Genomic DNA, 72,089 nt, shown 5'->3' on the forward strand with positions numbered 1-72,089 from the left:
CTCCGATGAAGACCAAAAATAGCACGCGCAGCAGAGTTTTAGACACTTTGCAGGCGTGATAAAAGATATTCCGGGAGGCCGAGATAAAGCACATTGGCGTAATCCAGGCGAGAACCTATCAGCAAAAACGACAATTATGTCTAGGGGTCAAGAAAACAACAAACTAAGCTCACTGTAACCACAAGACTCCTACATGGAAAGACACCAAGTGTGTAAATGTGTAAATTAGAGGTGAAGATCCAAGTCAGCTCCCAAGTGTGACACCAATAAGTGAGCTAAAGCTCGAGGGCATGGGTGCTTTTCCCATCAGTAGCCGCTCTGTACCGCCCTTTTTGACATCATTTGGGTTCTCCTTGCCCAGGAGGAAAGGGAAAAAGGAAAACAAGCCATGATGTTATTTTAGGCTGTTCCAAAAACCTTTTGATGTGATATGACGTCAATACTGAATATGTTTACTCCTCTATACCTGAGCTGTAGCCAGGTGGGGTGAGGTGCCTTCACCAGTGAATGGTCTGTGGTGGATTTATTCTGACCTGGATCTTGCAGGTGACATTTTAATTTCACTTTAAACAAGCAGTAGTAAACATCGGGTCCTGAAGAAAGCATTGGTACTATACCATTATAATGCTGAAACATGTCGACCATCATTGCTCACAGATATTTTGTTAAATCTGTTTTTGCACTTTGTCTTTTAGATTTGGAAAACTGAGAAGTAAAATAAAGCACCACACTTACTCAGTCATATCCAATTTTAATTATTTTTCACTTGTTTGTTTTCACACTGCTTTTCATAGTCGCCACTCATATTTTAAAAGACAATATTCAGTATTGACGTCATATCACATCAAAAGGTTTTTGGAACAGCCTAAAATAACATCATGGCTTGTTTTCCTTTTTCCCTTTCCTCCTGGGCAAGGAGAACCCAAATGATGTCAAAAAGGGCAGTACAGAGCGGCTACTGATGGGAAAAAGTACCCATGCCCTCGAGCTTTAGCTCACTTATTGGTGTCACACTTGGGAGCTGACTTGGGTCTTCACCTCTAATTTACACATTTACACACTTGTTGTCTTTCCATGTAGGAGTCTTGTGGTTACAGTGAGCTTAGTTTGTTGTTTTCTTGACCCCTAGACATAATTGTCGTTTTTGCTGTTAGAGTTGGGGCACATGTCTAGCTTGGGTCGTTAAATTTGCCCTCGGACCCTCTTTTCTAAGGAGTTTGTGACGCGAACCTATCAGCGCTTGCACAGAGATTCCTCTATGGGCCTGAGATAATAAAGGAAGAAATTTCCTGAGCATTTTTAGGAGACCAAAACATTTGCCCATTAGGCCGAGGATCTGTGGTTTCAAGGAAAGACCGTTGTCTACCTTCACCCCGAGATTCTTGGCTGCCGACGAGGCGGCAGAGGGTGGAAACATGGACGCTGGCCACTAAGACTTCCATCTCGGATCAGAGGGGCACCCAAATAAAAGCACCTTGGATTTATCAGAATTGCACTTGAGGCAGTTGAGCTAAAACCAGTCAAAAACTACCCCGAGACAGTTTCTGATGCTCTCTCAATTGAAGTCTGAGTTCTTATCACAGGTGAAGAGGAGCTGGGTGTCGTCCGCATACGAAACGATCTGGGCACCATGGAACTCCGACAGTGCCGCCAAAGGGGCCAGGTAGATGTTAAAAAGAGTAGGACTCAAAATTGAGCCCTGGGGAACTCCAACCTCCATTGACGGCACTATGGCAGAGAAAGGGGGGGCCCAGACCGTTTGTCGGCAGTCAGCAAGAAAGGACTCAAACCAGCTGTACACCGTCCCCCGCAGACCAATCTCTCGAAGTCTCAACAAGAGACGGCTGTGGGGGACGGTGTCAAAAGCCGCCGAGAGATCAAGCATCACCAGCATCACCTTTCCCCTAGAGTCCAAGACCTCCTTAATTGCCTCCGTTACTTCCAACAGTGCGGTTTCCGTGCTCATATTAGCGTGGAAACCCGACTGGGTGTGGTGCAAGATGTTGTTTGTCTCCAGAAAATGAGCAAGGGACAAATGGGCGTGCTTCTCCGCAACCTTAGCAAAAGCTGGGAGAAGGGAGATGGGTCTATTGTTGGCGTGGGCCAAAGGGTCGAGATTTGGCTTTTTCAGAAGTGGAAGAATAAAGGCCTGTTTCCAGGCCTGAGGAACCACTCCAGTGCTAAGAGATAAATTGAGCATAGGATTAATTAGAGGGTTGATCACTTGCGCGGTTTTTGCAAAAAATTTGGCCGGACAGCGATCCAACGGGGAACCAGACTTTAGTGTAATGAGGAGGTCCAAGGACGCCGGCAAAGAAAGGGAAGGGAAATTCGAGAGAGTGGGGCCCTCGGCTGCCGGGGGTAATGAGAGGAGAGTAGTACAAGGAGCTACGGCAGTTCCAGAGGGCAGAAAGGAGGACTGGATATTTTTAATTTTGCTGGTGAAGAAATCAGCTAATTGAGTGACCCAAAGTTCAGAATGCGAGCATTTGGGTATACTCGAAGAGGGATATGTAAATTCCTTCACTATAGAGAATATTTCTTTGCTGGTGTTAGAGGCAGCCTCAATTCTTCTTGCAAAGTAGGATTTTTTTTCCAAGGTGATGTCTCTGTGATACATCTTGATGGATTCCCTGTAAGCCTCCTTGGATATTAAATCATAGTGACGGTGCCAAACTCTTTCAGCTTTCTTGCTCTGCCGCCGCTTCTCCGACAAAGCAGATGTGAACCAGAAAGCTGAGGCCCGAAAGGAATTTTTACGGACGGTCAGGGAGGGCGCTAGTTCATCCAAACGCTTAGCAAACCAAGTTTGCAAGCGGTCAAGATCGGCCTCTAGGCAACCCGACAGCTGGCAAGGATAGGATAATAAGGCCTGCGCCAGCATATCCGGAGAGACGCGGTGGAGGGCTCGTGAAGTCAGAGATTTGCGGACATGTCCATTTGAAGAAGACTTATCAAAGTGAATGATCTGGAAATTCACTAAAAAGTGGCCCGACCACAGGACTGGGACTGGAGTAGATATGTCTATTGGGACAGTGGAGAAAACTTGATCAAGTGTATGGCCTTTATTGTGCGTGGGAGCAGAGAGATAAGGAATTAGTCCCAAAGGAGTGGTAGTATCCATAATCTTGATAGTATCTACCTCAATCTCCATATCCATGTGGAAATTAAAATCACCCAAGAGCAAACAGTGCTGTGATTTCAAGCATAGTGATGAAACAACGGAGTGGAGATCCTCATGGAAAGAACCAATGGGGCCAGGAGGCCTACAGATTAGTAGCCCAGAGCATGATTGATACGGTGATAGGGACAAAGAGAATCCCAGGGCCTCGCTCCCCTGAATGTCGTCTGTAGGGATAATGGAGCAGGCAAAACACTTGTCCACCACCAACGCGACACCACCACCCCTGCCATTAACTCTGTCTCTCCTAAAAATCACGTAGTTGGGAGGAAGCGCGGTGGCTGTATCTGGGCCCGAGCAGTCGCCCAACCACGTCTCTGTCAAGAAGAGACAGATGGGTTTGGTCTCAGAAAGTAAGTTATAAAGATCCAGTGCCTGCTTGCTCATGGACCTAGTATTAAGCAGTAAACAAGTGCTCTTGTTAGGCGCGTGCTTAGGAATGGAAATAGAGCCATTACCTGGTAGCTAGCCACAGCAGGGGCAGCGCCTATTGCCTTTGGGCCGATTGGGGAATACGATACGACGGTTATTGACCTTACCCCTTAGAGAAATGAGCTCATCCATTTTAGCATCTTGCACCCCAAATTATCACCGAATCCCAGGTCCGCCCGCACCCGTCCGCCTCCGGGACGCTGACGGGCGCAGACGGGCTTTCCTTAGGCGCTCCTTTGGCGAGTGGGAGGCGCGTCTGCTGCGCGGAGTCAAGGGCAACTAGATTTAAGGTGTTGCCGGCGAGAGGCAGCAACACTAGTCAGCCAACCAGCGAGCCAGCCTCCCCCCCAAGATGGCCACTAAAATGTGCAAGGCCTACAGGACCCAGAGTACCCTTCAGCTCCAAATCGGCTGAATGGGTAGAGAACGCTGAGAACAGTGCAGCGCGGTAGACAGAAGGCAAAGGGGTGAGTAAAGAATTACTAATAGTAGAGGCGGATAGAAGGCCTAGATGTCACCCGGCTTTCCGCCTCAGGCGACTAGATAGAGCGAGTAGGGCACAGCATAAAAGTGAAACAAGAACAAGTTAAAAACATGCTTGTAATCAGCAGATGTTATACACAAGTAAAATCAGCTAGTAGTCAGCAAAATACACCCGCTCGCCCGCACCCGGCTTCCGCCTCAGGTTCAGTGGGAGGGATGAAGGTCTATGAAGATAGACATATTTTACTGCCATCAAACTCTTTCATGACAGAAACAATACATGGTTGTGATACATTGACGATACAGGTGACACAGAAAGTCAAGGAACGATTCTAGCAACATTGGAGCCGAATCAGGTGTGCCTTACAGGAGATCCATTTGTCGACCACTACTAGCAGCAAAAGCATTTGAAGATGACATCAGATGAGCCTGTTACTCCCAGCCAAAGAGGCAGCAATCCTGCTGATTTGCTTACCAGATAGGAGTTGAAGTGGATAGACTGTGTTTGCAATTTATCAGGACTCAATTCAATTGATGGCCGGTGACAGGCTGCTTTATTTTAGCTGTGCGATTACAGCCTAATCTAGTTGAACAAGTGCCCACAGGTGATGCTATAATGATTAGTGTGTTTAGGACTGTAGTGTACCCTGGGTGGAGAACATGCAACATGTGCATGACTGTTTGGTCGGTATGAGATGGCTGGATAAACATTCATGCGCATTAACAGAGTGCACACCACACCTCTCCCTGTTCCTCTGTCAGCAGAGCAGCCATACCCCACCCACAAAACTGCAGCAGAAGGAATAAATAAAATGATAATAACAGTGAGTTATTATCATTTATTTTATTTTTCCTTTAGTTACACTGCTGAAAAGCAGTGCGGCGACGCACCTCCGCCTTAGCGGAGGAGCCGCCACTGGTTTCCTCCCTCATTTTTCCATGACAGTTTTACTAGTTCACTAACTGTAAAATGTTCAATATATTTGACATTTGAGCACAAGGGTGCCTCACAAAGGACACACCCTTCAGCTAGTTATATAGTCCCCTTTGTTCAGACACACCATTACTCCTGACATTCCATCGAATTCATTTCTTAGGTTCTCTTGACGAATAACACAGCTCGTGAGTCTTTCCACGAGCTCATTTGTAGCCCGTCGTTATATTCTGATTATAATTATTTGGTTGAGTGTTTTTTAATTTCACCATGTACATTTTCACATTATATTGATTTAATTTGGGCAATCGCTAGCGTTTTATAGCGATCCTTTCTTTTTAATGCTCTATTTGTGCAGGTGTGCACGCAGCGCATCATGCCAGTTAAATGGAGGCTTTGACGTTGGCGCGCGCTGGCGCCTGTCAATACATGACGTCTTGAGGAACGTTAACAGTGCGGGTGAGTTCCTTCCTGCTTCTACTTAATGGCACCTATTGCAGATAATGCCCCGGTTACTTACCGGTAATCTTCATTACTCCGAGTCCATGTCTTCCTCGCCACAGTAATATACATATGAGCCTCCGGCTCCACACAGAACTCCAAGTAAATTAAAAGAGCAGCGCTCTAGTCTCCCCTCCCTCCTCCAATATGGCCCCAGAGGCTTCCTCCAATCACATAAAAGGACACATAACAAGCAGCCCAGCCTGAAAAAACCAAGCCGCAGACATGAAGCCACCACCAGGGCCGGGAGGGAAGGGAAACTATACTGTGGCGAGGAAGACATGGACTCGGAGTAATGAAGATTACCGGTAAGTAACCGGGGCATTACCTCCTCGTCCTGTCTTCCTCGCCACAGTAATATACATATGAGCCGATACCAAAGCAATCAGCTTCATGTAAGGAAAACAGACCACACCATCAGTGCAGCGAAACATATTTTTAATATACAGAGGCACAACAACCCAAAAAATGGACAACCTCTTAAGGCACCCCAGCAGTCAAAACAGAAGAGGCAAACAAAACAGAACCCCCACCCCCAATCTGGAGGCGGTAATGGTTCATGAAAGTATGTGGAGAAGACCACGTAGCAGCCCTGCAAACATCCTCCATAGACACCCCTTTGAAAGAAGCCCAGGATACAGCCACCGACCTGGTGGAACGACCCTGAACCGGAAGAGAAGGAACCACAGAGAACGAAGCATAAGCCAAAAGAATGGCCTCCTTAATCCACCGACTTATCGTAGACAGGGAGGGCTTCAGACCCTGACGTGACAAACCATAATTCACAAACAAGCAGTCAACCTTACAAAAGGTAGAAGTGCGAGATATGTAAATCATCAAGGCACGCCGAACATCTAAGAGGTGCAAAAGGGACTCTTCAGCCGAGGAGGGATCAGGACACAGAACCGGAAGAACCACCTCGGCAGACCGGTGAAAAAAAGAATTCACTATAGGAACAAAAGTGGGATGAGGGCGCAAGACCACACGGTCCGCCAAAACCAACAAAAACGGTGCAGAACGGAGGAAAGCCCCCAACTCCCCCACACGCCTGGCAGAGGCAATCGCCACCAGAAACACCACCTTGAGAGTCAAAAACTTCAGGTCCACAGACTCCAAAGGCTCGAAAGGAGCCAATTGCAAGGAACGCAAAACCAAAGGAAGGTCCCAAGGAGGAGGACACAAGATAGGACGCGGGCGCCGGAAAGAAAGAGACTTAAAAAGTCGAGCAACCAACGGATAAATGGCAACCAAAGGCAGGACATGAAAAGCCCGAATGGCGGCCCACTGAGCCCGAAGGGTCGAAATGGCCAATCCCAACACAAACCCATCGTTCAGAAAGTCCAGAATGCGAGCCGGATCCAAAGAATCCAACGTCAGCCCATGAACAACACACCAAGAAGCAAAATGATCCCAATGCTTGGCGTAAGACTTAAGCGTAGAAGGCCTCCGGGACTGCTGAATGACATCAGCCACAGCCACCGAACAACCCTCACGCATCAGAGACTCCCTCTCAAGAGCCAGGCCCGCAGACCCAGGGAACGGAACACAGGCAGAGGAAGAAGAGGACCCATCAGAGGGTACGGCACGAACGGCAAGGGCCACCCCGGAGACACAGCCAATTCCCTCAGAAGGGGAAACCAAGGGCGACGCCGCCAACAAGGAGCAATCAGAAGCACCAACGACCCCTCCCTCTTGATCCTCCGTAACACAGCAGGAAGCAGGGGAACAGGGGGAAATGCATACAGCAGACCCTCCGGCCAAGGGAACGAAAGGGCGTCCACCCTCCAGGCATCCTGGCAAGGCATAATCGTGCAAAAACAACGGGTCTGGGCATTGTCCCGGGAGGCAAACAGGTCCACAATCGGACAACCAAACATCCCCCGCAACCTCCTGAACATCCACCTCGTGAGAGACAAGGACCCCATGGAAGGAAAACACCCGGCTCAGACAATCCGCCACAGTGTTCTCCGTACCAGGCAGGTAGATGGCAGACAGGGACCCCAGAAGCACCTCCGCCCAAGAACCAATCCGAAGGGCCAGGCAACTGAGGGAGCGAACCCAGCACCCCCCTAGATGGTACACATAAGACCACACAACCAGATGGTCCGTCCGGATCTGCACGTGGAGACCCAGAACAAGATCCGAGAAGTCCAACAGACCCAGAAGGACGGCTTCAGTACCTTGTAGTCGGAGGAACACGACAAGACAGACTGAGGCCAAATCCCCTGAGTCCTCCGACAAAGGAACCAAAATACCCATATCGAGGGAACAGGGGACCCAATGCGACAAAAACGCGGGACCCCACCGGGTACATGTGGAGGCGAGCCCATGGCACCGTCAAAAACGACGCCGACAGCAGACCCCGAACCTTCAAACAGAGGCTCACAGGACGAGAACGCCCCAACAACAGGACACGAACTGCAGACATCAGGGACAGAATCCGTGGAGGGGGCAGGAACACCATCCCCAACAGAGTCCCAAACAGAGCCCCAATGAAAATCAAATCCTGTGCAGGAACCAGGCAGGACAATGGCACAAGCACGAGGAACCCATGATGCTCCAGGACAATGCACACCCACTGGACATGCAACTCCGCCTCAGGAAGAGAAGAAGCAGAAATCAAATGTCGTCCAGAGAAGGAAAAACACAGACGCCCTCCCCATGCAAATGTCCAATAAGAGGAGCCAGAACCTCAGTAAAGATCCCAGGAGCAGAGCAGAGCCCAAGGGGCAGTACCTGGAAATGGAAATGACGACCCAGCACGCAAAACAGGAGAAATCTCTGAGAGGCTGGAGGAACAGGGATATGCAGAGAAGCATCTCACAAGGCCAATGAAGCAAGGAAGACGTCCTGAGACATCAGAGGAAGGAGCAACCGAAGCGAAACCAGATAGAACTGCATGTGAGGGATGTAAGCATACAACCACTGCAGGTCCAACACAGGCCGAAGAACCCCAGGGCGCTTGGACATCAGGAACAGGATGGAATACACACCCAACCCCAATCGGTCGCGGGGAACAGGAATCACCGCCCTAACGACCACCAGGGAATCGATGCCGTCCCAACAGCGCCAAACACCATACAGGGTCTCTGGGACAAGGCGTGGCCCTGAAACAGTCAGGGGGAGTCAGGGAAAACCCAAGACGAACACCCTCCGAAACCACTCGAAGAACCCGCATGTCCGACACAGTCTCGCGTCAATATTCCATGAATCAAGGTAGACGACCCCCAACCGGGCCGACACCAGGAGCGAGCCCCACATGATGAGGAAGTGGGAGTGGACGAGGTAGAAGCACCAGAGAACCGGGACTAGTCAAAGGAAGGAGTACCCCGGCCATCCAAGAATGACCAAAAGCACTCAGGGAACCAAAGGCATGGAAGCGATCAGGACGCCCAGGAGCAAGGAACATACGGTCCTCCGCAGTCAACTCCACCATGACATCCAAAGGAGGATCAAACAACCAAACACCCGAAAAAGGGATCATCCGGAGAACATACAGCGCAGCACCAACTATCCAGGAGCGAAGAACCAATGAAAAACATCAGAAAGCAGGCGCACCCGCTGCTCCAATATCGCCAGAGTAGAAGAATAACTACCCTTTGAACCAACAAGCAGGCACCGACCAAAAATACTGAAAGCAAAGACCGGATCGTGTAAGACGAATAGGCACTGATAGAAAAAACAATGCAGCTGCAAAAAGTGCGCTTCACCGCACCAACCATTACTCACAGCAAAAAACCCGCAGCGGGTATCGAGTACACAAAACGTGAAAACGAACCCCTGACCACATACTACCCTACATGTATCCATATTAAAACAGAAGAAGGTATAGGCAAAGCAACAGTCTCAGGGCGCTGATACCGCGAAAAACAGGATCGCCCACCAGATCCACCAAAATTGCAGGAAACACCAAGTCTACACGAATGTAACCCAGCACCACCATGAGGCAGCACCCAGCACAAAGCGACCTTGGACATCAACGTCCACAACATCGACAGAATCAGCAGCAGTAGCGTCATCCACCGTCGCCACATCATCAGGAGGAACAGGTACCTGACCCTGCAACGCCGTAGCCATAGCAGAAGTAAACAAAGCAGCAACAATACAAAAGAATGAATTGCCACCACTGACCCAGAAGTCCCATGCAAGGACCCAGGAGCAGGAAAATCTAGAGAACCACGCCCCATCACATCCACACACGAGTGGAGTCAACACAAGCAATGAACAGGACAACATGCCAGGTCGAAAAGGGCCCGAGGTTGCTAGGCAACCACATAAAGCAACGCACGCATGACTCCAACAACCCAAATGCATTGAAGAAGAGCTGCGCGCATGCGCAAAAAAACAGCCATAGACCGCCTTGCGTGGTCGGAGAAAACCGAAAGCTGAACTCAGCCAAAGAATATGCCTAGAACTGCAGCTGGCAAGGAATGAGGCTGGGAGCCTCCGGCCCTCACAACAAGCGCACCCGGCTCCGGCAGCAGGTAGGGAATGTGACCGGGAGCCTCCGGCCCCCACATCAAGTACACCCGGCCTCGGCAGCAGGGAGGGAAATGCGACCGGGAGCCTCCGGCCCCCACAGCAAGCGCACCCGGCCCCGGCAGCAGGTAGGGAATGTGACCGGGAGCCTCCGGCCCCCACATCAAGTACACCCGGCCTCGGCAGCAGGTAGGGAAATGCGACCGGGAGCCACCGGCCCCCAGAGCAAAGACACCCGACCGCGCAACGTCCGCTCAGCAGGACGCGCGGTCGGAAACAAAATAAAAACGGCTTCCAGGAACCCATGCGTCCCGCCTAAAAAGCCGAAAGAACAAGCCCAGAAGTCCGCTAAAGCAGGACGAGAGGCAATAAAAGGCAAAAGAAGGGGGCAAGAAAATAAATTATACAAGACAAATTAAAGAACACCAACCACAAAGTGCATAGAAAAACAACACTAGCACAACACTACTACCCCCAAACTCAATACCAAAAGGGCAGAAGGGGACAGCTCAAGCAGGATCCCAGCCCCACTCACCTGACCAGCAGGGAAAACACAGCACTCGGAGAAGTGCAGAAAAAAAGAACAGGCTGGGCTGCTTGTTATGTGTCCTTTTATGTGATTGGAGGAAGCCTCTGGGGCCATATTGGAGGAGGGAGGGGAGACTAGAGCGCTGCTCTTTTAATTTACTTGGAGTTCTGTGTGGAGCCGGAGGCTCATATGTATATTACTGTGGCGAGGAAGACAGGACGAGGAGGTAATGAGCATTTTGAAATGCATTTCTAATGCTTGCGTTTTTGTACTTTTCTTCGCCAAACCGTGAATAATTATTTCCTGACCCAAAGTACACACAATTTTGGAAGTGTTGTTAACTATTTCCTTCGGGCGTGCTTTACAATATTTTGACCTTATGGTACACTTTTCAAGCGTAAATATAATTATTTTGCCACAATATTCTAGGAAGCTTCACATTTATCTTGAACCGATGTCTTAAATGGTGTTGCTATCACTGAACAGCTATTCAAACATCTTCCTGAGCCATGATTTAACCAGTTGTAATTGTAATTGTAAAGGTTTTTCTATAGCGCATGGCTACTCGGAAGCATCCGAGCGCTTGATATTTAAACAGAAGAGAAAGGGAAAAGGAGCCTGAAGTACAGAGGACCTACTTATCTAAATCTTAGGGAACAGTGCTGTTTTTAACTTTTTGCGAAATGCGAGCAGGTTGGACTCTTGACGGAGTGGTAAGGGAAGAGCATTCCACAACTTAGCCACATTTCGCGAAAAGAGACGGCCCCCTGTTCGGGCCCTGTTGGTCCTGGGGATTATTAGAAGGTTTTGCTGGTTTGAGCGAAGATCCCTAGATGGTTTATATGGTCTGACCATATCATTTAGAATGGGAGGGCCCTTCCCATACAGAGTTTTATGGACCAGACAAAGGGTCTTGAAATGGACCCGTTCCTGTATTGGAAGCCAATGTAGGGTCCTTAACGAAGGTGCCGCTGATGTACGGCGGCTAGTACCAGTAAGTAGCCTTGCTGTGGAGTTCTGGGCAATCTGGAGTTGTCGAGTGACTGAAGTGGGGGCTCCTAGATAAAGCGCATTTCCATAGTCCAGCCTTGATAGAATTAGAGACTTGACTATGTTTTTTTTTGGCGGCTTCGGGTAGCTGGGGAATGATTTTTCGAATTGTCTTCAGTAGGCCAAAACAGGTAGCCACTGTCTTTCTTGCCTGGGTTTTAAAAGACAGTTCCATATCAAGCCAGGAGCCGAGGCTTTTTATCTCGGACTTTGGGGTGGGCCCAAGCCCCATGCAGGGGGGCACAAAGTTGAATTATTAAAAGTGGCTTTTTTCCCTAAGTAACATCAGCTCGGTTTTCCCTCCATTTAATTTCAGGTGGGACGCGTCCATCCACTTCGCAACTGCCTCCAGGCAGCTGCAGAGATTAACCGGAAGGGGTTCCACCTGATTTAGGGAGACCACTAGCTGAGTATCATCAGCATAGCTTACCAACTGGATACCAAAGGGGTCTACTACCTCTGCTAAGGGTGCCATGTACACATTGAACAGTGTGGGGCTAAGGGAAGAACCCTGTGGTACCCCACACTGTAATGGCACTGAGAGAGAGCAGCTGGTTTCTGAGAAAACCTTGAAAGCTCTGTCGCTGAGAAAAGACCCGAGCCACTTAAGGGCCTTGCCCGAGACTCCGATCCTCTCCAGGCGAGCTAGAAGGACACGGTGGTTGACCGTGTCGAAGGCGGCACTGAGGTCCAGGAGGATAATGGCCGCGCTGCCACCTGCGTCCAAAATCCTCCTGGAGACCTCAACCACCCTCAACAGAGCTGTTTCGGTTCCCTGCCCCTTCCGGAATCCTGTTTGAGAAGGGTGCAGCAAGTCATAGGTCTCCAAATAAGATGCTAGTTGTTTATTCACCCATTTTTCGGTAAGCTTACTGATGCCGGGAAGAAGGGAAATGGGGCGATAGTTTAAAAAATCATCAGGATTAAGATTCGGTTTTTTCAACAGGGCTTTTACCATGGCTAACTTCCAGTCTTGTGGTACTATACCAGATTCCAGTGAAGTGTTAACTAGGTTGGTTATGTGCTTACAGACATGGGGTAGAGCCAGTTTCAAAATGGTCATGGGAGCAGGGTCAAGTGGGGAGCCGCTTTTTATAGAATTGAACAGAGGGGGCAAAGATTCGGCACTGAGTGGAGAGAATGATGACAGACAAGGTGAGATGGGATCAATATCACCTATCTGAGAGGGGTTTAGTTCCACCACCGGAAGGGGAGGAAGAGAGAAAATTATATTTTGGATTTTTGTGGCGAAAAAATTTGCTAGTTTATTGTAACGAACATCAGATTCCTCAGGAGATAGTTCAGATGATGGCGGATCTGGGGCTTTTACCAAGGTTTTTACTATCTTGAACATCTCTCTAGGGGCATTAGCAGATTTCTCAATTTTTTCAGCAAAAAAGATAGATTTAGCTATATTGAGGGCGGATTTATATTGCTTTATGGTGGATCTGTATTTATTTTTCTTCTCCTCGTCAAAATGTTTTCGCCACTGCCTTTCCTCCCGTTTGCATTCCTGTTTGAGGGACCTTAGGTCTGAATTGAACCAGGGCTGTTTATTAGTACCTTTTTTATTTGTAATACATTTTTTTGGGAGCACACTATCCAGTGATTGCTCAATCCATTGGTTGAAATCTGTGTTCGCCTTATCGATGTTCTGATTGGCCAGCGGTTCGTTCTGCTTTAATGCTTCTATTCAGTCATTGGACTCTAATTTCGTCCAGCGCCTACCTAAGGCTTTATGGAAGGGTTTAATGGGGCTGGATCTATTTATTTTCCATAAAAAAGGGATTACCATGTGATCTGACCAAGGAATAGGGTATGGTTCAGCTGTGGTTAATTCTGCGACGTTGGAAAATATAGGGTCTAAGAGATTCCCTTTGGAGTGGGTAGGATGCCGGACAATCAAGTGTAGTTCGCAGGCAGCTAAATCTTTCGTTAATTCCATAGCAATGGTATCCAGAGGATTGTTAAAATGGAGATTCAGGTCTCCTAACACTATAAAGTTAGAGACCGTACTGGCTAGCTCCAGAGTGGTTTCAATTAGCCCTTCTACAAATTGACCTATCGGGCCAGGTGGACGGTAAATTAGGAGACCAGAGAGTGACAGTTCTGAAGATAGTGTAATGGAGAATTGTGTATTCTCACAGTCTGGGATGGCACTGTCAATCAGGCGACAGGTTAGGTGTTCCCTATAAAGAATAGCGATCCCTCCGCCCGCCTTCCGTCCTCTGTCCAGATGTTGGATCAGATAACCAGAGGGTAGGGCTCGGACAATATCGGGGCCGGAGGTCGTTCCAAGCCACGTTTCTGTTAGAAAGAGAATGTCCACGTCCAGGTCTTCAATTAGTAAGGAGATTTCAGTGGCATGTTTTGGTAGAGAGCGGCAGTTAACCAATGCCATTTTTAAGATGACCTCAGCTTTACTTTTTCTAGGGCCCTGTGTTGTTTTAATGGTAGCCTCAGTTGCCCTAAAAGAACAGTATTTGCAAGAGAGGCAGCCAAGCGCAAGGTCCACAGAGTGGCTACAGGGAGATGGAAGTGCCCTTTTTAAAGTAAGGAGTGCCAAATGTGAATATGTTAAAGGAAGTGGGGTTGATGTTTCAGGGGTCTGGGGCCGTGGGCCCGCCTGGGCGCGAACGGGCGCAAACGGGCAGGACTCTGGCACGACTCCGGCGCAGGTCTGGCGCGTCCGCAGTACGCGTCCGCTGTGTGACCAGTGTCTTAAGAGTTTCAGCCATCATTGAGCAGTTACTCAAGCATCATATCAAGCAGCATTTTTTAATGTACCTCCATTATTCACTTCGAATTTGAGGGTTGGTAGATGGGCTTTATTTATTCTTCACTCGGTAATCTACTGCGTATCATACCCAGCTCCATTTCTTTGCAATAGGATTTTGCCTGTTTGGTGATGGTAATGCACTACTACGGTGTTTCTTTTGGTGAGTTTTCATATTAGATCCTGCCAAAATGAATCTGTACACACTGCCCTATTTTCAGCTGTAGTATTGGGATACTTTGTTTTCATACATACCACCCTTCCTACTTCATCTTATTGATGGCAGGCATTTGGGTCAAATCTTTGCTGCGCCACCACAATTTTCTGAATCTAGTGAGCTTTTTTAACTCAGGCTCGGTTGTTTTCATTGATATGTTTCAGATATCCATGGTGTTGGGTCATTGGTTGTAACAAGGTAAGAGGTTCACCATAATCCATGCCACTTTGGCCATTGGCAACTATTCAGCAGGATAATTGTGCTATTTTACTTTGTATGGTGCTCTCTTTTTCCATGTCCTGATGAGGATCCGGCCTGAATCATTGTCTTTGAGGTTGAAACATCAACGTTCTTCAGCACTGACTGTCCAAACTAATGTTTCCCATTTGAAACCTCCACTCAAATAAAAGTCTATGCTTCCCTAATGAACTGTACCATAGTCAACCATGCATTTTTGTCTCCGTATTGCACACTCTTTTCACCTATTTCACCAAGCACTCAGCGCTGTACCATGTTTTCGAGCAACGACTTGTTCTCTTAATATCCATTATTGTAGATAGTTGACTTGCAAGAGATAGTAACCAACCTAAAAGCAGACCAGAAATATGTGTATGATTTAGTCATCCAACGGATAGATAATGCAATACTCCATGATGACAAAACATATGTATACAATGTCTATACTCCACTACTTTATAACATTAGTGGATAGAGAGGAACCAGGTAAAACTTTCTCATACAAATGATAATGTGACATGTGCACAGATTCATAGTTGTCCTCTATTGTAAGTCCACCCATTGGTTTAGTTAGGAGGGACACCTGCCTGAGCAACCCACTGATAAACTAGATTTTAACAAACTGAGTCCAGAAACATTATAAGAACTTCAATGAGGACTGTGCAAAATAAAGGTCTTGATAATTGATGAGGAAAGCATGCTATCAAATTTACTACTTCCTTACATACAACTACGAATGCAAGCAATACAAAGTACTGTCATCACGTTTTAATGTTATAAATAATTGATGGATGTTTCCATCAGCAAGACGACTGGCCATCAAACATTTACACAGTTTTACTTTTTTCTCCCATAGCGTGGAAGTATTTTACAGGTTTCACCTGCACAGTGCTTGTGCTGTGCTTGCAAAAGCTCTTTTAATGATAAAAAAATCTTAAAATGAGCTTAGAGCCTGCCCATTACTTACCTTGACTTACTATTGGTTGGCTCCCATGTCGCTCTCGTTTCTTTGCTTCCTATTGCTCAGCATCTCCTCCATTTTTTTTGGTACACATCCTTAGAGAATCTATGCCCTTAGAGAATCTATGCCTCTGCAACCCCTCTCCTTCCCCCCGACACCCCTCCCTCCTCCTGCTTCGTGGTCTTTTTAGAACATCACTCTCCTTCTCACCTCTCTAACCCTCCCCCTCCCGCTACACAGTCTTTGTTTACTGCCTTCCTCGTTCTTATGGTATTTTTCATATTTATAGAGCACAAACCGATCCAGTGGTCCTGGAGTGCTTTACATCAGCTCCGGTTACGTCCCACACATTAGTTTTGTAGGCACGGGGAGGTTCCTTGATTTGCCCAGAATCACAGGATGTTGAACCGATTTCTAGACTCAAACCTGGGTCCCTAGTCAGCAGCTCTGGTTGTTGCGCCACATCCTCTCCCAGTGGAGAGGGTTGCTTGCCACTCCCCAACCCGCCTGCGCCGATTTAAGGCATATTGCACAGTGGCTCGTACTACTGTGCAACATGTCTTAAAGTAAAGAAAAACAAAGTGCTGTGATGCAGTTAATGTTGGCCGTGACAAAGCGCTTTTATTTTCTATACTGCTGATGTGCAATAGGCCCTAAATCAGCAAAGGAGGATTGGGGGTGGCAAGCAACCCTCTTCTCTGAAAAATGGTTGTAGCATTAGGGCCAGATCTGCAAACACACAGCTAATATGCACATTTTCTAATCTAGGGACATCTGGGCAACGGCTGTGGTGTTACGACCAGAGCTGTAGACCCACTGAAGTTACGCTAAGCTTCTGGTCTACTGACATTAATTATTGTAACTGGTAGTTTGACTCTTTAGTTAAAAGGTTTCTTCTATCCAGTTACTCTGTTTCATGGGTATTCACTTCCATGCTGATTTCTTGAGCATTGTAGTGTCCTGCAGGACACAGTCTAGTGTTTTTACCAGCCACTCCTACGATGGCTGGCTTTTACTCCCATCCCATACAAATCCACCACAGGCATTACAAGTGAAGTTGGCCTGTTCCTAAAAGGGCCTGAGCACCCAAGCTTGTGGCAAGTTAAGTAAGCATAATCACTGTTTCTGCGTCAAATATTTCAATAGCATGTGGGGCTAGGGCCCACAACTTTCGAGCATGCTTTCAAGTTTTTAGGTCTCGGCCTGATCCAGCGCATGCGCTAATCTGGCCGAGACATTTAGTAGCTGCTTTGAAAATTACTACTTTCCCGGCGACCAGCTTACTATCACGCGCCCAAGAGCGCACGCGCATCCGTGTAATAGCAAGCTGGTGGTTGGCAAGGTAGCACTTGCGGTGACGCCAGTGCGCACCACTCGCGTCACCACTCGCGTATCTTTTTTTTAATTTCATTTTGCGCCGGGCAGCTTTACTTTTACAGCCGCGCGGCCAATGCTTGTTGTTAAGTGAGTTTTACATGCCTTATGGTCAAACCGGCACAACAGATAACACCAGTTAATAACAGTGTACATGAAAATTTGTTCGATGGGGATCATCCATTGTCTTACCCAGAATTGTAGGGGTAATTATGGCCCATAACATTGAAAATGATCAAACAGTTAATTTAGTTTGGTAAATAAAATAAACCTGTGCACAGACATGCTGCTGGGAAAAGCGCAACATCTATACCCAATACTCCATTGAAAGGGCCTCACCATTATAGTTGTTCTGTTTGCATCACTGATCGATTTAATGCTTGCATGGTCGTGTGAAGGAGGAAGCAGAAAGTAGATTACATGTTACAGCTTGCACCTCCAAGTTGTGTCATCATGTTAGTTAGAGACTCTTGTAATGTGGATTACAAAGTGCCACTGCCGAGATGGGGACTGTTACTGGTTCACCACACGCTCAGATTTTATTAGCACAGGTCTGCCCGTGAAAAGAGCATGTCTGATGACTGGGGAGAGGAAGTTATCCATATTTCCGGGACTAATTCATTTTGGTAACTACTCTTTATGGTCCCGTTTCCGTGGTTGCGTGACTGCAGATAGCCAACATTGATGTAAGAAGCCTCTCCGCAAAAATAGACGCAGTTTCTGTTAGATGACATCATGTAGCAGGCAGTATACCGCATTTTATGGGCAAGTGTGTTGTGTCCTTGAGGACAACTCTTCTTAAATGTAGCTCTACAGATTATTGCTAGGAGTGCACCAGACTCCTCTCTGTGGCTTGCACGATTGTTTTCACAATATGGCACAATAGTAAGCTGTTTATAGACGTGAGCAGCAGCGGGGTAATGCTAATAAAAAATAATGTCTAATCACCATGTACAGTTAAAGCAAGATGCTTTCACAATTTAAGAGCAGAAGAGACTTTAGTATCCCGTGAAATAACCATGCCTTCTCGAGAGCGGAAGTACAAGGAAATGCTGTTTAAGGGGACGGTTGGATAATGGACATGGATCACATAAGACCGGGTGACTGACATTATGATTTTTTCCAGCTGCTGTGTTTTTTTGCACGGTTATAGATTTGCCACATGATACATCATGTGCGGCATAGTCTGCAGATTTTAAGAACAAAATGTGTTTCTTGCTCATAAGGGTCAAAACATAGTTACTTAAAAAAGCTGCAATACATTTTGCAGCACTGACTAGGACTATTTGCAAAAGTAGACTGGTGACCTTTCTGTCGGTCATTGTTGTATTTGGGTGTGAAACGAGTACTGATGAGGTGAAAACTTTGCCCAGACAACGTTAACTTGTGTAAAATTGACAAAATCATACAGTAATACTATCACAAAAAGTGCCGCATTCTGCTGCATATTTGCCTTTTGTTGCTGGGTAATTTAGTCCTCTCTGCTGCATAATTTGATCCTCTCCTGCCACATTATCTCAGTGGCCCTGCATAAAAGTGGTCCTCGTGAGCAAGACTAGTAACGAGGGTGCTTTTTCTTGTTGGTAATTTTAGAGTGGCAGTGTCTTAAACTGGGTCATGGAATGAGCGCCAGGACACAGATTGTGGCATACTGCAAAGACCGGGGAAGCCTGTCCCTTGCAGCAGAAAGCAGCCTGACTGAAGGGCCTTCAGCCTTTCCCATGTGTGAGGTTGATAAGATCGAATGCCAGTTTCAATAGGTAATAATTACTGTACATACATAATGAGGGTGGAGGACTCAGTAACAGGGCCAGGAAAGAATGAATACATTAAAAGCCAATAAACAGGTAGCCCGTAGATGAATGATAGTAATATTTATATAGCACTAGCTTACCCGTCGCGCGTTGCTGTGATCTCCGAAGAAAGGAAATTCAAGGAAACTCGTTATGATAACATTCAATTTACATTGTGTCATTTTTATTGAAATTTATTCATTTTAATATGGAAAACATTTCAAAGTGTTGTTTTAATTCTATTTATTTAATCGAGTGCTTGTGGATACACAATTTTTTGTTTTTCCGCCTGGTGCGTACATCAGTATTCGAAAGATTATGAGGGCCCTGGGGGGCCGATATTTAAAACATTTTTATGCCAGAAACCTTCGCGGGAGTGTACTCAACAACTTCCCAAAGTTTCATGGCGATCGGATGAATGGTGTTTTATTTCTATTTATTTATTCGAGTGCTTGTGGATACATGATTTGTTGTTTTTCTGTCGGGTGCGTACATCAGTATTTGAAAGATTATGAGGGCCCTGGGGGGCCGATATTTAAAACATTTTTATGCCAGAAACCTTCGCGGGAGTGTGCTCAACAACTTCCCAAAATTTCATGCCGATCGGATGAATGGTGTTTTAATTCTATTTATTTATTCGAGTGCTTGTGGATACACAATTTTTTGTTTTTCCATCTTGTGCGTACATCAGTATTCGAAACATTATGAGGGCCCTGAGGGGCCGATATTTAAAAAATGTTTATTCCAGAAACCTTCGCGGAAGTGTACTCAACAACTTCCCAAAGTTTCATGGCGATCGGATGAATGGTGTTTTATTTCTATTGATTTATTCGAGTGCTTGTGGATACACGATTTGTTGTTTTTCTGTCTGGTGCGAACATCAGTACTCGAAAGATTATGAGGGCCCTGTGGGGCCGATATTTAAAAAAAGATTATGGCAGAAACCTTCGCGGGAGTATACTCAACAACTTCCCAAAGTTTTATGGCGATCGGATGAATGGTGTTTTAATTCTATTTATTTATTCGAGTGCTTGTGGATACACGATTTGTTGTTTTTCCGTTTGGAGCGTACATCAGTATTCGAAAGATTATGAGGGCCCTGGGGGGCCGATATTTAAAAAATAAATGTATGCCAGAAACCTTCGCGGGAGTGTACTCAACAACTTCCCACAGTTTCATGACGATCGGATGAATGGTGTAGTAATGCATAAAGGACAAACAGACAGACAGACAGACATACATTCGTTTTTATATATATATATAGATAAGACTGTCATGCAGTTGTTTTTTTCATGCCCATTTCCTTTAAGGAAAAATCTACACTAGTGAGAGCATAAACAGGTTTTTTTTAGCGGGCGTAATAAAAAATGTAAAATGGGAATTATGGTCTAGGTTTGGTGACTAGTGAATGCGTCACATCTCTAGCTTTGCTTAATCCTAAATGAACTATTGACAATGTGTTGGGTGCCCCTTTACAAGGGAGAGTGTAGTAGTACACTGCTGGTTCTCATATAACCTCTACAAGTGTTTACTGCTCAAATGTTTATGGGGTGAAAGAGATGCAGTGCAGTCAATTATAAATTTCAAGCACCCTTACCAGTGTAAGAATGTTTAGGGACAGTCCCTTGGCCACCTATAGCAGCAGGATCGGCTTGAGTAGGCTGGGTAAAGGAGCTATAACCATGTCTGCATACTATACGCACTTAAGGTGATTGTTGTTTGGGACCTTTTTATTGGGCAGATTGTCTGTCGTCACCTTTTTATTGGGCACAGCAGATGTCAGCAGCGAGCCGTCAACTCGTCTGAGCATTCGAGCCCGCGAAAGTGACTTTCATTTCAGAAGTTTTATGTCAAGCAGCAGGGGCACTGTTGTTTCTAGTGACAACGAAACGAGACAGGCCATCTCCTTCAAGCAGTTGTCTTACACATCTGCTTTCAGCTGTTTTCATTTCAATAACGCTTGAACCTATGTATGTTCTGGCAGGGAATAATTTTCAGCGCCTGTAAGTTGAATGTGAGCGCTATAAAAACAACTTCTTCAATGCATGAATGAACCAGAGAATTTACCGTTAGAGGTGGGTCAGCTAAAATGGTGCTCAGATGAGTTTATTCATTTTTTTTTAATCATTACGTAATCATCAAAATGACAAAACGTGTACAACGTTCCTCGCATTCCAGCTAGATTTCTTCCAGGGAATACTATTAAGTGCACGCTACTTATATTACTGGTGATACCTAAAGTCCTTAGAAGCCTCCTCCAGCATCTGAAACACTATATTAGTGAATGCACTAAAGTTCCTGGACACCAGATCTCTGCTGTAGGTAAGGGTGAAAGGGGTTAAGCCAAGGGAAGGGTTCCCACCCATTCACTGTACCAGAGTCGTGTTGTTAATGGGGTAAAAGCATGACAGAGATGAGACTGGCACATCACTTTTTAAAGGTTGATTCACTTCAGTGATGGGATGGTTTTGATTCACTCCACAATGAAATATCTGAATTTGGTTCATTTCTCATTTGATTACGCACCTGAGTGTCTCTCCCAACTTCTATCAAGTATTCCATATTAGCTGATTTTCCAAGAGCGGTTACTGTAGCGTAAACCATACCTTGGTTTTGTCATAATACACTTTTTGTGTCATGACGGGTAAAATAACAATAGTTCTTGCCTTTGGGACCTTATAAGTGTTTAGCTATGCAACAGAATATTGTGCTGGATAACTAAACACTTATAAGGTACCAAAGGAGAGACCTATTGGCTATGCCAATGCTTGTTATCACTTGGAATTTATGTCCACTGTGTAATGGTGCAGAGCCGCTCTTCTTGCTTCTTCGTCCAAATTGTTGCAGTAGCCCAAAAAATGAAAGCATTTTTCGTGGGTGGTGCGACATAAGTAGCCCAGTTTTTGCATGACACATAGCATTGTGAACATTGTAGTCCTCAAATATTGTTCTTCCACTTGACTATACTGAGGTTGACCTTTTGTTTCCATTTTGTTCCTTTTAAGTCGTACTGGCACTGCACGTTCTTTATAAATTCCACTCCCCTGAAACGCCCCCTCTCCTGGCCATTGATCTGATGCTCTGAAGAGAAATCTTTGCATTGAACAAAAGTGAAGATAAACTGAGTACTTTTGTACAGCTCCCACTGGCAACTCTAGTCCCTTGGAGCCAGAGATGGGGCTGTAACCAGGAGCCTCAACCATGGACAGATGCCTGAGGTTATCGCTCTCCCAGTTATACCGAGGAGTGGTTTGTAAAAGCCTCGCCATTTTATTTTATTTTATTTACACCTAGTGATATGTACTGAGTTGTGAGACCTGCTCTAGTGCACTTAGTTGTGCAAGGCGGGTAAGAGCATGTTAAACAGGGGATACTGAGAGATAAAACTCTTAAGGCGTTCTGGTTGAGGGACACTATGTAGGTAACAAGTAATGTGAGATGGTATTGTGTCATTTGTGAGAACTGGTTATGCGGTGCTAGGTGTAAGTTTACTGGGCGAATGGTTGCTACCTCTATATGTAACACTTTCACCAACAACACTTTTCATGCTGGAATTTGAGTGTCAGAACTTTCAATGGTAAAGGCGAAACTACAGGTCGCAGAATACAAATACTCTTGGCTACAAAGTGTGACCTGAGCCTCCCGTCGGCGAACACCCATCTCAACGCATGCATTACAATGCATGCGTTTACGTCACGTGCCATCACAACGCACGTGGCGTTACGATGCGTGCGTTCACTACGCACGCCATAACATCACATACGACGTTACTATGCATGCTTTTACACCGACGGGTCATGCGCCGGGACGGGCTCCGGGAAGGTCGTGCACAAAGACGGGGAGACAACGTTGGATGACAAGAGACAGGTAAGGAGGGTACTATTTTAGGCTTTAGGGATTAGGGTTTAGGGCTTAAATGTAATGTAAATGTAAATGTCATGGTACTTATAGAGCGCACTGTCACCAGACGGTCACCTTGCGGTGTCGCCTCTTCGGCTTCCTGGCGCTGATACTCATACCGCTGTGAAACCCCTCCTGGCTTTCCCTATGAAGTGTCCACTCCTGTGCACCCAGGCATCCTTAGCGCTGTTGGGGCCGGTGTGGAGTATTGCCCAGAGTTGCAGTGGGGCCCGTGATTAAAATAGGCACCGAGGCGAGAATTAACAGGACCGAGGAATTTGAGCCCGAGACCCCGCCGAGGCGGGAATCGAACGCTGGTCCCTGGCCAGAACTCTGCATCAGGGTCTGCCGCTCTAACCATTGAGCCACACTCCTCCACAAGGGTTGGCGAAGTAGTATGTGGTACTGTTTTAGGCTTTAGGGCTTAGGGCTTCAAGGGTTTAGGGCTTAGGATTAAGAGTGGTGTGGGATACGGTTTTTGCTTTTAGGAGTTAGGCCTTTTGGGGCTTAGGGCTACGAGCGGTGCAGGGTCCTGTTTTTGCCTTTATGGAGCATACATACTAATTGCCATATGTGCGCTGCGGAATACTTTTTGCGGGGTGGGGGGTGGACGGGGGGCTGGAGACAAAAAAAGCGCATTGTAATGGTAACGCAAGGTACTCGTAGACGTAGTAATGCTGTCTTCCATAGGGGGAAACACATTGCAATTGAATTGCAATGTAACGGTAAATGCGATGTAGAAACGGCGTGGTAAAAGCACGCGTTGTAACCATTTGGGATGTCGCGTCATACATCCCTCCCGTCCCCCCACATCCCTTTTTATGCAGGATCTTAATGTAGGATGAAACTATGGAACAGGGAGCCAGAACAGGTGGAAGACATGGCCAGTGGCAGACTGTGTACAAGGGGTACCACTACTCGGTTGCTATCTGTTTCCCTGGCAAATGAATGTGACTTCCAAACAGTTCTGAATTTTCAGCCTGTAGTTTTAAGCATGCGCTGCCTCATTTACTGGTATTTATAGAGCGAAAACTGCAAGAAAAAAGGCCCAAATCCTACCACAGGCTTAAAAAACCACTGACTGAGTACTAGGCGCATGATGTGGGGCATTTGAGATCTACTATTGGGTGAATTATGTGAGGTGATGTGGTACAGTTCCTAGAGTACTTGGTGGTCATGCTTCTTTGAGTTTGTGTTTGCTGTGCAAATACTGAACAGCACTGTTGGCAGCGCAATAGGGGTATATGTGGTTTACTGTGTCTCATAGCCGGGCATGCTGATGTCTGCAATTCTGTGTCTAACTGCAGTGAATGATATAGTTATCTGTATGTCCCACTGAACAGCATGCTGATATATAAAAAACTAATTGCAGCAGGACTTGAAATGCTCCCTATACCCCAGTACCTTTTTGCCCCCTTTTGAACGAAAGTTCAAAAGGAGTGCAGTTACCCAATACTTCTCCGTAGAAAGCACTGCAATGCAGGGTGTGCTGACATCAGCAGTTCTCTGGGTGTTATTTACAGGTAAGCATACTGTTGGATTAGGCCCTGTTTGCAGGGTCATCCCTGAACTTTTTGCCTTCCTCCTAGTCTTTTTTCTGACTTGTTGTTGGTGGTTTTAGGACTCTGGGCACTTTATCACTGGGTCCAGTGTAAAGTGCTTTGCTCTCTGTGGTAAAACGTGGTAAGATTGGTCTACACCTGTTTGACTATTTGATTTACCTGGCAGTCCCTTAGAAAGTGGTATCTCAGCTACCCAGGGCCAGTAAATTAAATGCTACTGGTGGGCTTGCAGCACTGCTACCGCCACCCACCAAAGTAGCCTTTCAAACCAGTCTCAGGCCTATGCTATTGCAGGGCCTGTGTACACAGTTTCCTGCACTGTGACGTGGCACATAAAGTGGGTGTCACGTCTGTGACGCCCCTTTTACTGCATGTCAGTCACCCCTCAGGTAGGCCCTACCTAGCCCTGTGGGCAAGATGCGGTGTAGGTAAAAGGTAGAATATGGGTCTTAACTGTGTCACCATTTTGGTTTCTCACTGCTGTGAGGCTGCTCTCTCATAGGAATGCATTAGGGATTCCCTGATATGTGTTTCAGTGGTTGTGAGAAGTTGGCGTGGCATATGCCGTACAGTAGTTATAGTGGGTACCTTGCACCAGTCCAAACAACCCCTTAGAGGTGATAGGTTAAAGACAACTTTATTTGAAAGCTATCCTAGTTGTAGCTATGAGTCTTAAAGGAATGTAAAGCAGCTTCTTTTCCCAGTCTATAATCTCTTGAATGGCTAAATGAAAGGAGAACCACACAAGGTATATATATTAAATATATGTATTTATTCTAAACACACCCTACTAGTCTCTTTATGAGGCTAGATGTCAAAGCACATAAGTTACACTTAGGATATCATAGTAGCAATTAGAGATGATGGCAAGATGGCCGCTGACAGGCCATAGGGAGTAGTCACACTCTCACCCCTCTCCCGTGGTTACTGACTACTGCTGGCCGCTACTGAGAGATAATGCGGACTATCCTTGTATTATCCTGAACTTTTTTGAAGCCTTACTGAAGCATGGTCTGCACACCTAACTGGACACAGCGGCTACTGTAGTGGCTCTCCTCAAGCGAAACAAAGCAAGCACGCCCGCTGATTTTAAAGCTTATCAGTGGGGTAACTAGGCAGTGCTGCCGCCTTGGCTGGTGGAATCTAAAGCAAGCTATCGCACCGAAACCTCAAAAAGAGAGAGAGAAGGACAAGGAGAAAGCTGTGTTTAGCGATCCTGGTGTACCGGCGGCTAACTTGAGGACAAAAACACAGACCCGGAGACCCATGGAAAAGAACATTGATGAGTCCAAAGCGGTCGCAAGCAATGAGAAGATAAAGGAGAAAAAAGTGAAAGAAAAAGGCATTGGTGGCAAAAGAGGCAATAAGGTACGGCAGAATGATGAGGATGGAATTAAGGAATCTACTCTACGTCAGTCTACCTTGTTTGAGTCTTTCGCCCCGACGGCAGCACAGAATTCACCGAGTCTACAGCCTTTCACCGCCAGAGCAGCCGGCGGCGCGCGCATCCATCGAGAGTCGAGTAACAGTGAGGCGGATCGACCGGCGGAGTCGCAGGTCGCTGAAGGAGATACCGATCGCCTGATCACAGGGGCCGAGACTGAGTCACACAGCGTGCAGCAGCAGCAGATGGGAGAGCAGGGTGTGGAGCTCACAGCATCTCGGCATGGAATAGACTGCCAGGCAAGACAGGCCTTGGAGACCTCTAAGGGCCGGCAGGTAGGGGGATACAGCGCTGCTGGTCCAGAGTGGCAGCTACCGGCACCTATTACTGAAAGTGCTAAGAGAAATGACTCTCATGACAATGGTAAGGGCAGCCGAGGGGGGAATATTGGACAGATCTTGCGCTTGAGTAATGATTTGAACGTGAATGGGCGCGTGGAGGGAATTGAACAGGCTATAGGGGGGCAGACAGCAAGCCAGATGCAAGCCCTAATAGTGGGAGATCTTAACAAACTACCTGTTAATAGCATTCCCACTGTACAAGGCCCATTCACTACCTCCTTACTCCCTGGCTCACCCAGTGATGATTGTTTTTTCTCTGTCAACGATGAAGAGGGCGAGGAGGAGGAGCAGGAAGAAGTATCAGGAATAGGCTCACTCTCATCAGCGCCAGAGAGCTGCACAGAGGCTTCGGAGTTAGAGTCAGATACTTCAGAGGTAGAGGGAGACACAGTACACAGCGCCTCTCCTCGCAGGGAAACCAAGACCGTCAAGAATAGACTGCGGAATAGAGCAAAAAAGACATTAAGCCCTTCAAACCCGGAAGTAGTGAAGAGACTGGACTGGACTACTCCGCTACTTCACAGCTGTATCATGAGGAGGCAGGAAGTAATTATCTACAGCCACACTCTCAGAGTCAACCGCAGACCTCCAGCCTTGACCTCGTATATTCAACTTTGAAGCAGATGCAGGGGGAGGCCTGGTCATAAGCCGCAAAGCTAGACAGGCAAACAAGAAAATACAGGGGTCATTGCGAAAAGTGAATAAACTGTATGCAGATATAGCAGGCAGAGTGACGGAGATCGAAGAAAGAACTGGGAAGTTGGAGGAGTCGCAAAATGGCAGGAGTTCAGACAGGACCAGGAGAAAACATCATCAGACGTTTTATGGAAGCTCAAGGATTTCGAGAATGGACAGATAAGAAACAACATAAGACTGTTGGGTGCGGCAGAGGGGAAGGAAGGACAGGATGTTCGGGCTTATGCTATTGACTTGCTCAGAGGGGGGCTCCCTGAAATAACTATGTGGGCTTGGGAAAATTAAGTGCAGCGTGTCCATCGGTTTCCTTTGACCCAGAGAAAGGGAAACACAGCAGATAAACCGAGGGCTATTTTGGTCTATATAGGGAACTATTTGTTAAGAGAAGAGATCATGAGTAAAGCTAAGCCCGAGGCTAAGCGCACATGCAAGGGCACAACGTTTTTTGCTAGACCTGACTTTTGCCACGCCACTGTCGAAAGAAGGTGGCGGATGAGGCAATTAAAAACTCCATTTCAGAACTTAGGGTGTGGAGCTTATTTGATGTTCCCTTGCCGCCTCAAAGTAGGGAGAAATGGGCAGTTCAGGATATTCTGCTCAGAAGTGAAGGTCCAAGAATATCTCACTTTGATTAAGGAAAACAGAGGTCAGAGCAGCATGAAGGACGTTGTGAGGCAAACAAATCGGAAGTCACAACAATAGGAATATGGAAATATGGAAAAGCTTAATGGACAATCAGGGTTGAAGACTTCAGCTTTAGATAAGGTAGTGGCACCAGTACCAGTTAAAAAAGGATGTAGAAAAAATGTAAAAAGAGGGAGGGGGGTGCGACAACCCGGGACCACAGCTGTCACACATAGGTCAGGATTGACCTATTTGCCAGTAAGGGGGGGGCTCGTCAGGGGGGGCTTCCAGGGGAGGGGGGAGGGGAGCGGGTACAGGGCATGGCACATTGATATAACACGTGGGTGTATTGGGAAGGGTAGTAAGATGGGTGAGCACACATGGTAACAAATTCCTAATGAGTGAAATAAGCAAGGAATCTAATAAAGGAAAAAAAATGTTGAAACAATCCAGGTTTATCTGGTTAGGACAACCACTGGATGTATTTTAATGGGTACCCGCTTTGTGACATGAAATGTTTGTGGTCTAAATGAGTGGCAGAATAGGCAAAAGGTGTCCACATTATTAAAAAATATGAGGGTGGATTTTGCGTGCCTGCAGGAAACACACATTATGGGGACACAAGGGTACCTTTTGGAACTGCTAGGATTTCATGTATTGGCATACTCAAAACAGGGTTCCAGGAATAGAGGAGTGGCTATATTATCCAAACGCAGGGACATTGTAACAAGAAAGAAACTTGAAGATAAATGGGGTAGATGGGTGCTTGTGGAGTATTTAATTAATGGGGAGTGAACTACCCTTGGCTTAATCTATGGCTCAACTGAAGATGACCCAGAGATTCTCGATTTCTTGGATGTGGAACTAGCTACTTGGGCCCTCCGTATTATCTTGGCTGGGGATTTTAATATTAATGGTGCGGATGGTTTAGGGTTAGGGTCACAGGGGAGATATCAAGGCAGGAAGAAGAGGGTATGTCAAGCAGTTCTTAGCCTCGCAAGGAATAACGCATTGATAGATGCATGGGGTAGTCTAAAGTCTTGGGAGAAGGGGTTCACATTCTACTCAGCTCCACACAGGGTATGTGTAAGACTAGACTACTTTTTTACCTCTAATTCCTTGCTTCCTGTATCAAGATTTGAAAGGCTGCCTCCCATACTTTCTGACCACAACCCCTTGATTCGGAACTTAACCTCAGCAACAATACATAGAAGTGAGAGGGTATGGACCTTTGAGAGAGGGTTGCTGAACGATGATAATTATATACAACATATGACACAATGGATCAGAACCTTTCTCGAGATAAATAGGGACAGTACTGCTGCAGGCTATGTGTGGGATGCCTTTAAGGCGGGAGTCCGTGGGAAGACCTTATGCTTTAGTACCCATAAACGAAAGCAGGAGCAGGTGAAAAACCTGGAATTGAACAACGCAGCATTGGATGACGAGGAGGAGTTGTCTCAATGTGTGATATCAGGTGCGCCACTCGAACAGGTTCTCATTAAAGTGGCAAAGGCAAAAATGGATGCAGAAGAGAATGTAGCGAATATGGCTGCCAAGACTTATCTAGCTAATAGGGAGAGATGCCATGAGTTTAGTGAAACAGTGGGACGCACTCTAGCGGTACGGATTAGACAAAAAGTAGCTACAGGAGAGATAAGGGAAATTAAGGATATGGCCGGAAGACTTTTTACAGATCCACATGGGATTCGTGAAGTATTCAGGCAATTTTATGCTACGTTATATGATGAGCAACAAGACAAAGATCCTGATGAAATAAGTGCATATCTACGAGATATACCGGTGGCAATTTTAGCGGAGCAAGAACACGAGAGACTAGATATGCCTCTGGAGCCAGAAGAGATCAAGGCTGCCATGATGAGTCTCCCATCTGGGAAGGCAGCAGGGCCAGATCAAATCCCAATCGATTTTTAAACATTTTTGGTGAATATTCTGAGCCAGGACATGATAAGTACAATGCAACAAGCACAGGCAGGGGTATCCATACCGGGCTCTTGGGCAGTGGCAGATATCGTTATTATTTTGAAAAAGGGGAAACCGCCTACTGACCCTGGCTCATATAGGCCAATCACCCTAATGAATGCTGACACAAAGGTTTATTCTAAGGCACTGGCAATAAAGTTCCCTAGTATAATAGATACATTGGTGAGTGGTAACCAGCCTGGTTTTATTCCAGGGAGAGGGACTACCCACCATACTCGGAAGGTTATCACTTTATTTGATGCCACGGAAGTCGCAGGGGACCCGATCGCGGTAATGTTGTTAGATGCTGAGAAGGCTTTTGATCTGGTCTCCTGGGACTACCTGTGGTATATTTTAAGAAGAGACGGTTTCGGGGATGGGTTTGTTAAAGCAATGCAAGCATTATATAGAGCCCCGGCAGCTTGTATTGGGGTAAACGCGGGATCAACTCTGCCACTACAAATCAAGCGGGGAACGAGGCAAGGATGCCCATGCTCCCCACTGTTATTTTCTATGTATCTGGACCCACTGATACGTAGAATAGAGACGAATGATAACATCACTCCACTGCCCACACACAGGGGTCAATGTAAGATATTGGCATATGCCGATGATGTGGTGGTCCTTACACCAAACCCCACAGAGGCTATAGCACATGTGGAGATGGAGGCTTTGAAGTTCGGTCAGGTTTCAGGATACGCTTTAAATACCTCCAAACGCAAATAATAAAGAACCAAAAGGTGGATTGTCTTGACCAACGGGTGGTTCAGTCGGGAGTATATTTAGGGGTTACGATTTCTTCTGACTTAGAAACTCTAGTGGAATCAAATATAACCCCCATAATTACTAAAGTGAGGAAAGACCTGGATAGGCTTCAGAATCTGCATCTATTGCATCTATCTATAGTTGGCCGCACCAATATTGTGAAAATGATGATCCTCCCTAAGTTTTTGTACATTTTTAGGGCAGTCCCGCTATTTTTTGAAGCCAAGTGGTTTAAGATTTTAGAACATATGATTAATTTGGTTGTTTGGGCTAAGGGAAAGACTAGGAGAGCACTGAGATGTATGGCACTCCCAAGAGACAGGGGAGGTTGGGCGCTCCCGGATTTAAAATTCTATTTTGGGGCAGCAGCTCTACGGTATATGACGGGCCCACTGGGTGGAGCAGAGGCAGAAGGGCAGGATGAGCTGGGTACAATAGCAATATATGCTCTGGTTTTGGGGGAGGAGGCGGAAAATGTGCTTTTGAAACATTCTGATTCTAGTTATTTTAAGAGGACCCGGTTCAAGACGATTATCGCAGCGCACAACATTTGGAAGGCTTTTACAAAAAGGTTTGGCCTAGGGAAATATAACGCGTATACTAGAATGATTAATAATTCTACATTTCCCCAAGATATTTTTGCTGATTCAGTGTTTAGAGAGTGGGTAGACAGGGTATAACAAAGATCGGGGACGTTATGGGCATACAGGGAATGATGCAATTCTCGGAGATCCAGACAAAATATGGATTAGATTCAAGACAATTTTTCAAATACTTACAAGTGAGAAGCTTCATAGCAACTAAAGCGGGGGGGCCGGCGGGATTTGTAAAGAATTCAATCATGGAGATTGTCCAGGGTGGGTTGATTGTACAATTAAAAGATTTTATTCTGAATTGATAGAGGGCAAGCAAGATGACTTGGAAAAGTGGGGGGATAAATGGGCTCTGAAGTTAGGTGTAGGGAAGGAGTGCTTCAATTTGTCGTTAGATATGGGGCAGAACCTTATGTGCTCGGCGGCTCTCCAGGCGCAGCACTATAAAACATTGTACCGATTATATTATACACCTGCAAGAATTGCACAATGGGGGGGTACAATGGGAATTAACTGTCCAAGATGTGGAAGTTTGGAGGCCGACATTCTGCATATATTTGCGACATCTACTCACCTGCACACAACACAAAAAGAAATCGAAACGTTTCTTCAAAGATCATTAGGAATACAGATTACTTTAACACCTTCGATAATACTGCTTGGAGTGAATGATGCTGATGGACAGATGGAAGGTGGATATTTCATCTTTGTAACAATGGCAGTATTAAGGTTATGTATTGCTTCGGCATGGCTCGACTGCCTACCTCCGTCATACCATCAATGGCTAGCTAAGCTATTGGCGACCTATAATTTTTAGAAAGCAATTTATTCAAGAAAGGGGAAAAAGGGAAGCAAACTGGGTAGGCAAATTTGGGAACCTATAAGTAGATGGAAGTAGGAGAACAGTGGCTAGACTGCTATAGAATCTTTATTTGTGTAGCTTAATTTGGGTTGCTCAATATATATGCTGTACTGTATATTAGGACTACTTTAGGAAAAATTTAAATGTATTACAATATTAGTGTGTTTTTGTGTTTTGCTGTGCCCTGTACATAAAAAAGGGAAAAATATCTTAATAAAAAAAAAAAAAAAAAAAGATATAGTAAATTAGTACAATATAAGTTGAGCCCTAGGGGCGTACAAACCATATATTAAGAAAGTGGTATAAGAACCACAACTTGACTAGACACAAGGCCTAGAGCCTGTAGAATCGCTGGGACCCCAAGGAACTACCCAAGGTAGTGACATAAGGGATCCATGGGGGACACGTGCAGTGTGAGAACACAGCCGCAAATCCCTGTTAGCTTCTATGAGGAAAGCCACTGTTGGAAATTTAAAGATTAAGGACACTTAGGAGAGGACTTTGAGCAAACCCCTTTAGACTTAAGGGGTTCTAGGGCCAACACCCATGGGAGCACCGGAGTACTCGAGTTACCTCACCCAGGGGATCCGGTGGCATAGGTCTCTTTTGGTGTCGGGAGTCTTTGTTAATTTCTTTGGCGATCTGCTGCAAAGTGCTGCTGCCGTCAAAGTGGAAAGTGTCCGGGGTGATCCAAGCCTGGATCGAAGATGAGAAGAACCTGAAAGCTGACGGGACAGAGTCTGGGTCACTTGCCAGTGACCAGGGGCACGGTAGACGAATGCCCAATGATGTTGGGTGATTTCAGGTTGAAGAGGTGAAGCTTGACTCTACAGCCATGAAGACCAGGAGGTGTTGATGACTACCAGGATCTGGATTCGAACTGTCCCATAAAGGATGTTGAGTGCTGCGGCATCGGTGACCGGATTGAACCCAACAAGCCTTGGCAACAGCAAACCACACAGAAAGAGAAGAAATGCTTCAGTGCGGACCAGCAAGGTCCGAGGGACTCACCAAATGGTGGAGAGCCAGGGCGCATTTGGAGCAACCAGAGAAACCCAATGAAAGTCAAAGTTGCCTTCTCAGGGACCCACCAGTCAACAGACCATGGATCGCAAAGGTACCTCAAGTGGAAACACAAAGGGTCGGCACACAGTAAACTTGTGGAGTATAGGCCAGCAATCTTCAGTAGAAAGGGTGCTCGCGGTCTGGGCTACGAGTAACCCAATGCACAGCCTCAAGTAACGTCGAGAAGCTAATGCACTTGCAAATGTGCACGGTATCCATGGAATCCGGTTCCATATTACCCACAAAGGCTACGGGTCTCTGCTTTGCTGGGGACTCAGGTCGACCTCGGGGAAGTCTGGAAACCCACTTCCTGTGTTGCAAATACTTCGGAGTCCGGCGGGAGCTTCGGAGATGCAAATCGGTCAGATGCGTCTTTGGTGCCTGCCAAGCAGGGGAGTAACTCCTTTACTCCAAGGGAGATTCTTCAGTCATCCAGCGGCGTGCAGATGATCAAAGTTCCAGGATTCAGTATCAGAGTTTCGTCCAGGTGTAATCTAAAGTCATGTAGCCAGGGGTTCCTTTCTTATACCCAAGGAAGGGGTTGGACATATTCTGGGGACCCACCTATGGGAAGAGGGGTTGCTACATCCATTTCCTTTGTCCGGTTTCATGCAAGAGCAGGGGCTGGAAGCCCCAGCAACCAGTTTGAACTGGGCTATGCACAAGGACATCAAATGTGCCCCCAGTGCAGACTTCAAAGCACTCTTGGAGTGCACCCACCCAGCCTCAATACACTAAAGTCTGTCTGGGAGGTGGTTATAGCTCCCTTTGACAGGAAACCTATTGTCCAGGCCTCCCCTGCCAGAGTTTCGTCTAGGAGCAGGAGGCCAGACTGGTGTCTGTGGCATCCATTTTGTGATGCCAGGGTTCTTTTAAACTGGTGCCGTGTGTACCAGTGTAGACATGTCTCTCCCTCTAGAAGGGTGGAATCATACCCCCACCGCCAGGACTGGTGGGGGGAGTATGATTCCAAAGTGTTTGACACCAAACACGACATGTTTCCTTGCAGCCATTACAAAGTTAGCATTTAACGCAAGGTTATAATGCACTTAAGAGTATTTGGTCTGGCTGCATCACAGAATAGCCCCAGAGAATAGATTCTGAAGGCAATGGAGGGTCCCTGCTCATGCATGGGCACCATATCACACAAAACCCAGCACCCTGCATTTAGGATTGATAAGGCCTGCCATAGGGGTGACTGATAGGTTTATATGTGTAGTTATTTAAGGTAGATATAGGTAACCTATATCTTAGTAAGGGTTGCATGCACCACCTTACCCAGGCTGCAGTAGCAGTCCTGAGGTGTCATTTTGTAAGGCTTCCCATGGGTGGCATAATACATGCTGCAGCCCCTGGTATGCTCTAGGTACCTAAGGTACCATATACTAGGGACTCATAAGGGTACCCCAGTAACCAAACTGGAGTGTACCTAAAGTACTTGGAATCAATTTAGAGAGGAAGCAGCTAGGCTGGGGTCCTGGATAGCAGGGCCCCTGCCAGAATAAAGCCGAAAAACAGTGAAACATCAGCAAAAAGTGAGGGTAACCATAAAAGCAGATCCTACTCTCCTACAGTGGTAATTCCTAATATGAGAGAGGGAGCTTGATCAAGTTTGGCATGTTTGAAATAGTGATAATAAATGCTGCGTAATGGTGCGCACAGATGTATCATCACTATTTTACAAATGCCGCTTTTAGAAGGGGGCATTTCTGTGTGCTATGTGTCTTTGTGCCTGCCTGATGTGAATTGCATGTTAGGCCCTGGAGTGACAGGTGCTGGGGAGGTGCCGTGGCTCCAGAGGGGTTGGGTGAGTCAGAGCTTGGCCGAATAGGCAGATCTGCTTTTGGGGTAGTGGAAGGAGTAGCCACTGACCCTGAATAGGTCTGTGCCAGCCTTGTACAATGCTGGCTCCGCCCCCCTGTGGTGTGTCTCGGGTCAGGACCTGCAATGTGAAAGGGGACTGTTGTGCACTGTAAATAAAATAGTGAGTGCCCCCCAAAACTGGTTTTGACTGGATCCCCAAGACCTGTGCCAGGGCAGAACAAAGAAATGGCTGGTATAAATATTGCGGCAGTGACCCCATGAAAAGTGTGCTTCTTGTGCTTACTTGGACTGCTGGGCGCCAGGAGGAACTGCTACGTGGGACTTTCCCTCTGCCAGAGGGCCCTGTGAGCTGGCCCAGCTCTGCCCCTTGTGCCCCTTGGAATCAGCTTGTGGTGAGCGCTGGACTTTGGCCCTTGCCTTCAAGAGGCCTGAGCGCCCTTCCTCTGGAGTGCTGCACCTGCACACTTGTGGGCGCTTCACTTTCAGCCTCCTGGGTCTGAGAAGGGGACCACGAGAGGTGAAACCTCAAGTACTGGTGTCGTGATACTCTGGCTTCTGCGAGTCCGGCAGCAACGCGGAGTGAGGGTGCATTTCAGCCAAGATGTGGCAGCGTGGGGTGAGCGATGGATTGCTTAATAGAAGGGGCCCCCTGGGGGGAAATGTAGGCAGGTATGCGGGAACAAAATCAAACAATCAAAAAGAAACAGAGAAGAGCCCTGCCTAAACTTTTTTCAAAAAGGCCCTAAATAGGGTCCTATATTTTAAACAAAGCAACAGAGCCGTCCAAAACACAAGTCAGAGAAAACGATCATTGATGTTTTGACAATTAGTTTTATTATTTATTTTTTCATTTTTTCATTTTATCTTTTTAAGAATTAGCGATTCAGTATAAAAAGGTTACAAAAGTAGCAATCATTTCATTAAATGGTCAAAAACATAGCAGCAACTCTCTATAGTCCCACACAGACCATCCACTCTCACATTCAAAAATACACACACTCCATCATATCCATTCATCTAATCTCTCATTCACAACTGGAGCTGTAATCACAGTATTACATTAGCGCCATCTGATAGATGGATGACACGGTGACAAACAAATCATCCAATGAAAAGGCGATGTGGGCAAAAACACATATAGGACTAAAGATGGACAGAACAATCCTATTGCCCACAGTGGTAAAGCCAACGCGCATTTCGGTGTCTGGTCCAAGCAAGGGACCACACCTTCATCAGGGCGATGATGTAATATGGAAAGGGGGACAAAACATCTGTGGATACAAAAGAAACACATACATGAGAGTCAATTTTGAAATACAAACTTCAACTGCTAAACACGCTACATCATAGGACATAAACATCAATGTCATTCTCATATTATATAGACTTGTGATTCAATGGAGGGCTCCGTGTCTATACATATCATTCATTTTTTACAAAGGGTCCCAGTAGGAGGGTACTCAACAAAAAGGCCTGGTAGGAACAGTTCAAGCGCACATATGCACATTCATATCCTGTGGCTGGCTCATGTTGTTATGCGGGGGCCAGTTCATACATTCATACATCGTAGTAAGGCTACTGATTTATAGTATATCAAACGCTTGAGTGCTGGATTGGTCTGACAGCTGACAGCTCTCGCTGTACTACCCCTTCGCTGCAGTTTCAGCTCAACAGGAGTGTGTGTGGGCACCTTGGATTTCTGTGTGGTGCCTCTGCCGTGACTGCGGCGAGAGTGGTCATACCGCAAACCGGAAGTCAGGCAAGCCCACCTGACCAGGGGCGGAGTTTCCCCAGCAGAGCAGAAGCCAGGCAAGAGAAGGCCTGACTGTGGGCGGGACAACCGGCGAAAGAGACTGAGCCTCGCTGGCTTTTCCTATCCCAAGGAGGGAAGGTCGGAGCCTCAAGGGCATTCGGTGCCTGAGGAGAAGTCAGTGCGGTGAAGTCCCGGAGAGCTCCAGAAGCCAGGCCTAAGTCGGGGAAGGCAGAAAAAAGCCCCGGTGAGTGGGGCCTGTGCTGGGCACTGCGGGTGCCTATGTTGGGGCATCAGTGGCCCCAGGAGGAGCCCACTGAAAGGGGATCTCAAGGCACTGTTGGTGCCTAATATTTTGCACTCAGCTGTACCACCAGTTCGCGGCAGCTGCAACGATGGGGGCATTTTGTGTCTCAGGAGAGACAAGGGTGAGTTACACCCTCACACCCGTATTTCTGGTACTGGCCTGTTGGGCCTGTACCCTGCTGCAGTGGCAGCATAGAACTCTGACTTTTGATGGACATAGGGCATTGCGGGGAAGTCCCAGACTCGCCCCCGAGGAAGGCCAGTTGGCCTGTGAGCACCTGGTGTGCTGGTAGGGCGCAAGGCCCTAAGGCAGAGGTCTTCAAACTTTTGGATGCAGAGACCCCCCTGTCAACATTTTGAGGCGCAAGGACCCCCTCCTGACAACATTTTTTATAACTGTAGGCAGGGCTACTCGAATTATGAGGCAAGTGAGGACCAAATTACGCGACAGGCTTGACTAAATTGTGTGGGAAGAAAATGTATGTGATGTTATGTGATGCCGCGTATTTTGAGATAGCATTGCTTCATTATTTTGACACTTTTTACACACAGTAACACTGAGGAAAGATTTCACCCAATCAGTACCCGTTTATGGCGAAAATACAGCAATTAACATCAGAAAGATTTCTAGTCAACCTTTAAGAAGGGCCTTCCACTCTGCAGGAACACGTGCTGCCACATTAGAAGCTCACCTGGCCCTGGCAGGAGAGGCAGGGGTCCCTTAAAAACCTGGCGGTTTTGTGCAGAGTTAAGCAGTTTACCCATGCAGCTTTCTTCTCACCCCCTCCCTTCCATCCCTCTCTCCTCTCCTAACCCCGGATCCTTCTCTCACTTTGCAGGCCATTTTCTTTCACCCCTTTTTACAACATCTGAACCCTCCCCATTCAACTTCTCACTTTAACAATGCACCTCATTTCTCTATAGCACCTTTCTGGCAAACATTTAATTTTTTAATAGCGCTACTCATAGTTTACTCACACTCAGTTCTGTGATCTGTATGGTACATGTTCTTTGTAGCAGGCACATTAACCCTCTGCGGGAAACAACCTTTACAACGCAACTTTTACAACGCACTACCATTACAACACAGTCATTACATCGCAACATCCCTTACATCGCATGCCATTACACCGCAACCATTACATCGCATGACACTACAAAGCATACCATTACAACCTATGTCATTACAACGCAGTCATTACAACCCATACCATTACAACGCATACCATTACAATGCATAGTACCCTTACACCCACCAAAACGTACCCTACTGTTGCACCCCCTGGAGTTAGAATAGTATTTTTTACCCCTACACTATCCAACACTTACCCTACTATTGCACCCCCTGGAGTTAGAATAGCAATTTTTATCCCTACACTATGCAACACTTACCCTACTTTTGCACACCCTGGAGTTAGAATAGTAATTTTTACCCCTATACAATTAAATACTTACCATACATGCAATGTAATGGCATGCATTGTAATGGTATGCGTTGTAAAGGTAGTATGTGTTGTAATGGAATGCGTTGTAAAGGTAGTTTTAGACAATTCGTTGTAATGGCATGCGTTGTAATGGAATGCGTTGTAAAGAATGTTGCGTTGTGAAAAATGCGTTGTAAAGGCATGCGTTGTAAAAGTATGCGTTGTAACATCATACAACCGGTTAAGAGGAGTGACTGCAGGGTGAGTGAGGTGGCATATGAATTTGGGTGCTGTTGCAAGTTCAGAATGGGACGAATGAATGTATGATTACTGATGGGCTTGTTTGAGTGAGTTGCTTATTGAGCAGTGAGGGGGTCAGGTGAGTGAAGTGTCACATGAGTGCAGGATGAGTAGTGTACTCGTGTGACTGCAGGGTGAGGTATAGGGTGAACAGCACAAGTGCATTGTGAGTGCAGAGTGATCACTGTGAGTGCAGGGTGAGCAGGTGAATGGTGTGAATGCATGGTGATCAATGTGAGTGGATTGTGATTACTGTGAGTGCAGGCTGAATGGTGTGAGTGCATGGTGATCAGTGTGAGTGCAGGGTGAGCGTGAAAGTGAGGGGCAAGAATGAGGAGCGAGTTGTCTGAATGCAGGGTGCATTTCCATACACTTGAAATAACTCACCATGTTCTTGACGGCAGCGAGGGTTTAAGATCTAAGTTAAACTACTGCGGCATTAATCGGGGATCGAGGGTGGAGGAAATAAATAATGTGCTGATCCTGCAACAAACTTACAGTCCTATGGTTAGGGTTGCCAGTAGATTATTTTGATTGCCCAGTCGGTACAAAAATAAGCAGACACCTAAAGCTGTATTTTAAGCACTTATCTGTGCATACTTCGAACAACAAATATAAATGGAAAACACTTTTAATTGTGTTCTATGGCTGCCTCAATGATCACTGACTGACAAAGAGAAAAAAGACAGAAAAGTCACATAACTAATGCATAGATACTTTTGTATTTAAAAGTCTATTTAGTGTCAAGAGGAGGTCTTTGCAGGCTCTTTAAACAAAACAGGCAGGCATTTTTCTATTGGCAACCCTACTTTATATTCCTTTTCATTAAATGCATTCTCACACTACAGCAGTAATTGTAAAGTACAAATGTAAGGAAAAGGCCCAGTGGGGGCCCAGGGGGTTCTGAAACCAGGAAAAAAACTAAGCCTCTGTAATCAGTTTACAAATGCATGTAAATATGCAAATGGTCTTTAAAGACCTGTGAAAAACTCGGGTGTGCTGGAGATGACTCCAGACACTGCCCAGCCGAGCCTAAAGCAGATCGAGTTACACTGCAGCAGCAGCCGGGCTGAGAGACACGACGAGGGAGGAGGGGGCTGAAGCCCTTGGGCCTGGGAAGAAGTATGACCGTGAAGGCGCAACCCCCTTTGCATCGCTCCACGGCCCCCTTGGGGGTCACGCCCCACAGTTTGAAGACCCCTGCCCTAAGGTGATGTATGCACTGTGTTAGGGTTACTATGGTGCATTGCTAATATTATTGATGCTCAATGCGGTTTATGCCTGATATAAGGTGATTTATGCATAATGTGTTTGTGCTTAGCGCATGTACTAGTAGTTACTGGTTGTGTTATTATTTACCTATTCTGATGGTTCTGACAGTGGCCCGATTGGCCCTGTCCTGAATGTAATCCCCTGTGAAGTATAACCTAGTGCCAGGTGGCACAGTGTACATTTGTGATAACGATCTAATGTGTTCATGAGTAATACAAAGGCTAGTTTTTTATATAACCTTGTGTGGAGTTTCTTTTGTGGTGTGCCTAGTGTGTTGCTGCTGTGTGTGTGCGTGTGTGTGTGTGTGTGTGTTACGCAAACGCTTTACACATTGCCTCTGGGAAAAGCCTGACTCCTCGTGCCAAGCTTCCAATGGGGTGAACAGGGGTTATCTACTCCCTTGCCCTGACTAGAGTGGTGGTTTCTGCCTGGCTTAGGCGGTTGACCTAGCCAACCAGAAATCCCTTTTCAAACACATACTGTTTCTGTAGTTCTTTTGATGCCTCTAACTGTAGGGCCTACTTGTTCAGTGCTGTAAATCTCAATGAAAGACATGCTGATATCTGTTCTGTTCTGTTCAGTGCTATTGGTGAAACCTATTGGCTTTGCCACGGAATTTGGACAGGTATATTCTAAAGATATTTCAGATTTAATTCTAGTAGTAAAGTGATGGAAGCGATCAACCTCTTAATAGCGAAAAAGGCTGAAAACCTTAGACATGCAAAAAAAACACTTGACTATATGCCTAAACTGAACTAGAATAGAATAGCACTTCTAATTGCTTTCAATAATGCGCTGACTATCATAGATTAATAACAACTTCATTGAAGGAAATGGGAATGCGTAATAGTTGAGCTATAATGGTGGCCTACATGTGAACATAAATGTTCCCTTTGTTCTTCTCCTGATTACTAACATGAACGACCTGAATTCCTTATAAGCGTATGACAACAATTATACATGTTAAAGTGTCTTGTGCACAATTATTTTACTATACACGCTATCATTATGCACCTTGTCCATCTTAGCACATGTCTAAAATATATTGACAAAGTCAATAAATCTCACATAGGCGAAACCTATCGGCTTTGCCAATACTTGTTTCTTTTTACTGGCCCTGCCAGGTTCTACAAATACAAAAGCACAATGGTACGTGAGCCGTAGTTGTTTGCTATGCTATTGCTTAAATGGGTCCTCAAGTCACAAATGATGGAAGGATGTCTTTCACGCTATATTATAGTGTGAAATGACGAATGTTCTTTTTGCGTAACTACCAAAATGTTGGGTAATTACGCGAAAGCAAATTACGCACATTTTGCATACTCCTTCCGATGGAGCCCAGAACAATTCATGGGGGTGAAGAAAGCAAAGTGACAACCTAGCTGATGATCTAGAGACGTAAAGAGCAGGAACTGGCAACAGTGCTTAACTGGAAAATAGTCAGAAGGGACTCATTGGCTTAGAGAATGAGTACTAGTCACAGCTGAATGGGTATCAGACAGGCACACCTTTCAAGCGTGCAGTGATCCAAGCAACCACCTTGACTGCTTCAAAGTCCACACATTGTTAGCTTCCAACAGCAGATGACCTGTAGGCAAGAAGTCAATATGGCTGGCAGGGGGCTCTGAATGTAATATAAATGTTCCATAAGTTTGCTGTCTTTTGCATTTATGGCAAAAGTGTGCAGGTTAATACTCGCAAGATAAAAGGGTAACCATGAGATAGATTGATGGCTGTCTCAAATGAAAGACACAGGCCTATGATAAAACCTATAGATTTGTTCAGAGAGAACCTGCTTGATGGAGCTAGTCACAAATGGCAGATTGAAGATTGGCTTGAGGTTTACTAGGTGACGAGAGTCTAATGCCTGATTAGAAATGTGTAGCACTACAATTGGATGGTTTAAGAGAATGCGATGTTGATTGGAAATATTAAAACCAAATTATGCATTACTTCCATCAATTGATAAGTGGTGAGGAAAACTAGTCAAACAATCTAAATGTGACTTCTTCAACCAAGAGCATTAAAACGTATTTTGTAAGGTGTAATTTGAATTTGCAGTTTAAAACTGCGACAACCACGCTAAAAATGGTAGGCCTGCAGTCATGGTTACACTGTGGTGCTGGAGTCCAGTGGCATTTAACTTACAGGCCCCATCTACCCTTTTTACATAATATAGGTAGGTTAAATATGCTAATTAGGTGTATACCAATTGCATCATGTTGAAAGAAGTAACACATGCATTTTACCCCTGGTTGGCAGGGGAAAAATTCTACACTAAGTTTAGGGAGCATGTCTTTTGCATGCAGAAACTGTCTTTAAGTAAGCAGATTCTGATCCATAAGAATTCCCTGTTTTTTTGTTGCTTTTGGGCCTTTGTTTTTTAGGCCTCTTCCGAAAGTCGGTTCCCCTAGTCTCACTCACTGTAAGCCTCTGTGGCCTGCAAGTGCCTGGATACCTTATTGGGTGAACAGCAACGCTCTATAAATCCTGATTGATTGATTAAATAGTAAGTATGCAGTAAAAAATTCACTGTTTTATACTGCATGCTACTGTATGTCAACATCAGTTTGGATGCCTTTTTTTAATAGTGAAACAAAATACAGACTTATGACAGCATTATAAAATGAATTCTGAATTCTTTATTAATGATGGAATTCTTTTATTCTGTTTTTCAATTAACTGTGGCATCCTGTGACAAAACCAGTCAGTCTTACTTACCTTTTATATTTGCCTACCACATAATTTTTATCTATTGGGGCATTGTAGTTGTAGCATTTAGTTGTAGGTGTATAAAAGTACGCGAGTTAAGACTTGAACTGCTCTACCTCGCTAGACTGAGTCTAGTGCTGGGAAGGATGAAGTCGGGTCAAACGGTCACACAGAAAGCAATAGCTTATGATAAGGAAAGGGTGGAAAAGAATATTGAGCGAATGGATAGGCAGTTCCGGTTGGAAACTGATAAAAGTTATGTGGCTAGACCAGAGACAGGGGATGAATTAGAGGAATTACTGGAAGCTAAACCACCTCCCCCTTATGCTCCGCAAGGCTTGTATCCGGCTGTGCCTGTGGTACGAGTTGATCAAGCGGGTGCCGTCTCGGCCGTCCGACCTTTGTCGGGACTGACCGCCACGGCCCCCGTCGGTAGATCGGGACCTGATATTCCGATTTCCCCTCCTTCTCTTTGACCAACTACATCGCCCTTAATATCCCTTCAGCCGGACGCGGCTGTTCCTTCTCCCCTGCACCCCGTATTTCTTTCTCCTCCGACCCAGACCACTTCAGAGCTCCGGGATCTGGTTGGCCCAGGTGCCACGCCCAAGCGACCGATGTCTGACTTGAGTGATCAGCGAGCTTTCACTCGGTCGTTGTTGGGACAGGAGGAGAGGAGAGCTATTATAATTCAGGCATCCCAGTGGATGCGGAATCCTATTTATACTTTGGAGGACATTTGGAGTACTATGAAGGATTTTGAACCTGTTGCGCAACAATTGGCTCTAGAGAGCATGGCAATTCGATTGATCTCCCTATGGGAACAGTGTTTTGAGGAAGGATTACCTCCTCAGATAATGCGTGATATCAGGGACCAGGCTCATAAGTTTCATCTCCAAATCGAGGAAGTGTATCAAAATGTAAACACCCTTCTGCATTATAGGGAACGGATACACCGGAAGAGTGCTGAATGGGGGGCACAGCATCCTATGAGAGAGGTACATCCTCTTTTCTTTCCGGAGCCACCTGAAATAAGGGATAATGGGGGCACGATCACAAGAGCACGAGTGGACGCTAGACTTCAGGAACAATGGGTCTATACCCCTTGGAAACGAAGTGAGGTCCTTACCTTAAAAGCCCAGCTCCCTGACCCCCGTAAAAATCCTACTGCTTATTATAAAGAACTGACAGTAGCTGCCAATTCGGCTATTATGACTATAGCTGACATCGAGTTATTTTTTGGTCTCCTAATTCCGGTGGATATTTGGAGACAGATACATGCTACAGACCACGTTCCTGAGTTAGGAGGAACTTGGACTCAATTAAAGGATTGGGATAAGGAACGGAAGCCGGGTGAGAAACCCCGGGATGAAATATTAGCAGTCCCAGAGAAAATTGTTACCTATATGCAGACTCTCCTCCCTCCCAGGAAGGTAGATTGGGATAAATTGACAGCTTGTAAGCAGAAAAAGGATGAGAGTGTGTCCGATTTTTTCACCAGGTTTGAGAAAGTGTTCATAGATTTTAGTGGGCAGGACCTCTCTACGGAGGGTGGGAATCGATTATTCGTAAACAGATTCGTTACAAATTTGCTTCCCAAAGTTATGACTCGCCTCCAATCGGCAGAAAGCACATGGACTACGGCTGCACCCTCTGTTATTCTTAGCATGGCCCAGTATTATGAACATAGAGAAAATGAAAGTAAGGAGAAATCAGAGAAAAGGGCTAAGGATCTAAAGACTCGGGTGCTATTGCAGCAAGTTAGTAGAGGGAATGGTTCAGGACGGGGAGTAAGAGGTTCCTTTCAGAAAGGTCAGGCAACAGGAAGAGGAAGGGGAGGCCCGCCGAGTATTGGAATAAATCAGTGTTCTTATTGTAAGGAGGAAGGCCATTGGAGAGTAGATTGTCCTCTGTTATTGACAAGGAATGGACCTGGTAGAGGACGAGGAAGAGGCCAAGGGAATACAGATCGGAATAGCATGAGAAGAGAAGAGTCACAACGTGAAGGTTCTCGGAAAAATTATTTCGATGACCCACAGAATAGACAATATTACAATGAGATTTACCAGGATGACAGATATGATGAACAGGATTATGCATGAGGCAGCCATGGACAGAGCGGGGGCCATATTACTGTACCAGTTGACCAAGAGGGACCTTATGTGCAAGGAAAACTGTTGGGCACATCGGGAAAGTTTTTAGTGGATACTGGGGCGATGAGTAGTTCAGTCGCTCGTACACTGGTCCCAGGGGAAGCTCTGTCTAGCCAAAATAATGTATCAGTGGGATTCTCTGGAATACCGGTAGTGAGCCCCATTTCAAAACCTCTGCCTTTTGCGATAGGTCCCATTTCCATGCACACCCCCTTCCTTCTGACTTCTAATTGTGGTGAAAACCTTTTAGGGTTAGACATTCTAAAAAGATTGCATGCTCGTATTTATTGTTTCCCTGACGGTGTTTATTTGACGATGCCGAAACCACCTGAAAAAGAGGCCCAATACTTTGCTAAAAATGAGACGTTGCCTCCTGAATTCCCCACCATTCCTCAGACACTGTGGGCAACTGGGGACACCGATGTTGGTTTGTTGAAAATAGCTCCTGTGTCAATAACCCTGAAACCAAATGCGTAGCTGCCTCGCATTCCTCAGTATAAGATTTCAACAGAAGGTGAACAGGCCTTGTTACAAATCATTCGTGATCTAGTTGACAGAGGGGTGATGGAAGAGACGGCTGCTAACGTTTGTAATAGCCCTATTTTACCGATTTTAAAAAGGACGCTGATTGATGGTGCCCCTGATTATAAAACTGCCTATCGTTTTGTGATTGACCTATGAGCGGTCAATAAAGTAGTCATTCCCCAGTACCCAGTGGTACCAGACATAACGACCATTTTGACAATGATTCCTCCGACGGCTCAATATTTTTCTCTGATAGATTTAAAGAACGCCTTCTTTAGTATTCCTATCCATCCAGATAGCAGACATATCTTCGGATTCTCATTAGGAGGCCGAAGCTTCAGATTTACGCGCGCACCCCAAGGCTATACAGAAAGTCCTAGCATTTATAGCCAGGCTCTAAAAGCAGTCCTGGATGAATTAATTTTGCCTGCAGGCAACGCAATCATCCAATATGTGGATGATATTTTGGTGGCTTCTGATACGGAGGACGGTTGCAAGGAAGCAATGGTCAAATTGTTACATCATTTGGCTGTTAATGGAAATAAAGTCTCCCTCTCTAAATTTCAATATTGTCGACGGGAAGTGACCTACCTCGGCCACTTGCTGTCGAAAACGGGGAGACGTCTAACACCGGAACGAATATCTGTGATTACTAACATGTCTGTACCTACTACTCAATGTGATGTTCGTGCTTTTCTTGGCATAACCTCTTACTGTCGCCAATGGATTCCTAACTATTCACTTCTCTCTAAACCCTTGTTGTATTTGACCACCAAAGATGTGCATGAACCCCTACCCTGGACGGATGAATGTCAAGAAGCCTTTGACTCTTTGAAATCTGCTTTGTGTTCTGCACCTGTCTTAGGTACCCCAGATTACCGAAAACCTTTTTCACTTTACGTACACGAGGTGGATGGCTGCTCCCTTTCAGTGTTAACACAGGATTTCGGTGGGAAACAGAGACCCTGTGCTTTCTTCTCATCAGTATTAGACATGGTCGCTCAAGCCCTTCCCAGTTGTCTGAGGGCCACTGCGGCAGTAGCGGTGGCCATCCGACAATCGGAGGGTATTGTTTTGAATACAGAACTTACGGTCATGGTACCACATGCAGTAGACATTCTGTTAAATAGAACTAAGACCCAGCACCTTACGAGTGCTCGCTTGACAGGATATGAATTAACATTGTTTGCACCACACATTACAATCAAGAGATGTGCTACATTGAATCCAGCCACACTATTGCCTCTCCCTTCCGATGTTGAAACAAATGATGTTCACGACTGTATATTTAGAACTGAGGAAGAAACTAAAGGTTGTGTAGACCTTACTGACACCCCCTTACCAGAACCCCAGGGGGAATTGTATGTGGATGGTTCTTGCTTTAAATTACCAGATGGTACGACCACAGCTGCATATGCCATTACAACCTTAAAAACGGTGGTGGAAACCGCTAGGATTTCACACCACTCAGCCCAGGCAGCTGAACTAATGGCACTACTACGAGCCTGTGAGATTAGTAAAGGCCTAAGGGTAAATATTTACACAGACAGACAGTCTGTGTCGCCCATAGCTTTGGGAGGCTGTGGAGGGAGAGGGGTTTCTTTACTACACATGGTCAGAAAATTCAACATGGTCCTTTGATTGATCGTTTACTGCATGCCCTGACTTTACCAGATAAGGTTGCCATTATTAAATGTAGTGCTCATAAAAAAATCATTGATTCTACGGGAAAGGGAAATGCATATGCTGATTCGGTAGCGAAAGAAACCGCACAAACTAAAATGACTCCCATGTTCCCTAGTGCCTCAGCCCGGTGGGTGGCAGAAACATCTGTGTTTGATAATACCATTGAAAGTGTGAAAGAATTGCAGAAGGAAGCCACGGTAGATGAGATACAGAAGTGGGAACAAGAAGTGGGACAATTGGATAAAAATAAATGTTGGGTAGATCGAACAGAGAAACAACGTTGGTTACTCCCCAATGCATTGGTGTACGCTGTAGTGACCATGGCCCATGGTCCAGCACACATAGGAGCAAAAGGAATTTGTGCAGTGTTGGATCCAGTTTGGAATAACCCCAACATTCCCAAAACAGCAGTACATGTGGTCAAATATTGCACAGTGTGCTTACGTTATAATTCGGGGGGTAGAGAGACTGTCCTGAGTGGAAACTTTGCTCCCCCATCTTTACCTTTTGAAGTGCTTCAGCTTGATTATATAGAGATGGAACGAGTGAATGGTTTAAGATATGTACTGGTGGTGGTTTGTGCGTTCAGTAAATGGGTCGAAGCCTACCCCACGAAGGAAGCCACCGCAGTGGCTACTGCTAAGTCTCTGATTAAGGAGTATTTTCCCCGCTTTTGTTTGCCCCGAATTATCTGGTCTGACAATGGCACACATTTCAATGCTACCCTGGTCCGGAGTGTTTGTGATGGATTACAAATCAGGCAGAAGTTTTATGCAGCCAGACATCCTCAGTCGGCAGGCCTAGTCGAAAAATATAATGGCATATTGAAGTTAAAAATGGCCAAGATATGTGCTAGTACAGGATTAAAATGGCCTGATGCCCTGCCCTTGGCTTTATTGTCTTTGAGAACCACCCCACACACACGAACGGGTTTATCTCCTTATGAAGTGATATTCGGTAGGCCCGCCAAAGTGTGGGGAGTCCCTAGGCCCAGATCCTTTAGAGATATTGACTATCCTTTGATGGCAGACTATTTATATGCATTGACTAAAGATCTGCGTTCTATTCATCAACAGGTATCCGAGACATTGCGGCCGCTACCAGAGGGTCCAGGACATCGGTTGGAACCCAGTCAGTGGGTCCTGGTGAGGAACTATCAACGGAAATCGAGTTTGGAACCAAAATGGTCTGACCCCTACCAGATCATACTGGCTATGAGGTCGGCGGTGAAGGTGCATGGGCGCAAACACTGGATTCATGCGTCCCATCTGAAGCGCCTTCCGCTTCCTTTACCTTTTGATTTGCAAAACCGTGAAGGAATCCCCAGCCAAGAAGGAGAGTCGCTACAGAGCTTTGTGCCCTTTTCTGAAGCTCGAGAGAAGGGGCAGGCAAGCAAAGCATTGCCCACAGGTGACGAGGTGGCGGCTCGAACTGCGGAGGCTGTTGTTTCTGATATATCATTGGGATCAAACACATCTGATGTTCCCACGGCTGAGTTGTTCTTTGACCAGGAGCAACCTGGCCGTTGTAAGTACAACCTGCGACCCCGAAAACAGCGCGGTACCTCAGTTCCCCGTGGGAAAAGATAGGGAAAGACTTCGTTTGGAAAACATTAGATAGTTTTACTGGGGTACTGAGCGAGACACTGGACTGAACTCGTTGAGAGCTTGGAACATTGTGCTAAGAAGCTCTGTTCAGAAAGAAAGACTGAATTGGGGGTCACGGTTGTTCTCTCAGAAAAAGGAGATACTTTACTTTTCCCATCTAACGGATGAAGAGAGTTTGCCCGTGAGGCTCTGAACGGACACGGTAAAGAAGATCCCCTCTGGTGGCGTGTGTGCTTTGTGGATACAAAGATAGTTTTTGGACTTATAGAGAGGGACCGAGTTAAATTTGGACTTATAGAGAGTATGTTTCCCTTTGCTCAATTTGCGATGGAGGATAAAAGGCCACTGGCCCCTCGTCGATATGTCGATAATATGCATTTATTTTCTGGATGGTCCACCAGAGTGAAGGTGGCATTCATTGTTTTTATCGCTATTATTACCGTTATTATGATGTGTATATTCATATACTTTGAATTTCAGCACCCGGCACAGAAATTGTTAGGAACTACTGTTGCCCCGGAAGAGCATCTTTTCTATTCTTTACCCCCTCACAAGGCCCGACACAGAGAAACCTATATGAAAAATGCTTTCATTGAAATGTTGCACCAGACACATAGTACTACGAACAAAACAAATTGTTGGGTGTGTGGGTTACTCCCTTCTGTTATGCATCAGCATGAATTGTTTATTTCTCTACCAATGTCTTATTTAGCTAGTTGTGAAGCCTGGTTCCAGTTGTTATCCTTAATGTATTCACATTATGTAGCTGAACCGAAAATTTATACTGAAAAAGATTATGAAGCTATTTTAAAGTACATAGAAAAACACCAAGGATTTGATGCAGCAGGAAATGGAGGAGAGGGTTCATTGGACCCGAATGCTTGTATGAACGTGTATACAGGATACAAGAATGTCACATGGTTAATGGAAGAAATGCAGGATTTTGAACTCTTTAATGACACCATGTATTTCCAGCATTTTAAGGAAAGGAACGTTACCAATGATAAGGCCTTACCGATTCCCAATATTAATACTACTTCACCCTTTTGTATACAGGGGAGGGGACATGTTAAGGTAGGGAAGAGCAGATGTAATTACACCTACACTTTACAGATATATAGTACCCCACCTATGATCACTCCACCCGATGTATATTTCGTTTGTGGGGAGAATGCATATACATGGCTTCCCCGGGGATGGACCGGAAGTTGCTATCTTTCATTCCTCTACCCCCCTGTGTACATTGCTCCGCCCGATTATCACCGAACTCATCAGTTAGTGCAGAAAGAAGCTGTAGTTAGCCGAAATGTTAGAAGCTACGACACTGATAGTACTGACCAAATGGACACTTCCCTCCAACAATTCGAAGATTTTGGTAAGGGCCTGATCCCTTTCTGGGGACCTATATTTAATAGCCGCAGCATCCGACGCTTGTCTAGAATAGTTGAGAACGTGGTTCAGACCACTACTGGGATTTTGACTAATATCATTGTAGAGCTTGCTGCAACGAGGCTTGTTTCGCTCCAAAACCGGATGGTTCTTGACGTCATCCTCGCAGATAGGGGAGGAGCCTGTCGTGTGATCGGCAGCTCTTGCTGTGTGTTTATTCCAGATTCAGCCCCTAACATTCCTCTAGCTATACAGAAACTACATCGTTTAGCAAGTGAAGCCCATGTGCATAACGGCACCTGGTCCCTTAGTAGCTGGTTCTGGGGTCTGTTGGCCACATGGGGTTGGAAAATTTTCATAGTTCTAGCCGGAGCTTTTGGTGTAATATTCACGTGCTGCCTATGTCTTCAGTGTGGCCCGGCTTGCTGCTCATTTTGTGCAGATAGAATGACATCTGCTTTAAATTTCTCTCGGCAGGTAAAAGTCGAGAAGCAGATGATCCGAAAGGAAGTATCAGATCTCATGCAGATCGATGAGGGAATTTTTGTAGAATAGTATTGGCTATAGTAGGCCAAAAGGGCCGTCTGTTGGGATTGAATTTTCGATATCATACATTATTGACCTAATATATCCAATATAACCTTGTAATTATATAATCACGAAGTAAGATACAGTATAAACCGTAATTGCAATTTTCTTTATTCGCTTGTTCCTATTGATATAACTAGAGTCAGTTTGTTTCGTTTCCTTGTGTGCCCGTGTCATTTCCCTGAAATCACGTGATCACCCTCGCTGCTCGAAACCATGATGGCGGCTAGGCCGATTATGATTGTTAGCTGGTAGCCCAGGGAAACTCAAGGTCACATCTGCCTTTCTTGTGGGATGCGCACATTCTAGCAGAGCCCGTTCCTGTACTCCCCAGGCTACAGATAGACACAGAGGCACCTCATTGACCTGCCCCCGGAATAGCTTAGGCCCAGGCTAATAGCAATCAATGGTGCCTTATATGGGCATTCCTCTTGGCTTACTGACAAACTGTATCTTTCCTTGTAGGGTGTCGTTTTGAATACATGAAACGTATATATGCTTTGTGTTTGGTACATGTAATCAGTCTCCTCTGCGCACCTCTGAGGGTCGTGTAGACTGAGGCTCCCCTGCCAGGGCGTGTATTTTCTGAATAAACGATTGAACCTTCTCCATTGCCGACTGAATTATTAATACTAATATATGTAAGTGGGCTATTGGTAAGTATAGTCCATTGGCATTACATTTTGAATCCTTCACAGCTTCGCTCTACTCATGCCTTCCTTGACACAGTCCCCACAATTAAGAGATCAAGATGTGGAGGCCGATCATGTTCTTATAACGTGGCCAAACTGTGGAACTCTCTTCCCCTTCATCTGAGATCTGACCTCAACTTACTTTCATTTCGTAAACAGTTAAAAACCTTCCTCTTTAACCCCTTCGCTGCTAGGCCTTTTCCCCTCCTGTGCTAAGCCTTTTTTTGGCAATTTGGGGTAGTGCGTGCTTAGGCCCCTGTAACTTTTTGACCACATAAGGTATCCATGCCAAATTTGCGTCCTTTTCTTCCAACATCATGTGGATTCTAAAGGTGCCCAGGGTTTGTGGATTCCCTTGGAGGGGTCCCAGAAATTAAGCAAAATACAGTGACATTTTAGTTTTTTTCAGAGAAATCGGAAAAACGGGCTGCAAATGAAAGCCTCTGGGTTTTTCCCTGAAAATGTTATCAAAAAAGGGTTTGTGGGGCTGAAATCTCCATTGTCTCAGCTTTTAGTGAATGACAGTCTTTTGTCAGAGAACCAACATTTTTCAAACAGTTTTGGCATTTTTCTGGGACATAGTCTATTTTTGCTATTTTTAGAGCTTTCACCCTCCTTCCAGTTAATGGTAGAAATGAGTTTGAAAGCAATAATGGATCCTGGAAAGCTATACATTTTCGAAAAGTAGACAAAATTCTGAATTCAGAAAGGGGTCATTTGTCTAAATCCATGAAGGTTTCTTTATAGAAACTAACAGTTAAATTTTGGAATAATTGAACATTTGTTGAAAAAAACAACCTTTTGTCTCAACGTTTTCACCTATAACTTCTTGTAATTCTGACAGCTCTTGGAAAGCAATATACCGTTACATCTGTTAGACCTTCCTGGTTGTGGGGATATATAGGACTTGTAGTTTCACCAAGAACCCGACGAACCCAGATCCAAAAACTGAGCAGCAACTTGCAATGGTATTTTAATATTTACTGGGTATAGAGCACTTATTCTTGGAAAATGTATACATGGAAAAATCTGTATGAAAGACACCTATGTATTTCTGAATTGGGTACAAATTATAGAGTTTAGAAACAGTATATATTTGCACATTTTCAAAATTGGGAATACTCATACTAGCATGAGAATTATTGGTCATTTTTCAAAAAGATTTTTTTTACACAATGTCTTTCATTGGGAAGGGAGAAATGCATGAAAACTCAATAGGTAATAACAGTTGATTTACAAATCTGAATTACCCTAAGTCTCCCGATAAAAACGGTACCTCACTTGTGTGGGTCTGCCTAGTGCCTGTGACAGGAAACAGCGCAAAACGCAACATGCAATTTCGCAGTGAAAATGTGCCCTTTTTGGCAAAGAGCCTACCTTTCGTTTTTGAACCCTAGCTCTGCCGGCACCTAGGGAAACCTAGCAAACCTATACATTTTTGAAAAGTAGACACCCAGGGGAATTCAGGATGGGATGATTCGACTGCCCACCACCAGGTTCTGTTACCCAGAATCCCTTGCAAACCTAAGAAAATGACAAAAAAATGCATTTTCCTGACATTTCTGTGGTGGAAAGTTCTGGAATCTACGTAGATCAACAAATTTCCATGCACCCAGTGTTCCCCCAGGTCTCCTGAAAAAAATGGTACCTCACTTGCCTGGGTCTGCCTAGTGCCTGCGACAGGAAACAGCACAAAACGTAACATGTTTGCACCTCAATTTCGCAGTGAAATCGTGCCCTTTTTTTGGCAAAGAGCCTACCTTTTGTTTTTGAATCCTAGCTCTACCGGCACCTAGGGAAACCTAACACACCTATACATTTTTGAAAACTAGACACCCAGGGAAATTCAGGATGGGGTGACTCGACTGCCTAACACCAGGTTCTGTTACCCAGAATCCCTTGCAAAGCTAAGAAATTGACGAAAAAAAAGGCATTTCCCTCACATTTCTGTGGTGGAAGGTTCTGGAATCTGCGTGGATCAACAGATTTCCACCCACCCATCGTTCCCCCGGGTCTCCCCAAAAAAATGGTACCTCACTTGCCTGGGTCTGCCTAGTGCCTGCGACAGGAAACAGCACAAAACGTAACATGTTTGCACCTCAATTTCGCAGTGAAATCGTGCCCTTTTTTTGGCAAAGAGCCTACCTTTTGTTTTTGAATCCTAGCTCTACCGGCACCTAGGGAAACCTAACACACCTATACATTTTTGAAAACTAGACACCCAGGGAAATTCAGGATGGGGTGACTCGACTGCCTAACACCAGGTTCTGTTACCCAGAATCCCTTGCAAAGCTAAGAAATTGACGAAAAAAAAGGCATTTCCCTCACATTTCTGTGGTGGAAAGTTCTGGAATCTACGTAGATCAACAAATTTCCATGCACCCAGTGTTCCCCCAGGTCTCCTGAAAAAAATGGTACCTCACTTGCCTGGGTCTGCCTAGTGCCTGCGACAGGAAACAGCACAAAACGTAACATGTTTGCACCTCAATTTCGCAGTGAAATCGTGCCCTTTTTTTGGCAAAGAGCCTACCTTTTGTTTTTGACCCCTAGCTCTGCCGGCACCTAGGGAAACCTAGCAAACCTATACATTTTTGAAAACTAGACACCCAGGGGATTTCAGGATGGGGTGATTCGCCTGCCTACCACCAGGTTCTGTTACCCAGAATCCCTTGCAAAGCTAAGAAATTGACAAAAGAAAACGCATTTCCCTCACATTTCTGTGGTGGAAAGTTCTGGAATCTGCGTGGATCAACAAATTTCCACCCACCCAGCGTTCCCCAGGGTCTCCCAAAAATAATGGTACCTCACTTGCCTGGGTCTGCCTAGTGCCTGCGACAGGAAACAGTGCAAAACGCAACATGGTCGCACCTCAATTTCGCAGTGAAATCGTGCCCTTTTTTGGCAAAGAGCCAACCTTTTGTTTTTGAACCCTAGCTCTGCCGGCACCTAGGGAAACCTAGCAAACCTATACATTTTTTAAAACTAGACACCATGGGGAATTCAGGATGGGGTGACCTGACTGCCTACCACCAGGTTCTGTTACCCAGAATCCCTTGCAAAGCTAAGAAATTGACAAACAAAAACGCATTTCCCTCACATTTCTGTGGTGGAAAGTTCTGGAATCTGCGTGGATCAACAAATTTCCACCCACCCAGCGTTCCCCAGGGTCTCCCGAAAAAAATTGTACCTCACTTGCCTGGGTCTGCCTTTTGCCTGTGACAGGAAACAGCGCAAAATGCAACGTGGTCGCACCTCAATTTCGCAGTGAAATCGTGCCCTTTTTGGCAAAGAGCCTACCTTTTGTTTATGAACCCTAGCTCTGCCGGCACCTAGGGAAACCTAGCAAACCTATACATTTTTGAAAACTAGACACCCAGAGGAATTCAGGATGGGATGACTCAACTGCCTACCACCAGGTTCTGTTACCCAGAATCCCTTGCAAATCTAAGAAATTGACAAAAAAACTCATTTCCCTCACATTTCTGTGGTGGAAAGTTCTGGAATCTGTGTGGATCAACAAATTTTCACCCACCCAGCGTTCCCCTGGATCTTCCGAAAAAAATGGTACCTCACTTGCTGGGTCTGCCTAGTGCCTGCGACAGGAAACAGCGCAAAACGCAACGTGGTCGCACCTCAATTTTGCTGTGAAATCGTGCCCTTTTTTGGCAAAGAGCCTACCTTTTGTTTTTGAACCCTAGCTCTGCCGGCACCTAGGGAAACCTAGCAAACCTATACATTTTTGAAAACTAGATACCCAGGGGAATTCAGGATGGGGTGACTAGACTGCTTACCACCAGGTTCTGTTACCCAGAATCCCTTGCAAAGCTAAGAAATTGACAAACAAAAAAACGCATTTCCCTCACATTTCTGTGGTGGAAAGTTCTGGAATCTGCGTGGATCAACAAATTTCCACCCACCCAGCGTTTCCCCGGCTCTCCCGAAAAAAAGTGGTACCTCACTTGCCTGGGTCTGCCTAGTGCCTACGACAGGAAAAAGCGCAAAACGCAACATGGTTGCACCTCAATTTTGTGGTGAAATCATGCCCTTTTTTGGCAAAGAGCCTACCTTTTGTTTTTGACCCCTAGCTCTGCCGGCACCTAGGGAAACCTAGCAAACCTATACATTTGTGAAAACTAGACACCCAGGGGAATTCAGGATGGGGTGACTTGACTGCCTACCACCAGGTTCTGTTACCCAGAATCCCTTGCAAACCTAAGAAATTGACAAAAAAACGCATTTCCCTCACATTTCTGTGGTGGAAAGTTCTGGAATCTGCGTGGATCAACAAATTTCCACCCACCCAGCGTTCCCCAGGGTCTCCCGAAAAAAATTGTACCTCACTTGCCTGGGTCTGCCTTTTGCCTGCGACAGGAAACAGCGCAAAATGCAACGTGGTCGCACCTCAATTTCGCAGTGAAATCGTGCCCTTTTTTGGCAAAGAGCCTACCTTTTTGTTTATGAACCCTAGCTCTGCCGGCACCTAGGGAAACCTAGCAAACCTATACATTTTTGAAAACTAGACACCCAGAGGAATTCAGGATGGGATGACTCAACTGCCTACCACCAGGTTCTGTTACCCAGAATCCCTTGCAAATCTAAGAAATTGACAAAAAAACTCATTTCCCTCACATTTCTGTGGTGGAAAGTTCTGGAATCTGTGTGGATCAACAAATTTTCACCCACCCAGCGTTCCCCTGGATCTTCCGAAAAAAATGGTACCTCACTTGCTGGGTCTGCCTAGTGCCTGCGACAGGAAACAGCGCAAAACGCAACGTGGTCGCACCTCAATTTTGCTGTGAAATCGTGCCCTTTTTTGGCAAAGAGCCTACCTTTTGTTTTTGAACCATAGCTCTGCCGGCACCTAGGGAAACCTAGCAAACCTATACATTTTTGAAAACTAGATACCCAGGGGAATTTAGGATGGGGTGACTAGACTGCTTACCACCAGGTTCTGTTACCCAGAATCCCTTGCAAAGCTAAGAAATTGACAAAAAAAACACATTTCTCTCACATTTCTGTGGTGGAAAGTTCTGGAATCTGCGTGGATCAACAAATTTCCACCCACCCAGCGTTTCCCCGGCTCTCCCGAAAAAAAGTGGTACCTCACTTGCCTGGGTCTGCCTAGTGCCTGCGACAGGAAAAAGCGCAAAACGCAACATGGTTGCACCTCAATTTTGTGGTGAAATCATGCCCTTTTTTGGCAAAGAGCCTACCTTTTGTTTTTTACCCCTAGCTCTGCCGGCACCTAGGGAAACCTAGCAAACCTATACATTTGTGAAAACTAGACACCCAGGGGAATTCAGGATGGGGTGGCTCGACTGCCTACCACCAGGTTCTGTTACCCAGAATCCCTTGCAAACCTAAGAAATTGACAAAAAAATGCATTTCCCTCACATTTCTGTGGTGGAAAGTTCTGGAATCTGCGTGGATCAACAAATTTCCACCCACCCAGCGTTCCCCCGGGTCTCCTGAAAAAAAGGGTACCTCACTTGCCTGGGTCTGCCTAGTGCCTGCGACAGGAAACAGCGCAAAATGCAACGTGGTTGCACCTCAATTTCGCAGTGAAATCGTGCCCTTTTTTGGCAAAGAGCCTACCTTTTGTTTTTGTCCCCTAGCTCTGCCGGCACCTAGGGAAACCTAGCAAACCTATATATTTTTGAAAACTAGACACCCAGGGGAATTCAGGATGGGTTGACTTTACTGCCTCCCATCAGGTTCTGTTACCCAGAATCCCTTGCAAATCTAAGAAATTGACAAAAAAACAAATTTTCCTGACATTTCTGTGGTGGAAAGTTCTGGAATCTTTGTGGATCAACAAATTTCCACCCACCCAGCGTTCCCCAGGTCTCCCGAAAAAAATGGTACCTCACTTGCGTTGGTTGCTCAAGGACCCGCGACAGGCAAGGGCCCCAATCCTAAGGAGGCGACATCAAAATAACCTATCACTAAACAACCGGGTTTTGCAAGGGGGTTCCCATGGTTTTTGGCCCGGGGCTCGGCGGCCATCTAGGGAAACCTACCTAACCCACACATTTCTGGAAACTAGACACCCGGGGGAGTCCAGCGAGGTATGGCATGCGTGGGTACCCCAAGGTTTGCCTACCCAGAATTCCCTGCAAACCTTACAATTAGGTTAAAAAAACACTTTTTCATACATTTTTGCGTGGGATCTCCGTGCCGGCACAAATGTCCTACAGCCCAGTGTTCCCCTTGTTCTCCCGAGTAAAATGATACCTCACTTGTGAATCCCTTGCAAATCTCGATTGTAGCTGAAATTGTAGCTTTCCCACATTTTTGTGTGGGAAAGCGTGGCATCACTGGGCTCACACAAATTTCCTCCCACCCAGCGTTCCCCCAGGTCTCCCGATAAAAATGGTTCCTCACTTGCGTGGGTAGGCATAGTGGCTGCAACAGGAAAACGTCCAAATCGTACGGTGGAGAATTTAAAATAACCTATAGCAAAACTACCTTCTTTTTGGGGGGGGCACCTGAGTTTTTGGCCTGGGGCTCGGCGGCCATCTTTGGAAACTACCAAACCCAAACAGTTCTGAAAACTAGACACCCGGGGGAGTCCAGGGAGGTATGGCATGCGTGAGTCCCCCAATGTCTTCCTACCCAGAATTCCTTGCAAACCTAAAAATTAGGTAAAGAAATCACTTTTCCAAACTTTTTTTGCGTGGGTTCTCTGTGCTGGCAAAAATGTCCTACCACCCAGCGTTCCCCTTGTTCTCCCGAGTAAAATGATACCTCATTTGTGTGGGAGCCCCAAACCAGAACAGGCTAAAAATTAATTTTTAAAAATTATAGTGTTTGGGATTGACAAATTAAGCACCTCACCTTAGTCACAGGCCTTTGGCCCACCCACACAAGGGAGGTATCATTTTACTCGGGAGATCAAGGAGAACGCTGTGTGATAGGACATTTGTGCCGGCACGGAGATCCGATGCAAAAATGTATGGAAAAGTGTTTTTTTTAACCTAAATTTAAGGTTTGCAGGGATTTCTGGGAAGGAAAACATTGGGGGACCCACGCATGGCATACCTACCTGGACTCCCCCGGGTGTCTAGTTTTCAGAACTGTTTGGGTTTGGTAGTTTCCAAAGATGCCTGCCGAGCCCCGGGCCAAAAACTCATGGGGACCCCCTTGCAAAACCAAATTATTTTGAATGAATTAAGTTTTCAATTTGAGAGCGTGCGATTCTTGGGACGATATTGCATGGAAATAGTGACAGACATTTTCAAATTTGCAGGAGATTGTAGATATAAAAAAAACAATAGAATTCACCAGAAAGACATGACCATATACTCCCATGGTTTAACAATAATATCTAAATTTAGTAAGTAATTTATAGCTATAATGTACACCTTAACAATTACTCAAAAGTCAAACATTCAAGCATGGCTATCTATTCCTCAAAGACACACACATACAGGTTAGATTTGGCACGAGGGCGAGTGATGGTTCAGTACATAAAATGTTATTAACAAGATATTTCAACAAAATGAAATGCTCTGTCAATAAATAAATGCATAAAAACCGAACCAGTGACTCGCAACTTGTGAGCTGTAAAGCCACGACAAGGCACCAACCGTTTTACAGGCCATTCATGCACCTTTCATACCTGATACACACCAGACCATTGCCACCATCCGGAAGGAAAAAGCAACACATTACAACATTCACAAAAAAGGACAAGGTACACCCTACTTCAGAAAGAGAAAAAAGACAAATATTACTGCACAGCCATCTAATCCGCAAGCACACACACATACTGGTTGGATTTGGCACGAGGGTGAGTGATGATTCAGTACATACAATTGTATTCGCAAGTAATTTCACAAAAATGAAATACACTGCGTATAATTGAAAGTATGATAAACTGAACCACTGACTCACAGCTCGTGAGCTGTAAAGCCACGTCAAGGCACCAACCTCTTTACAGGCCATTCATATACCTTACATACGTGTGACACATACATAACATTCACACCGCCAGCCGCGGACCCATCACATTACAACACTCACACCAGCAGACAGCGCCATTCAAGGGCCCATCACTTTCACACGCCTACATTTCTGACACTGCAACTATACAAAATGATAAACTGCGTGGAGTGTCACTCAACTAGCAGTGTGTGTAGTGACCAACAGAAAGTAACTACTCACACACCACCATCCAAGCACCAGACCATGCACACCGCCAGCCAAACACCACTCAGCGCACACCGACAGCCAAGTACCACTCCACGCACACTGCAAGCCAAGTGCCATTCCACACACACCGCCAGCCAAGTGCCACTCCACGCACACCACCAGCCAAGCACCTCTCCACGCACACCACCAGCCAAGCACCACTCCACACACACCACCAGCCAAGCACCACTCCGTGCACAGACAGCCAAGTACCACTCCACGCACACCACCAGCCAAGCACCACTCCACACACACCACCAGCCAAGTTCCACTCCACGCACACCACCAGCCAAGCACCAATCCCAACACACCACCAGGCAAGCGCAAGACCACGCACACCGCCAACCAAACAACAGACCACGCACACCGCAAGCCAAGCACCAGTCCACAGACACTGCCAGACAAGCACCAGTCCCCAGACACCACCAGACAAGCACCAGTCCACAGACACCGCCAGCCAAGCAGCAAACCATGCACACCGTCAGGCAATGGACACTACACGCAAACCAACATCATACTTTAGTTTTTTTTTTAAATAAAAGAAAAAAAAAACAAATTGCAAATTGATACAAATCTACTAACACAACAACTAAATCTAAAAAGACTACACAAATGCCAACTTTGAAACTGAACAATAAGTTTTAAAGAATAAAGACCAACCAGTTCACTTTACCTCTCATGGATGCTTCCAAAAATTCTTTTGCGTGTGGTACAATCTAAAACAAGCAGGTACACACAGCCCGGGGTATGAAGGGCAGTCGGGGCAGTACATACGAACCTCCTTCCGCAAACCTCTTCGCCAACAGACTCTACATCGTCGACTGGGAAAGTCTTTTGAGGTTGTAGGAGGAATTTGATCAGGAAAGTGGCAATCTTTCAATCTGGCAACATCCTCCACCACTCCAACTCTAGGAACACTTGCCTGTTCCACTAAAACAAGGCTGCCTGTTACAGACTCCTGAAACTTTACAAAAGTCATCTTTGACTGGGGACAAGTTTTCTGGAACACAACAAAAGCATTAAAGGTTGCCAAGTGGAAAAGATGGATAGCTAACTTCTTGTACCAAATGTAAGCCTTACGAAGAGCAGCATACGGTTCCAACCTCTGATCTACTCTGTCAACACCACCCATGTACCTATTGTAGTCCATTATGCACACAGGTTTGCGCGCTTCTGCAACCTGACCCCAAACAGTCACCGGTTCAGTGCTTTCATCATGTATGGAAGTCAACATGTAGACATCTCTCCTGTCTGAAAACTTCACAGCTAGAAGCTCCTCACAACGCAATGCACTGCACTGTCCCAGAGCAGGCTTTTGACAAACAAGTTATTTTGGTATACCTTTACGGTTTGAGCGGATTGTGCCACAAGCAACAGTGTCCACTTTGGCCAATTCCCTGAACAACCGCACACCAGTGTAGAAGTTATCGACATACAAATGATGGCCTTTGTTAAAAAATCCACGACCAAGTTTCCACACAATTTTCTCAGTCACTCAAAAAGTCGACGGACAACCAGGGGGGTTAATCCTGGATTCCTTACCAGTGTACACCCTGAAATTAGAGACATATCCAGTCTGACTGTCACACAGCATATAAAGCTTAATTCCATAGTGTGCCCTCTTACTAGGAATGTATTGCCGAAAAACCAAGCGGCCCTTGAACAACAGCAAAGACTCATCCACTGCAATTTCTTTCCCAGGATAAAAGATCTCAGGAAATCGATCAACGAAATGATCAATGACAGGCCGAATCTTGAAAAGACGGTCACAATCAGGGTGATCTCGTGCCAAAGCAGAACCATTGTCAACAAAATGCATCATCCGAAGCAGAAGCAAATACCTATCACAACTCATGACTGCCGGAAATATAGCTGTTGTCATCATGGGACTAGTAAACCAATATGAAGCCATTGATGGTTTCCTAAGCAAGCCCATCAAAAAAGTTAAACCCAAAAACTTGTTAATCTCCTCCAAATTTGTGGGAGTCCACCGGGTAGCTCTAGCGTGGGGCTTAAGGCTGGCACTGTTCACCCTCAAAAACATTTCAGCATACAAATTAGTCTGCTCTACAATCTCTGCCAAAAACACATCATCCATAAACAACTTGAAAAAATCAATAGGCAAAAAGTTTTCAGTGTTCACCCTACACCCTGGAATACCAGTAAATTCAGGCAATGCCGGCTGCACCATGCCTGGTGCAACCCAGAGGTCAGAACTTTTAACGTCAAGTCTTGCAGCCGCAGGCTGCCGTCCAGCTGCCTCTTGTCTCACTACACCAACTGGAAGTCTAGCAGCCCCAGGCTGCAGCCCAGATGTCTCTTGCCGCACTATTGGCACAGCAATGTCCTCCGCAACCACAGGCACTTCATCCACATCAAAAGTAGCTTCATCAGCACTCAGAGTGTCTTCATCATCAGATGAAGCCATGTGTAGAGAAAACTCACTACCTGAATCTTCACCTCCCACCTCTGGCTCAGAATCAGAGTCAGTCTCTTGACCATGGTCAGAGGAAGAATCAAAAAGCATTCCAACAACTTGCTGAGCAGTAATCCGGCGGCTAGCCATTATCCTTACAAATAAAGGAGTCTGCACAAACAACTCAACAACCCCAACACTGTGCAAAGTAAGGTAAAAAATGTAAGCCTTTATCACAAATATCTATATTTAGAAAAAATATACAATTCACTTACAAGAGACAACTACACTCGCCAGCACCTACTCTGCAAAGACACAGCAAATAGGCAACGATATCCCACTAGAAAGAAGAAAAAAAAACGTACATCTACAGAAGTACACATCAAAAACAAATGCAAAACATGTTTTACAATCACAAAAAACAGAAACCAAACATACTCGTATTACTACACACTTTGCAAAATAAACAATTACATTACAATTGAACAAAAAAAGGTCTCTTACCAAACACATGCAACTACAGAAACAGCAGAACAACAGAACCACCAGTAACGGAACTGCACACTGCAACAATCTAAAGAGAAAATAAAACAATACACATTAGAAGAAACAAAAACAACACACATTACAACAGGCTATGTCACAGGGTATGTCACAAATGGGGTGTCTGTCCCCATGGGGGGTAGAATATAAATCATTATAAACGTGGGCCCCCTGGAAGCAACCCTACGGAGGGCAGAGAGGCCAAATAAAGACACGGCAGAACATACTTTTGAAAACAAATGGGCCCAAGGAAGCAACCCTTGGCCAAGGGGTCGCTCCCTATAAAAAAAAACAATCCCTGGAGTCTAGTGAGCTTTTCTATCCCCCCCTGGGTCCAGAAACGGTAAAAAAAACAGCCGATCTGCCCCCAGGGGGGGGGGCAGAACAGTCTACAATATTTATATTGCCCCCTGGAAGCGACCCTTGCCCAAGGGGTCGCTTCCTATATATAAAAAAAACAAATCCCTGGTGTCTAGTGGACTTTTCTACCCCCCTGGGTCCAAATTAGGCCCAAAAAACAGCCGATCTGCTCCCCAGGGGGGGCAGAAAAGTCCCCAAAAAATGTTTGGCCCCTAGGAAGCGACCCTTACCCAAGGGGTCGCTTCCTTCATAAATAAAACACTATCCCTGGTGTCTAGTGGGCTTTTTCTGCCCCCCCCCTGTGTCCAGATTCGGCCCAAAAAACGGCTGATCTGCCCCCAGGGGGGGCGGAAAAGTCTAAAAAAAATTGTGGGCCACTAGAAAGCGACCCTTACCCAAGGGGTCGCTTCCTTTGTAAATTTAATATAATCCCTGGTGTCCAGTGGGCTTTTCTGCCCCCCTGGGTCCAGATGCGGCCCAGAAAACGGCTGATCTGCCCCCGGGGGGGCAGAAAAGTCTAAAAAATATTATGGGCCACTAGGAAGCGACCCTTTCCCAAGGGGTCGCTTCCTTTATAATTATAATAAACTCCCTGGTGTCTAGTGGACTTTTCTGCCCCCCCTGGGTGCAGATCGGCCCAAAAAACGGCCGATCTGCCCCAGGGGGGGCAGAAAAGTCTAAAAAATAATTTGTCCCCCTAAGGAAGCGACCCTTGCCCAAGGGGTTGCTTCCTGCACACAAACAAACACACAAACACAATCCCTGGTGTCTAGTGGGCATTCCTGGTGCACGATTGCGACGCTGTGCGCGATCGTGCACCAGGAATGCCCTGCATTGGGACATCAGGGGAGAGGAAACACTGTTACCTCCCCCCGATGCCTCAAGGCACCAAGAAACGCCCCCCCCCCCCCGCCCCACCGGAGCACAAAGACTCACCCTAGCTGCTGGACGTGCTGGAAACAAATGGCTTCCAGCGTGTCCAGTGCTTCCTGATGACGTCGGTGCGCGCTGTGCGCGCTGACGTCACCAGGAAGCGTGGGGGGGCCAGGGGGTGGCAGCGGAAAGTCTTCCGCTGCCACCCCAGGACAAAGCACCAGGATCGATGCCCCAGGGGGGGAGCGCCAGCGCTCCCCCCCAGGGCTGTACTGATGACGGAGCGGTTCCGTCATCAGCACAGCCCAACCGACGCTGATGACGGAACCGCTCCGTCATCAGCGTCGAAGGGGTTAAGAAGTCTCACTAAACTCTCGATGCTAGTAGCCTCACAAGAATGTAATGTAATGTAAAAAGGATTTGTAGAGCGCTGCGTTCACCGGACGGTTTCTTGGCGCTGATCACTAACCCAGGGGGAGGCAGAGGGGGGAAAAAGAGGAACCTTATATATAAGCACTGCGGAAAAGGTGAGTTTTTAGGAGAGACCTAAAGTGAGGGTATGAAGAGGAGAGTCTGAGGTCCAGAGGTAGAGAGTTCCAGAGTGAGGGGGCCAGAAAGGAGAATCTAAGGCCTCCGTGCTTTTTACGCCTAAACCTAGGTGTCTGGAGGAGAGCGTGATGGGAAGAACGGAGGAGTCTGGGGGGGCGTACGGGTGAAGGAGAGAGGAGATGAAAGAGGGGCCGATACCGGCCAGGGATTTGTGGGTGAGGCAGCCAAGTTTAAACTTGCAGCGTTCCGACACAGGGAGCCGATGAAGGGCTTTGAGGAGGGGACGGACTTGGTGATGTTTTGGTTGACGATAGATTAGGCGGGCGGCCTGATTCTGAATTAACTGAAGCCTCTTAATTTGGTATTGCGGAATGCCTGCGTATAGGGCGTTGGCGTAGTCGATCCGGGAGATGACTAGCGCCAACAACGCCAGGGTGAGAGCTTCAGTGGTCAGGAAGTGAGCTATTTTTCAGTTTTTCTGAGCTGATGGAAGCAAGAGGACACTGTGGCACTGACCTGATGATTCATGGAAAGATCCTGAGAGATATAGACCCCCAGGCTTTTTACTTTATCAGCGGGACTAGGGGGGGGGTCCAAGGGAAAGGGGCCAGAAGGTAGAGTTCCAGGGATTGGCTGGGCCTCCGACAAGAACGAGCTCCGTCTTGTCGGGGTTAAGCTTGAGGTGGCAAGCGCCCATCCAGTCGCTGATATGACAAAGGGTGGACTGGAAGTCCTGAGCCGCTTCCTGCGAGTCAAGGTTGAAGATGAGCTGAATGTCATCTGCATAGTTAAATGCAGTGACATTCCTTCCCCGGAGGGAGCGGATCAGGGGGTAAGGTACAAATTAAAAAGGAGAGGAGACAAAGACGAGCCCTGCGGGACTCCGCAGGTGAGTTTTATCCTATCTGCCGAGAACTGGGAGATTCGAACAGATTGGTGGCGGTTCGTCAGGAAGGAACGAACCCAGTCAAGGGCCGTCTCTCCAATACCAGCCTCCTTGACACGGTCGACCAAGATGGAGTGGTCGACCGTGTCAAAGGCTGCCGACAAGTCCAAGAGGATTAAGGCTTGGCTGATGTTAGAGTCAGCGCCTCTGCGGACTTCCTCCATTACAGAAAGAATGACCGCCTCGGTTGAGTGGGCTGGTCTAAACCCAGCCTGTTGAGGGTCCAAAAAGTTGGAGTCCTCAATAAAAGAGCTGAGGATGCTGGTGACATATGACTCAAGTACTTTGCTAAGGTAGGGAAGGAGGGAGATGGGACGAAAGTTGGCCATGATCGTAGGGTCGGCGCTGGGTTTCTTCAGGATAGGTACTACTTCCGCGTTCTTAAACTGACTGGGAACCTCACCGAGCAGAAGGGAGTTATTCAGGAGGGCCAATGGAGGGGTGGGGCAGGCTGAAAAGGCAGCCCGGAGAATCGCGGGGGGGCAGCAGTCTGTGGGGGAACCAGAGGAGACTTTATTAAGTAGAGTGATGAAGACTTCTTCTGATATGGGGGGAACTGAGTCAGGAGATGAGGGTTGATAGAAGGTGCAGCCTCAATGAGGGGTATAGCCGGGGGAGTGAAGGAAATACTATTTTTGATTTTGATAATTTTTTCTATAAAAAAACAGTTGAGGGAGGCGCAGAGTGCTTGAGATGGAAGAGGTTTGAGGGTTACCCTGTCCGGGTGTGAGAGCTCATCTACGATTGCAAAGATGTCTTTAGATTTCTGCGCAGAGTTAAGGATTTTGGTGGAAAAGTAGGCGGTTTTAGCGGCTGATATTGCTAGTTTGTACTCTCCCAGTAATTTTAGAAAGAATGGTTTCTTTGAGGGGTCGTAGCTTCTGCGCCAGCGGCGCTCGGCCTGGCGGAGACCAAGTTTTAAGGATTTAAGACTGTCGGAAAACCAACGATGTGCGTCGTGGGGGCGCTTAGATCTGATTAATTTAAGGGGGGCAACCTTGTCGCTGGCATGTTCTAACCATTCGACAAGTGTAGCTTCTTGGGAATCAATGGGGCCAAGACTGTCCGAGACCGAAGATGTTAAAGAGGTGATGAATAGATGAAAGAAAGCACTTCTTTTTTAGCGCTAGGACGCCTCAGGGCAGCTACCGCGCTCTACAAATCCTCTTTTCATTTCATTTCATAGTGCTGAGAAGTCACAATAGGGCCTCAAAACACTCTCAAGGCAGATTAAAACACAGAGATCAGAGAAAGAGGCATGTCCTAACCCCTTCCCTCAGGGGTTGTTTTGAGCACACAGCTTCTTGGACTAGTGTGTTGAGTTCAACCCTTGGCTACTGCAGAATCCCTGGATTTTCCGGTTAGTGGGTGCTGGCCAGGTGGTGGTGGTTGGTGGGGGGCACAAGGTTGCATCGAGTAGCAAGTAGAGCCATCTGGCAAAGATACACAGAGTTCTATACACTGATAATGTAAAAAGAGACAGGACTTGTTTGTAAACTCTCTCAAAGCTGTACAACAAGGCAGATGCACTTGTAATATCTGTTGGAATGCATCTGCACCTGCCCATCATTCCTTGGAGCATGGGGGCCTCATGAGTTCTTTCTCATTTGATAGCTGTTGTTTATTCCTCTGCATTTATGATTATTTTGGCATTATATTTATTTTTACAGTATGTTTTTAGTTTTCATTTTCAAATATTTGTTTGTTTCTGTATCGGTGAGATTGTATGTGTGAAAGAATGTTCCTGCATGTACTCTCACCCTATGTCACAAATGATCAGCATAATTTTGAATATTCACACAATGATGTTGAAAAGGACCAAAAAAGCAGCATTTTCAGAACTTTCTTTGGAAAGAGGTCCAACAAGGTTGGTGTGAAGGCGCCAAGTAGCTGAGAAGAGGGTGGGTGCAGCTTTGGTGGAAGGGGGCAGCACACCAAAAGAAAGGCAAACATTCGAATTGTGCTTTTCTCAACAAGAGTCTGAGGGGTTTATCTTGTAGAAACTTCCCTCCTGGGATGAGATAAAAGCCAGAGCAGATCGTTCAATGAAGGGACACCTTGGTTCCTCGAAAAGATGTTGTCATAAGAGGGCATCCTGAAAGCAAAAGTTGATTGTTTAAGTAAAATAAAACGATGTGCATGTGGCTGGAAATTCCTGGAATTAAAGGTGCACGCTTTTTAAATAAAGAATGGCACTTTAAAATTGCCCATAATCCCTGCTTATTACATAAGCAGAAATGTCACCAGCCACTATTGGGTTGCCAAATGCCTAGTCTGCCTAGCCTTGATTCCTCCTCGGAACAATTTCTTCCTCCACTTCCTATGCCTTATCTCACACTTGAAAGTTCTGTTTCATCCTTGCATTCTCCCTCTGTCCCTGTTTCCCTATTATTCTATTTCTCCTGCTTTCTCCCTTTCCTGCGTTTGCACAGTATCCTCTGAGTGCTGAGTAGGCGCTATAACGAATGCCTCAAAGGAATTTCTTTTGGCGATTGAAACAGAATGAGGTTGATTTGTTGAGAGGTCCTCTCAGCTGAATCAATAACTCGCTGTAGGTAAGCGGTCCTCCTTGACTTTATTTAGCCTGCTGTTCCAGTTCACTGCGCCCAGCTCGCTCCTGATCTAACCTTTCAGCGCGTGAGGCTGGGAGCGGCGCAGCACGCAGCTTCCGGCTGTACACGTCAGTGCTTCCTGCTGTTTGTGCATTTCCAGCACCGCGTGTCTGCAGCTGCGCCGCTCGCTCCGCCGCAGAGCCTGAAAAGAGATTTTGCGCACGATTGCTTTGGTTTTTCTCCTCAGGCTCTCCTTTCATTTCCAATAAGAAGGTTCAGCCGCATCAGTGAGGCTGAAAAGCCCTTAATGATACAGGACAACCGCAGAATAATAAAAAATGGAATAATGGGTAACAGTGTCTTCAAATCAGACTGCCACTCCAAAGTAGAACAATAATTTTAGATAGATTTGGCACGTAAAGAGGCACTGAATAAAGGTGAAGGTGGCTGCAATGGAAAAGATGGTCTGGAGATTTAAATCACCCAAATCAATCCCATGTGGCTTTCTGGTAAAAGTGATGTAGTTATAATTTTGTCAGCTCAAAATACAACACCTCTCTCTCAGGGTATTTATTGAACATAGTCCGGGATGGCCCTGTCAGATTTTCATGTCAACAAATGTGGGACCCAATACAATTAGGCCAATAATTGGCCTGATCTTCCCGCTCCCTTCATTTACAGATACCGTGGAAGAATTACCTCTGACCGCAAGGCAATCTGGAATAATGTGTGGGAAATATTGCTTTTGTGCTGATTCCTGTATGCTTTACTACACTTTTATCCGGATTTACACCTGGGCATTTTGCCTGTTTTCAGCAACTGAAAAGGCTGGCTTAAAATCTTTGAACTTGTTGTGACCCCCAATGGATCCATTAACGGCTGTTACCAGCCCACTTTTCATGAGGACTTACGAGAGCGCTAAAAATAACTTTGTCCACAAGCTCAGCAACCTTTGCCCACAAATTCAGGAACCTTTGCCCTGCACCAAGGCGAGTAAAGTTTCCCAAATTGACTTGACTTCTCCAATGTAAAGTTTTAACCAGCAAGTCCCTGCGGCCAGATATCTCACCAGGAATGGCAAGACATTCAGCTGGAGGGATTGGCAGGCAGCAGTCAGTGAGAATGTTTACTTGCTGTCTATATTTTGTAGAAGGAACATTTCCCACTGTAGCCCAGGAACCCAATCCAATCCCTTCTGGGTTTTTTTTTTCTCCCTAAATGTCACCTATTTTGCACTATGTGAAGAGTACAAACCTTAGAAAGGAATCACTGAAAGTTCGGGATGCTGGTTTCACAAACTTTCGCAAATCCCAAAGTAAATACGTTCCATTTGCATTTGTTGTCTATAGATGTATCTTATGTGAATATCTTCAATGTTGGGCCGGGATCCAGATCTCCAGATCTCCAGAACCTAGGTTGGACACAGCGCATGACTGAAATTTTCTGACTTTTGTTGCTGTCCTGATAGTGGGATGTGTGGCAGCTCTGTGAGCTATGCTTCCCAAAATGAATGGGCTTAGTGGAAAGATCATACATTACAAGTTAAAGACTGTAGGCTGCAATAGCAATGCTTTGAAAGAGGAAGAACAGTCATGCAGTAGAACACCCTGTGATCCTGGTCCTCACCACAGTTTTAAACATATCGTTCCTCTTTCTGCCTTGTTTGCCCTCCACCACAACAGCGGGAGTGTCTAAAACAGTTTTCCTGTGATGCTTTAGTTGCCAGGCTGGTGCCAGTTACCTTTGCATAAGTTTGCCTTTTCACTTAGGTCAACAGGGGCCTACTAATTAACCCTGGGTGAAGTACTACGCTACGCTTGCGTAGTTTGCGTATTTTGCTCTACTTCGCATTACGCGAATTGCACGTAGCACGGTGCAAACACGCGTAGCGGTAACTTTTTGCTTGCAGAGCGGTCCTCAACGTCAAGTTGGCGACCGCAAGCAAGCAAAATGACATCCTGGCGAGACTTTTTCCTCGTTCACGATCAGCATCATCAAGTTGCCGATCGTGAGTGTGGAAAATAAACCTCCCGGCGAGATTCTCAACGCGGGGAGATCAGGTTTCTCATTGCGAGTGGTCACGTATGATCGCGACCGCTCGCAATGAGAAACTACCAGTCCGCATTGAGAAAGCTGCTGCTCGAGTAGAAGTCTACTTGAGCGGCAGAAAACGAACGCTTGTACTGTGCAAGAGGCCGTTTGCACTGATTGCACAGTGCAGACAAGCATCCAGCACTGTGCAATCAGTGCGAACAGCATTTTGCACAATGCACTACGCAGTTCGCGTAGCTATGCATAGTGCGAAGTGCACTTCGCGTAGCTACGCGAAGTGCTACTACGCAAACTACGCCCAGGGTTACCTAATCCAGTTAGTCACTTCCATTTTTAAACCACTATTTTAAGGTGCGTTAATACTATAGTCTCTGTTGAAAGTAATCACGAATACAACTCCCCAAAGGAATTCACAGAACTCGAAATGGTGTGCCCTGATGACATAGATTCATCTGGTTACCTTACATTTGCAATAAGGTTGGGTCACTAGTATTGAATGAAGGTACACACACTGTCATTATAATAGATGGACTGTGGAGGTATGTGAACATTGAGAGTGCTTTCCTCATACTCAGGGCAGGCTTAGCAGCATTATAGCAGGGCACTTGGCCATGCCTACACAACCACTCACAGGAATACATTTTTTTAACAAATATTAGAGGTAAAGTCTGGTCTGCATGGGGCCCCTCTGCTCATAGGGCCCCTGGGCAACATCCAATGTGTTAAGATAGAACTGCCCATACTGGCGTCAAAACCTATTATCAATTACCATGAGTGGCACACATTCTAGCACTGCCCTTGCTGGGACTCTAAATGGTGGCCCTTTTATCTTAGAAACAGCTGTCACAAAGGTGTGTGGGAGGCAAAAGGGACATTATGCCCTAGGACAAGGGCCCCACTCTCCTTCGGCAACATTAAGTTATAGATTTTTAATTGCACGCAAGCCTCGCAATACTGAGATGACTTGTCCGGCGAGACCACAAGGTGACAGAGGCCTGTTTCCTGTTTCCTTGAGTTAAATTTGTCATTACTTAGAAACAGGTGTTGATTATTGCACCTGCAAAAACCGAAGAAGCATCCAGAGGGCTCGACATCAAGCTGTGGCCTCAGTGCTTCATACTAACGTATGGCAAGCCTGCGAAGAATCTAGGGGCCAGATGTAGGTAAAAAATATTTACCGATCCTTAATTACCGATTTTTACCGAATCGGTAAATAAGAATCGGTAAATAAGAAGGGGGGGTATGTAGGAACATCCAGATGTTCCAATTACCGATTCGGTAAGAATCGGTAAATAAGAATCGGTAAATATAGAATCTGTAATTACCGATCGGTATTTACCGATCGGTATGGCCAATGCATTCCTATGGGGCAAAAGTCCCATAGGAAAGCATTGGAAATACCGATCGGTAATTACCGATCGGTAATTACCGATCGGTAAATACCGATCGGTAAATACCGATCGGTATTTCCCGCGTCGGCCAGCAACCAAAAGTGAAACTCAACACAAACAGCCAATCAGGTGCAACCACCCTCCCCCTTCCTGGCAGGAAGTGTGCACACAGGCAGCTGCAACTAATTAGAAGGTTCTGGAAAGGCAGTTGGAGCAGAGAGACTGGGAGCAGCAGCAGCAGCAGGCAGAGCTCGTGAATTGAGAACACTTTAAAATGGAAAGCAGCAGGGAAAGTGAGCAAGCAGAAAGGAAAAGGAAACTGAAGTTCAGTAGTACTGAATTACAGGTGCTTGTTGAGGAGGTGGTCAAGGTACACCACAGACTTTTTGGAAAACTGTCCCTCACTGTGCCAGAATCCACAAAAAGGAAAATATGGCTGGACATCCTAGATAAAGTGAATGCTGTGGGAGGGACCACCAGAGTGACAGAAGACTTAAAGAAGAGGTTCTATGACCTAAGGAGCCTCACAAAGAAAAAATTGGCTGATCGCCACAAACAGTCACAGAAAACAGGTGGAGGAAAGAACACAGCACCCCCACTCACCGAGCTTGAGGAGCTGGTAGCCACAACCCTTGAGACTGAAAGTGTCCATGGACTGGGAGAAGTGGACAGCTCTGCTAAATCTGCAAAAACAAAAGGTAAGATGCATGCACAGCAATCCCCCTCCCACCCCCATCCATCCCTCACCCCTTGCAGCTCAGTTACCCCAGTCCCATGGTGTGTGTGCAAAACTGTAGCAAAGCATCATGGTACATGTAGTCAGTCTTTGAAAGAACATGTGACATAGCACTGTAACCAACAAGTAATTTAAATGTTTGCAGACAAAATGAAGGGCAGGCAGCATGTTCAAAGTGCAAATTGATATTTTTAATTGTAGTGGCTGTGACACATTAGCACCTAGCTGATATGTGCCCATATGTCCACAGGTCACACATCCAGAAGGCAGTCCGAGGAGGCAGAAGGCACGGCACCCCAGAGGGATGACAGTCAGGATCCAGGGCCCAGTGCATCCCAGGACACAGGGGTTCCGAGTGGGCAGCCACCCTCCCAAGCAACAGACATCAGTGAGGAAATGCATGGATCCCCAATTCCCTCACAGTCACCACTATTGGTGTCATCACCAGAAATGCCTGCATCCCTTGAA

Source organism: Lissotriton helveticus, chromosome 3_1 (assembly GCF_964261635.1).
Source record: "Lissotriton helveticus chromosome 3_1, aLisHel1.1, whole genome shotgun sequence".
In the NCBI taxonomy this organism is placed as follows: Eukaryota; Metazoa; Chordata; class Amphibia; order Caudata; family Salamandridae; genus Lissotriton; species Lissotriton helveticus.